The sequence below is a fragment of the Ochotona princeps genome, unplaced genomic scaffold, assembly GCF_030435755.1.
Source record: "Ochotona princeps isolate mOchPri1 unplaced genomic scaffold, mOchPri1.hap1 HAP1_SCAFFOLD_1442, whole genome shotgun sequence".
Taxonomy (NCBI): domain Eukaryota; kingdom Metazoa; phylum Chordata; class Mammalia; order Lagomorpha; family Ochotonidae; genus Ochotona; species Ochotona princeps.
In genome coordinates, this window is record NW_026701114.1 from 1 (window position 1) to 66,528 (window position 66,528).

Below are 66,528 nucleotides of genomic sequence, written 5' to 3' on the forward strand. Positions count from 1 at the left end.
TAATGTCAAAAGTCGGTTCTGTGTCACGGTTGACGAAGTTAGTAGACCTCCGGCGCTCTTAGTTGTTGGATCACTGCATTGCTGCACCGGCACCTGCCACACGGTGAATCACAAGCTCAGTAACTCTCAAATGCTTTTGTATCTTGTACACTAGTCCATCGACGTGGAAAAGGGCTTCTAACATGCCTCTGCGCGTAAGTGACGCGGCAGTGGCTGTGACGAATTGCAGAAAAAAGCCTTCACAGACGGCTGCACACGTGTGCCTCTTGCCTGGTACAAGGTGAGCCGCCCACGAAAAACCCGTCCACCCCCGCTCGTCGGGTGACCCGGCCACGCCAGCGAGCCCGCACTGCTACCGTGGTACGGCGGGTGATGCTTTCCCGGCGCCAAATACATTTTCAAATAGCTGGTTCACACAGCACGCTTCTGCACGTTTGTCTACAGTAATTTTGGTGCGTGGCATATTGGTTGCGCATTCGGAAGCTGTTACATGATTGCTCACTTCAAATGCTGTGAGATGCTGCGGGCATACACAATCCACCTTACGCAAGAGTACACGCAAAACTGTTGTGTTGCCTCCTCGATGACTACTCCCCGCCGGCCAATGCAGCTGCCCACGTGTCTACACCGCTTTTTACGTGTTCAGAGGCCTGAAGAGATGAGTCTATATCAACGCGTGCGAGCGATTCAGTCTATAAGCGCTGCAACTCCGTTGGTTGACACGACTGTTTTCACGACCGGGTGCCGATAAATCTGTATCTGCCTCGGCTTTGGGGGGCATTGTGGAGCTGATGTAGTGCAGTGTCTCCACAGAGCGTGTGTACGCATATAGATTAGGCGAGCGCACAGCGTGGACTCACTCTCTGGGGCTTCACGTATCCTCGTTGGCGTGTTTACAGAGACGGACTACAAGATTTTATGAGATGTCTGTGTGTGCCGTGTACATCGCCTGCGTCTGCTTGCCTGCCGCGAAAATTCTACCTGGTGCTTTTGGTGGTGTGCGTCGTATGCCTAGGGTGCCTCCTGGTGTTGGCCAAACAGTTCCTCAGTGCTTCTAGTAGTGTGCGTGCGGTACTCCACGTGCGGCTATTTGCCTTCGGGCGAATTTGTTGCTTCCGATAGTCACGTGCTAGACTGTGCGCGCACCCAGGCACATCCACACTTATCTCGTAGTGTTGCGTATTGTACACTGCTCGCGTTGGGTAGCCTGGGGCGAGAAATCAGCCCTGTGCAATAATTATTCTAATAGTAGAATCTGCTCTTACGTCTGTCGACTTTTCTGGAAGGATTCGTTTGTGCGCTCTCTTGCCTACGGCTGACAACATCGGTAGTGCCTTCAAACGTAAGGCTACAGGCCATTGGGGGAAGCGTGCCACAGTCTGCATACAAACATTGTGGCTCCACAATAAGGCTCCCTACCTGCACGCATGCGCGCTTCGCGCGTGTTCCCGCCGTTGAGCACACCTCTATGTACGCTTTTGTCCACACTCCCTTGCCAGCCGTGGCCTCCCCTTCCTGCACTGGCGTTCATACACACAACCACCTACGTGCAAAGGCCGGTACTATCCCGATGACCCGCGTATCCCCTCCGGCTACACTCTGTGGCAGTGTGAATAGACGCCTCTGCCGCCCACGGTTGGGAGGCGGGGATGTACGGTGAAAAGCAACGTCCCTCTAAAAACGCCAGATATATTTGTACACATATACGTACACATAGGCGTATATAGCATATACATAAATTGATGTATACGATGGAGCTGTAGAGAGACGTTATGTGTTCACCGTGTAATACGAAAATCAGCCTGTAATAGCGGATGCACGTAACATTCACTGCATCAACCTCACTATTTCTCAGGTTCGCAGCGACATTCCGCGCGGTGACTAGTATGCGTGCTTTACGTGCCATCGTGGGACTTCCCAAAGCAGTTAATCCCTATTAGAATCATCACGGCGGTGTGCCCGAACTGCTGTCTGGATAAATGCGGTAGACAACCTTTCTATCGTTGCGCGGCATAGGGGGTTCTTTGTGAATTCTAGGGTTTCATATTTCAGCTTGAAGTCTGAATAACGTCTGCAGCTGCCCTTACATGTGCTAGCGTGCCTCCCCTTGCAAACGACACAATGCACCACTCGTACTTGTTGCTGCGCCCGATATCGCCGTCTGATTGCGCCTTACGGTTTCATCGACGAACGGCGGCTGTCAAGTGACACTGCTTGAAGAAAAATGACGCTGACTAACGCGTATACCTAATTCCCAAACATGCCCTTTGCAGCTGTAGACGGATGCACTCGCGGGTATTCGACCTGTGGCGTAGCTTTGCTGACAAGTTTTTGCAATTGCTCGCTGCTGCAAGGCACCAAAACAGCTCTCAGCCAGGTATGCGCATCTTGTTGGCTCTCCGTCACCTTGGTATATGTCCATAGCTCCTAGAGTTGTATTGGCGTTCGATGTCCAATTTCTCTGGGCCGCGTCCACATGTGTATCTGCCTTTTTGAGAGAGTGTATGCCGGTAGGTGCTCTTGTAAATACCCTCCTCCTGCATATTAATTGTACTACCGTTCCCTTTTCGTGCCGTCCTTCTGTATAGTAGCATTTACTCTGTGAGGCGTACTTGAGTAATTTCAGTACTTCATTAGAACACCCCTTTTGTTGGATTCCTACACAGTCCGTATACTAGTTTACATTTCTCTGCCCCCAGGACAATGCGTGCCGTGTGGAGTTTTACCGCCATGTCGACTGCCGCTCTTGCTTACATACCCCAGTCGCCGTTTCGCTCGAACTCGCGCACTGCCTTGCACCTATGAATAGTTGTATCTGTATATGTGTGCATTTTCCCTTTATCACTGGGTGAACGCACCCCAACCTCAGCGGAACAACTCGTAAACCTGTGCCTCGCATTTGCAAGACGACGCATACGAGATGAAAAACTTTTTCACGGCATCGCGCAGTTGCTGCTTTCCCATCGCTTCCCTGCAGCACAGGAACCTCATCATTGCGTGTAAGTGGGAGAAGGGCCCTGCGCAGCACTTGCAGCCACGTAGACGTGCGTGCTCCTTCTCGCAAGGAGGTACCCCGCTGCAGCAGGAAGCCACATATAGGATTTCTGAGCATTTGTTGTTGCTGTCCACCGGGCCCACTACATCGGCTAAGGACGTTGTAGCGCCTTGTTAGATGTGTAATAACCCACTCTTCTGACGTTTCTGGTGCTGTAATAGCCTGCAACACAAGCGACATTGTCTGGCAGTGGAACGCTGCATTGGTCAGGGGGTTGCTGTGTGCGTATGCCTATAGGCACTGGATTTGGATTACTTGCTTTAGGCTTTGTAGCAGTGTACAAGTTATCACTAGTAGTGCAGATAATGCACGGTGAAGAAGTGCCACGTCCACAACGTTTTCCCAGCAGGCTACAACGGAGGCTAGTCACCCGAGACACTCGTTTGAACAACAACAGGCACGGTTGTGCGGTAGTGTGCTAATTGGTGTTGATGATGCCTCCAAGCAGGCCCACGCAAAACAACTACCGTTGTATTGTGAGGCTATGATATACTCTAGGTTCGAGAATGTATGTGTCATTGAGAACACCAGGCACACAGGAATACACATATAAATACATATATAGCTGCACACATGTGATGTGGTCCTTCCGGCACATATCCGTGCATACGGAGACGTTCCTTTGCACGCTTTGTATTCGTCACAGAGTGTGATGCGACAAACCTGAGGGAACAACGGTGTGCGTGATGGCGTGGACTATTTCGTGACGCCGAGATTCACAAGTGTACACGCTCAAAATAGAGATCGTGCGCAAATGCCTGCCTCTATATGGTGACAAGGGCAGTGCGTGAAGGGGCAAGGGGAGTGTAGCAGAGCAGTTGTGCCGTCCTCCCCTCTAAACACATTCTGTGCGGGCATGTGGAGGAACGTGCTTGCATGCCGACAAATGCGTGTGCTTGAGTGACTCCGCAGTAATAGAAGTTTATGACCTATTTTCACTTCGTGATCGGGCATTGATACGTAAATACACATGAATTCATATACGCACAGGCATATATATATATATCTGTTTGGTGCATTGTTTATGCACTGTCAATGTACGTGTGCGCATTTCCCTGCAGAGGGCTTGGGGAGTAACTGTAGTTTACCTGAGTGCTGCAAGGGCGTGACCATGACTTCGACGTTGCGTCTTGTGAGGCACTCCAGAACTGCTTGTCTTACGCCTGTAGGGCGTGCGTGCATTTATTCAAAGGAGGAGCTTTGTCAGTTACACGACAGATTTTTCTGTGCGTGTTTTCGCAGAAAGGGAGAGGATAGCGCCTCTCCGTCTTCGCTTGTCGGTCTGCACTGCATGCCCTGTCTGGACCTCGTGAACCTTCTAGCTGCCTTCTCACGTGTCCGCATTGTGGAAGAGAAATTATTTCAGGTACGCCATTCTCCCTCCTCCCCGAGCAGACGTGGTGCACTAGAGTAGCGTCAACGGGTAGTAGTCGACCGTGGGTGCCGGCACGTACGGATACCTCTCGTAAGGCTTCGCAGGCGAGCGGCTACCCACGAAAGCACATGGACACACGGGTATGTAGACGAACCGCAAGCGTCAACCACCATATAAGTCTTTGTATAGATTATTACCGGACAAGATTCTCTACAGGCGTGCTGTAAACGACGTTTGTACCTGTAGTTTCATTACGACCTTATCAGCAACATTCCCTCGAGAGCGTCGTTGTGCCTATGCTATAGAGACGTACTGCGTGTGTAGATGTGGTTGTACAGGCGTGCATAACGGGGGTGAACTCAGCGCATGAGTATCTGTGTAGCTGCGCTTGCTTGCATAGGACACACGCCACTGCAGTGTTGTGTGGGCAATCGATCCTGTCCTGCCTGTTGTGGTGTCTGCACTCGGGCGGGGAATCTGAAAAAACTAACGGACGCAGCATTGTACTGGTGCGCGTTGAAGTACATGACGAAGGCCACCGAGAAATGCCACAGCGCGTGTAGACGTGTCTAGTAGAGGAGAGGGCGCGTCCATGCGATAATGCACCTCCCTGCGGGGCAGATAGCGTCTATCACTTCGTACACGCAGGCGCTGTCTGCATCATGTTCTAGTATGCCTGCGGCGGGAAATCCCTTGACCTCACCAGACAGCGACACGCGTGTCGCAACAAGATGTATCGGGGAAAAGCATCGCTTGCAGGACGCAGGCACACGTGTATGAGCGTGGACGCGGTCCATGTACTTCTACAGTAGTGCGCGTAAAGCTGAAAATAAGCAGGGACACTACAGGCGGACACACATTAGTATCAATAGCGGGCGGTCTCGATATGGACGTGAGCTGCGTATAAGAAAGAAGACGAGAAGCATCCTACTGCGCGTAGAGTGAACAAATCACAGGACTTCGCAATCGCAGTAAGTAGCTTCTCACGTGCACTCTGTAAGAGGGGCACTACTTCAACGCACTCGTCCGCCTCCCCTGCATGTGGACGAGAAAGCTGTGCGCGTGTGTGTCTACCTCCCATGGTCGCACAACCAACGCGTTGCAATAATATCACCAGAGACGAACAGTTGTGCGGGTGCGGTTCAGTACGTCCTACGTTTCGGGTTGTGCAGATACGCTTCTAGATTATCCGCATACCAGGAGCGCTCGTTTGTCTGGACAACAGGCACATGGTGGCCATCGTACTGACATATGATTCTAGTCATCTGTTTCGAGGTGCAGACGTTTCCGACTGTGAAGGACCGCGTACATCGACCGTTATGCCTCTGTGCTTTAGGAAGAATGAATAGATCAACGTACTGCCATTGAATGGTAATTTTGTGGCTTTTTGTGTGTCAGCTGCACTAGATGTCTGTGCCGACATGATTTTTGAAGATTGATTTTCTCGTGCGGCCTGCTGCGGATGATCGTGCAGCGGCGACTACTCGTCTTCACCAGGAAAGCTTCCACAGGTTTACTACAACGCTGCGCACTTCGCTTGAGCGGCCCCTTCCAATCTATTTGATCCCATCATGCACTGTGTGTACACACGTCAGAACACGCACCCTGCAGACTCAAAACTACACCTGCTGGACAGACTGCTTGGTCGTCTACGAAATGTACTGCGCGAGCGCATTGTTCCCTCCTACATAGTATGTGCTCGTGGGTCTCTGTGTATACACGTGGGTAAGGGGGGACACCTAGCCGTGTCTACGTGTCATCCGAGCTTTTCTGCAAATGAATCCGCCTCTCTGCTCGCCGGGATCAGACATCATGCAATCTACCTACATATGAGTTGAGAAGATGTGAATTTTTTGGGGCTTCATAGCTACTCCAGTTTCCTGTAAACACGCCAAACGTCTGATGTTCTACAGGAAATTGACGAGCAACTTATTCTACTTTTGTCGAACGGGCCTGCGATACCCGCAACGCTGATACTCCACGTGTTGATTGCGCATTCGAAGGTACGTCGTTGCATGTTTCCGCGTATCGTTACTAACGTGCTTGGTGTGCTCTGCCGCGCGATCTCTGCAGGAGTAGATGGTGCTGCGTGGATAAACCCGCCAGTCGTGCCTGCTGTCAGGCGCACTGGGTATTCATCACACTCCCATGAGCCGCTGAGGCCACACTTGCGCCCGCTCCGCAGTGCGCTGTAAAGCCCTCGGAAACGTATATTGGAGCAGCCTCACCCGTGCCTTTGCCTAACGGCAGTGTGATACGTTGAATGCAGCTGGGTTTCTGACTCATTGCATGACCGATGCAAACATGTGGTTGCGGAGCTCCTTTGACGCTAGGACGCACTTGCAATTTTCCTTCGTTGTATACTACATTTTCTGACGTGCCTCAACCCACCGATGCTTGACTCTGCCCTCTAATATCGCTATTTCGAACACGCCTACTCGTTCTTAGAGGTTCCATTTCACACGTGGAACTCTATCGACAATAATCTTTCTAAACTTCCGGACACTGCATATCAAGAGCGTGTGTTCGCTGAACGAGAAACTCGTTTCTAGGAAGCTTTTGTCAAATGTTGCCTGCTCACTTCTCGCATTGTTCCACGTCAAGATACTTAGGAGGGTACTAGTGTTCATATCTACGTATCAGAAGCGAGCTTACTGAGAGACAGGATTTACTGCTTGCTTCTTGCCACGCGACTCACCGGACTACCGAGGATTGAGGCACTTAATTTTCCTGCAACATCAGCTGCTCCACTTCGTAGCGTAGGCAGAATATGAACGGAAGGGTGTGCTTTCTGAAAATCTAAGGTATTTTGATTATGTATGAAGTGCTTACAGCCCTAACAAGTCAGGAGGTAAGCAGGCAACGGCTGAGGTGCTCTCAAGTCCAGAGGCGCGTTGTGATACCGATGTGCTGTGGGCTTTGGGACTATCTCTCGCCTATACTCGCACGCGCTACACGTGCACTATCTTGCCCTGCGCTGCACCAGGGGGGTTCGCACACAGCTTAATGGTTATATTGTCAACAGTTGTGTTTCCTCCGGGTGGCACAGGGTCCATACCTACTGTGCAGTGTTGAGGCGAGCATGTGAAATAACTGGTAGTGTTTGTAGCATGAGATGCGGCTGATTCCTCTAACAAGCTTCTGAGAAAGGGCGTGTATGTGGTTCAGTCGATCTGAGAGTACATACAAGCATTTCTGTATGTTGTGCCGTCGGGTGGCGCAGGTGGCGTATCGGGCTCCCCGACTTCATCACTGTCTTCTTCTGGCGCTGGCGAAGTGCACTTGCCGCGGTGCTTCGTTGAACTTTTCGGTACGCGATCGTCTGCGCTTAGTGCAGGCGGTCGATGACCTGGGTTTGCCCCTTCTACCTGTATTGAAGACAAGCATACAAAGCGGCGTGCCCGCAGAGGTAGGGGAGTATATTCAAAGAGACGTTGATGATTATGCATACTCGAGACATGTTGGTCACTCAAACTGGAATGAATATGCATCTGTTTAATTCTGCACGTATCAAAAAATGTGCGTATACCCGAATGCGTACCCGGAATCCCGTGGAGCTGAAGCTTTTCCAGTATCGCCTGCAGTGCGCGTTGTTTAGACTTAGTAATCTGGTCGCCTCCTGCCCGGGTCCTACGGTATGGCTCCTCCCCAGCAGCACATGTAAATCGGCATATACATATATATATGTGTATATAGGTATATACATATATATAACCTCTGTGGACCGTGCTAATCCGCAGTGGCTGTAGATCACAGCTGGAAAACTTCATGATTTCATATATTTTCTTCTTGAACAGGCGCGAGTAGCACCGACGTAGACTGGACCACGCTGGGGACGCGGCTTGGTCGTCGCACCGGTCTAGCAGCGTAAGCACGATCTTACTGGTAGCGGGTCGCTACCAAAACTGTCCAGTATAATTTCTTGTAAGCGGCGCAAAACCTCGGTACAAGGACCTAGGACGGGAGAACAAGAGTTTTTCATTGCATGCGACACAAAGATGCCGCCGTGATAGGGCTTGGGCAAATCATCCGTAAACTGCGTTTAGTATGTGCTTTTGCTCTTCGCACTATGCACACATTTGCGGGCATACAGGCTATCCCGGGTCCGTATACGCCCGTGATGTCAGCGCACGCATGCACGTCTGCTAGTATGTTTGCACAATGAGACAGTTCTTTCAGACTGTTGATGACAACTACAAAATACCGACTTTCGCAGGTGGTATGTGGCCGCCAGAGCCGCGCGTCCCCCTTTGCTGTTTCCAGTATACAGTTGGCCTCTGGACACATGATTTTCAAGTAATTCGCTGACATCCCCTTGCTTGAGCCTTCCGGGAGCGCTTTTGATGCATTTTATATGCGCAGGTCTCGCTGCAGTCATGTCTGGGAGTTTCCAAAGAAACGTCCACGTAGATTTTGCGTACATTGAAATTCTGTTGCCGTGCATCGCGTCCCATCCTGTTACGATATGCTGTTTTCTGTCGTTGTGCACCGTGAGACATGTCTCTATACGTTGGTGGTGAGGTAATTGCACATGTCTCCGTATCGCGATATGTATACCCACCCACTGTATTTCTTTCGTTGCAGCTCCTGCGCGGCACCTGCGCTGAAGACGCGGATGATGAACTTTACGCAGAAGAACATCCTGGCTTGGAAAGGACGGCGGCTTGGCGCCGCGACACAACCGTTTGAAAAGAAAGCGGCAGAAAGCGCGCAAGCGAAAGTGGACGTGGTGAAAGGCGTGCTTCAATAGCACACCGTCCAGTGGTGGGGGAGCCGCGCTGTTTGGCAAGCTGCACAGTCTCCAGTTAGATCAAACAAACCTGCGGAGATTTGCCTGCTGCTGCGACATGGCGCATCCAGGGTCTGTCGTATACACCCTTCATCTATTTGTGATGGCTATGAGTTCGACATTATGTTCATGCTGCGCTCTACCTGAATCTGTAATTCCCGTGTCCATTGTTGTCCGCAACGATGCATATGCAACAACTTGGCGCTTGCATTGATGCCAGTGAGGTGGACGGCCACTTCACCGTATGCGGCGACGGCATCTGCCGTCACAGTATCAGAGAGTGTCAGCGAAAGTTTGCAAAAAGCGCAGCCGTGCGCTGTCACTATCAAGATGAGAGCAACGACCATGCAGTGTCCTAGACTGTGACAGCAAAAACGTTTGAGGCAGCCACTTCGGGAGCCCTCGTTCACAATTCCGCTAAGAGTTCAGCCAGCTGCGTTCAGTATAAAGTAGACACACATATTATGAGATGTCTGTCTCGATCCGTCTTTTCATTCGTGCATGTGAGAACATTTCCCTGAGAAACTTTAGGAACGGCTTGGCAATCAAGTGTTGAAAAGTGCCAGAAGCGAGCGGCCGCCAGGTCTTAGCTGTGGACGGAGACTGCAAGCGAGCCACGCAGGTCGAGCAAAAACGTGGCACCCTACCCTGCAGCGGCACTTGTCCGTTAGTAAAGCTAGCACGGAAATCAGGAATGAGCGTTCCGTATTGCGGTAGCCTCAGAGAAGCTGCCGCGCGCCGTTTGCGTTGCGGTGGCCGCCTGCGCCGACCTACAGTTAGGCAACGGTCGGAAAAGTACGTGCTCAAGTTCAGATTTCACTTACATACAGCAGGAGCTCACCAGGCACTCAAGGGGTCCGACTCGAAATGGTTCTTTGCACTAGAAAGGCTATAGCGATTTCACAGCCCCATTGTTGGGGTACCGCTGCAACTTCCCTTGCAGCTTTCTTGAAGCAAATCTGCCTCCGGCCAAGCCAAATGCTGGAGCAGCAGGGCATTCACAGTACACTGTATTCAAGGTTCTCCTGAAGAAAGAAGTGCAAGTGCCCTACCGCTCCTCTCACTGTGCGCTGAGGGCGTGGAGATTTGTTAAAGATGAAACGCTAGTTTCAATCACTCGGAAGGTTTCGACGTCTATGAGGTGCCCCTTGGCCACGCAAGGCGACTTACCATCGAGAGCGCCGCAACTGCTCGAGCGTCTATTCAAAGACTGTATGGGTTGCAGGACCCCCACCTTCGGAGCACCCCCGCCTTTATTCTGCATGTCCTGTTCTCTTCCCTATCGTACGTATGTGAACCCCGGGAGACCGGCTTTTCTTGCGTGTCGCCTTCGTGTGAGGGCGCGCGTACTGCAGTCTGCTATATGATGAAAGTATACCTGCAGCACAGGGATTTCCCTTCGTGAGGAACAGTCGCCGGTATCATCACACAAAGACACAGGGGGATCTTCGATGCATTAGAAGACATTCCACAAAAAGGGTCAGCCGTTCTCACTGGAAGGCAGGTCGGTGAGGCCCTCCAAACGATAAAACGGTAATGCCGCTGGAATTTTCTATACAAATCCAGCGCAGTATTTACTGTCGCTTGCAGTTCCACAGGCAAGGAACAGTGTATTTCGAGAGTTTTCTCTATATCGAAAGAGTTCACTCTTCAAAACTGTTTCACCTTCACCTCAAACTTCATCCCTGCTTTTCGTAGGCGGTCGACTAGTACAAGGCCGACTCCTGATGCAGGGGTGCAAACGCCACACAAATCGAAGCAGTCATCTACGTGCAAAGCTATGGCTAATCCTGTCTCGACAAGCATTTTCCCAGTCTCTTTGTATCCAGGGTCTCCAGATGCAGACCCCATGGTAACAGTTATAACCGTCTCCCGGTCATGGCAGTGGGGCGGTCCATAATACCGACGCTCACGTGCATTCTCAGCCTCCTCTTCGTCATCTGTAGGTACGCAGCACACGGCCGTCCTGTTCTCATCCGTTGGATACACCCTGCCCACAGTTTTTATTTGAAAGTGTCCTTTGTCAAGAAATTGTCGCGGTGGACCCTCGCCTGCAATAAAAGTGCCGCCCACACACGTGGCAACCAAGCCGGAGATGTCTTCTCAAAAGGGAGTGCGCGCTTGACTCAGGCGGCTTTCTATGCTTGCTGAAGGCGCACCGCTCTCGAGATGGTGGTTGCACCTCTTGAGCAAAATGAAACAATGCCTCAGTACAATGTGCCGATGGAGTTTTCTGAACCTTCTAAATGCGGATAGACAAGAAACTTTCACAAGTAAATCGTAGTGCAGAGGTTGCCCATTTGTCAAGGAGGAGCCGCAAAGCACACGGTCCAAAAGTCTCAAATTCCCCGTGTAGCTTCGGCGGTAAGCTGTCTTGAACCGAGATTATCGCTCCCTTGCTAGTCGTATGAGATGGGCCGGCAAGTAGCTAGTTTGCACGTTCTTAGGCCTGACGCACGGAATCTTAGTTGCGAGAGAGCTGCCGGTTGTCATAAAGGTGGAAATTCTACTTGACTGCCTGCATCAGCTTCATCATCAGAGTGACGCTTCTGGGGGTTGCCGGCTGCAGAGACTGCCACTAGAAAGCGCGCCGCAGGGATTTCCCAGCATTAGAACGTAAAGCCTCTTTCGAGGTTTTCCACGGAGTATAAGCTGGAAACAAACGTGCAGGCAGTGGGAAGGCTCCGCATGTATCGTGTTTTCCGGTGGCAGTTATGCCGAGGCAGCAGATCACAACTGTTTGGAGGTTACGCATGATTATACGCTTGACTGGAAGAACACAAATTACAGCTACCTTGCCTAGGAATGTCTTTCGCAAGCACCGCTGCGAGAGTAACCTGTGTACATCCTGTACGAAATCGATAAGTGGCAGATGTTTTGAGCGGGCTGGACGGTCAGTCTGCACCGAATGTGTAAGCCAGTGTGGAGGCAAGCTCCCGAGTCTTGTTGACATTGCCAAAAGTACCTGGCTGATCTTACTCTATGAACGATCGCTCGACCGTGACACACTCCCGAGCATCTATATCGTAGTCACAGACACGGTCGCTAAGTGGAAGGCACAGTGTGCAAATAAGTAGTTATTCATGAGCTTGTGAGCTAAGACATCGAGTGCCCGCATCGTGTAGGCGCATAAGGGGCACGCGGTGTAGTAGAAAAGAAAGACGTATTTGCACAGTATATGAAGCACCAAGCCTCAGCACCGTCGAGCACCACGCTTCTATTGAAGCCCTTCTCAAATTTGCGGAGGCTATGAGCTAGACCTACGGATATGCCGTAGTATAGTGGTAGTGTCGTGCGCGGCGCGGCACAAAGCCTTGCCTTACCGAGGTTGGCAGATCTAGAAAGTGTTGCGGCGGATGTTCATGTTCTCGTCAGTGTCCTAGCTCTGCGTTTGATGTGCACGCAAGAAACCTTCTCGGATTTGGAGAATCTAGCTGGCTATATATCCTATAGCGGCTGCATCAGTGTGTTACAATAGCACTATGGGTAGAGGTCACATCAATAATCCTGCAGGCTGAGACACGTAGTGAGCGCCCAGTGACAAGCTGTATAGGGCGAAGCACTTGATCACCACACATATGTCAGACGCTATCGCCGGATCTTGCACAATGCCTCTATCTCTACGGCAAGCGTACACGTATATGCAGGCGCCACGCGTTGCCGAGCGTATCTAAGCCATAACTGGGCTGTGTACATTAATCTGGCAAGTTGGGGTGCACTACTGAGGAATTGTTGCGCGTTGGGAGGAGTCCAGGCAGGGAACAGCACTAGGATTCAGATCTAGAATGTCTAAGCAGATCTAGCGCCGCTTCTGAAGTCTGCGCCACCTGTCGTCTCCCCAGACAAACCTGTGAGGTACCATGCGAGCGCGAATGGTGTCCCCACTTTCTCCGTTGTGGCCGCCTTGCACAATGCGGAAAGACGGGGCTGGCGCATGGGCATATGGGGGCACAAGTATGGAGGCACTCCTTACTCTACACATCCTCGTCATCCTGAATCCCTGGTACATCACATACAATTGTGTGCGTCGGCCCCTTGTAGCCACGCCTGCAGGTAACCATTTCAGTGAGTCTTTCGCCAGGCGGCATACATGCAGGAGCCTGCGACTGAATACCTGGTATTCTGTATCTCCTGCACTTTTCTGCCATTGCATATTAGTTCTCCCTCTCTGCAGACGCTGAATATGTGTCTTTACATACGTGGGTGATGCTCGTGATTGGTTTGCAAGCGTCTATATGTGTATGTGTGTTAGTGTGTTTGTCTTTGTGTCATTTGGTTACTTATAATGTGCGCTTTTGCTCAAGATCTTGCTCTACAAGTAATTTACTCCTATCGTGGACATGGGCACGGGTTAAACAGACATTTACCTGGGCGCGGAAAGATGTGCAAGGCTGTAAGTGCTGCGCGGCAGATTGAGGACGTGACGAGGAACATGAGGACAAAAGTGACGAGAGAAACAACCGACGCGGTCAGCATGTCGTATCCAAGCGCTACACACTCGCTGTAGCGAAAGAAAGATGGATTCCGCCACAATGCTGAAGAACTGCCCTTGACCGATGCAGCTCTGCGTCGTGCGCAGGCAGCAGGAGGATCAGGAATAACGTATGGAGGAGGGACAGGCGTGGCGAGAACAGCAGCGTTTCGTGTTGGAGCAGAAGTCGCAGTAGGCCGCTCTTCGGAATGCATAGGCTTGCGGAGAAGAGGAGAGGCATTTGGGTGATCCCACGTAGCAGAGGTCAGAACAAGAGGCGAGAAGTACGCCGACCTCTCAGAGCAAGGGGAAGGTGGAGATCGAGCGAGAGAACGGTGTCTGCGACGGTGACAGAATGTGGAGGAAAGCGAAGGAGAATTCTGAAAAGAGGGCGAGTTGGAAACGGGGGAAACAACGTAAGTCCTAGAAGAACTGCCTTTGGGGGACGAAGAAAAAGCAGCGTTGGAGGATGAGGTATCGTGGGAGAAGAGCGAAGCTGCGGGTGAAACACTAAGAAGAGGTGATGTGCTACGACAAGGTGAAGAATACTCAAAACACGGTGTTTGCCCGCTCTTCCTCCCTCGTTGTACTGCCGCTGCACGCCGAACTCGTCCTTTGTCAGTAGCTCCTGATGCCTTCTGAGCAGGCGATGGGAGGTCTAGCTGGAGACCGGGTTGTTCGTAGAGGCCCAGTAGAACGGATGAGAAGCTACGCAGGCGAGCAAACAAGGGACAGCACCAAACACATGGCGCAGTGTCTGATGCACAACAGTATCTGCAATGACTACGTCTGTGTGAGTTATAAGGCGAAACGGCGCCGCCTACACGTGAGTGTATAACGAGGCGGTAAGGCGCACGTTCTCCTTGCAATCGAACCATCCGAGTGACACTCGACACAATTACGAAGACCAAAAGACGATATCCCATGGGGATCTGCGCTCCTTCTCACGGATGCGCATTCGGCAAGTTCAGCTGCTCCAGCACAACCATCTGAGAAAACATTCACACTTACGGCACCTCTAGGTAAGCACAGCGTGTGCACAGGGATGACTCCGGCGTAAAGATTTCCGTGAACGATGATGCCAATTGTGCTCGCTGGCGCTGCCACCGTCCTTTTTGAGTTAGAGATGTACATGAGCTCCACCATTAGCTAGAGGAAAAAACATTCCAGAAAAGGTACTGACAAGACAGGCACGGTACTGCAGCACTGATCCATTGTTTGCATGTATGTGAATCAGGTACAGCCGTGAGTCTGGGGCAAAGCAGCAGCTCTGACGTAGAGCCTAAGCACCTTCCTGTGCTGTTCGGCCTCGGCGAATCGTGACATTGACGCCCCTCTGCAGCAGCAGGAGGCACGGGGACCTCTTTAGAATGCTCGGAGAAAAACATTACTATCTATGAATGCGCTCAGGTCCACGCCGGTCACTACCACCACTACTTCTGCTATTACTGCGATTACCGCTAGCCCAGAGCCGCTCGAAGTGCAAGTGAAAATGGCCACAAGGCGGTTGTGCTCCTACGTATACTACAGCTACTCTGAAACACTGAGCCTAGCACTCTAATGTTGGCAATTTAGTAGAAGTGCACACTGACTCGTGAGAGGCACAACTTGGACCACAGGGGATGAAAGCCGCAGAGTTGAGCGCACTCTGTGCAAGTCTGCACAGAAGAAGTCCTACGGGGCTTTACAGAAGACAGAAGCAATTCTTGGTCACGATGCGACTGCTGTAATGCAGCGTAGTAACGCCGTCTCCTTCCCTCCTGAAGGCATCTACTAACACACCCCTTCTTAGGTAAATACATACTCACGATTCAGCTACGAAAATGTACTCTGTCTCGCGCTCCACATGTGTACCTGTGCACCGACGCATCTACGTCAGGGGGAACCTGACTCGTGTTAAATATTCACATGTTTAGCCTGTCCATGGAACTTTCGAGAATTGTGGATGCGTGCGAACATACATCTATACAAAAGGCATCGTAGACTCATGCATGCTATTTAGGGACATATACTCACCTGAGAGGCACGTAGTGTCGCTTTAAGGCTCTGCGTATTCAACGTGCGCTGTCCAGCAAAACCGAAGTAGCAGTGAAAGAGGAACGCTTACCGAACAACGTTTTCATTTAGAGGCGCCAAAAAGTTGTAGGCGCAGTAGCCGAAGTCTTCGTCGTGCTTCGCCAGAAATCTACGCGTAAAAGCAAAAACAGGCGTCCTCCACTATTCATACTTGTCACAGTCCGCTATGCATACCTATAACACATGTATCGCATTGCGTACTGAAAGACAAGACAGTGCAGAAATCGTGAAAGTCCTCTAAAACCTATATATACACACAACGTTAGACATCACGAACGCTGCCGATATCTCGAAGTTGCCTACAAACAAATGACGCTGCTATCCAGGTCGCCCGCCAGCTGGACACTGAATCTCCAACCTTTTCTGTATCGTTTCACCAGCCTACATGAAGCATGCGCGTCGATCCGTGACCACTTTGTCCCAGATTGCTGAATCGCTGGCAAGAAGAAGTCGAACAACCGGATGCTGGAATCAGTGAGCGAACATGGCATACATACGTACTTGCGTATGTAATTGAGTGTATAGCGACTACCAGCTTATAGGGCATATTTCTAGGTGTTAGTAGCTGTGAAAACGTCTGGACAGGGACAGGCACACGTCCGCGTTCTGAACATACGCACGCAGTTGGTGGTTTGAAAAACCTTCCTGTAAATCAGTACCCTATGATGTCTGCATGGGCAGCCGAGGAAACGAGAGGCCGGCAACTGGTCGTGCACCGCTACTACCACGTAATGTAAAGTCTTGCGGCCGTGGTGCCCTCAAATTTGCCTCTTGCCCCCTGCGTTTTATTCGTCTCCGCATAGAGACGCGTAGTTACCTCCGCCCAAAGACCGCCACATGAAACGCAGAGACTGGTTATGGGCCACTGCGCCAACATTCAGCACACGTGTTGGATTGTTCGCACGCGGCGCACGTGCGTGGACGCCCTCTTTATACACAAACACGCTTAGACGTCTGTTTCTACCAGGCACGGGAATTTTTAAAAGCCGACTTCGACTGTGCCGATGACCCTGTGCACTCCAGAGCCACTTCTGAAGCTTCTGTTATTTTGCAGGAATTTCTGTCGCGCATCGACGTGTTCCTCAGAGACTGCACGACATCACTTGTTTCAATGCGCAAGTCTACGTAGACCGCTTCTCCACTGTAGTGCTTCAGTGCACATCTCAACTGCAGATTCGCGCAATTATCTTAGCTCGTCACGTCATAGTGCGGAAGGCATGTATGCATGGAAGTTCTTTGCTGTTTTTAAGTGCCTAGTGGGCTTCAACAACCTCTCGTAAAGTGCTCTACAGGTGCATACAGAAGCAAAGCACGCCGTCGCAAGAGCGAGCCACTCTGGACCGCAGACAGATGCATAGCCCAGCGTGAGTCTCCAAGTGAGCTCTAACGCGGTGCGGTTTTGATAGACGTCGAACATCGGAGAAATTCACTCACATGATGAGGAGCCTCACACCGTGCGAAACTTACATCTGCGGCCTGGTGTACGGGAGGAGCTCCTCTTCAGATGGGGGATTAGGGCTGGCGTACTTGACCAGAAAGAACGGGTCAAAGACAGCACCTTCTTCGAATATGCGTCCGAGTCCCATCACGGAGCCGCCTGAAAAGCCCCCAAAGCAGTCCGTCACCGCTGTCCTAATCTGCGTAAAAACAGTAAAAGTAGTCTTATATTGAAAGGTCCCATAAAATCTCGTTGTGACCATCCGCAGTACTAGATTGCACTATGATGCTGGCTCAAGGTGTACACCAAGCATGATTGTCAACTGCGATTCTAGCTATGCAAGCAGTCGCAGAGGTGCGGATTGTCTCATTTCGCCAAGACTGGCCGGTGCAGGATGTCCATTACAGTGCTGCGTACACCTCAGCCGTCCCGCAGAGGTCGGGACGCGCAAGTGTCTACGTGTAAGATGGAAGATTTCTTTTTTGTGCCGGGTCTGCAGTCCTGCACCCCGTTAATGTGCGCCGTTAGGTTTGACATGCGCACACATATACGTGCGTTCTAGCAGGAAAGCGTCTTAATTTGATAACTGTGAACAAGTGCGATCAGTTCAGCACCGCCCCAAGAGCATTCAATCGGAGACAATAAAGTGCGCTTCGCTCAAGGGTCCGCTGGCACGGGCACAAGTGGCTATCAAGAGCAAAATTTCGAGGCGGCGCACACGCGAGCACTGAAAGTGCAGGACTGATGGTGAGGGCAGCATGGCTGTCGAGATCGGTCTATCTCTTTGGGAAGACCCAGTATTGCTGCGCTATGAGTGTAGCGGGTTCACCACTTGTGGCAACGGGGCTCTTTTAAATGGAATTCACGACGTAATACACAGTTAAGTGAGTGCGTAGGAGCAGCAGCAGTATTGTAAGTAGAAGTGACGCGAACGGTTGCAACAGTATCAATACCATCGTAATAGTAGTAGTAGTGGTGAGTTGAGTTCAGTCACGTCTGCTCAGACAACATACCAAAGCAAACACATGTGACGATGATGTAGTGTTCACTGAGGAGGGTCTGCCTCCTGTCCTTTTCTATCTGCTTGTGTACACCTTAATGCACCCTTTATATAGGATTGGGGCTGTCAGAAGGACAGCAAGATGACGATCCCCTTGCAGCACGCCAAACGAAGGTGTACTTAGTGTGTATTGACGGATGTGTCACGCAGTAGTGTTTTTGTGCGGCTTCTAAGGTAATCACGATACGGCCTGATACACGGGGGTGCACACACTGTTAACACCAGCTTCTTCACCTCGAGACGCCCTTTTAGCGCGGCATCTGCGCTAACTTACGCAGGCAATTACAGTGGTGGCGAGCTGTGCTCAAACACCCGGAGGCTACCGTCCGTCATTGCCCCGCATAATGCCAGATGCAGATGGACAGGCGATGATCTCTACTACAGGCAATGAGGACAGCTTTGACGACTCTGCTCGAGAGTGGACTAGCACAATAGGAGCCTGTACTTGCATTTCTGCATCTGTGCAAACACCAGCAAGAACAGGCTTGCTTGTACCGGTTCTTCGGACCTTCACATAAATGGCCGTTATACATACACGTCGGCACAGACTGTTTCAGACATTTCCTCGGATCTATCCTACGGGGCAGCGACGACATTGCAAGTCTACCCTGCCTCTTCCATAGGATGGCATTCCCCTTCTCCTGCATTATCTTCGGTGTTCTGACCTTGTGACAGGGAATCCCCCGCATCCGCAGGGCCTCGCGCTGCGTCATGAGAACTGTCAGGTCACTTGGCAATGAGCCGGCACCGCAGAAAAATATTAATTTCAGCTTCCTCTCCGCGGCTGCCGCGCTGTACTTGGTGGCCATGTCCGCCACGTACGACACCTCTTCAAGCCGTGTAGATGGCGAAGGAAGGAGCAGGGGACACAGCAAAACGGAACAAATACAAGCTAATAGACAGCGTCCCAGGAGGCGCCGGAAGCAGCGAAGAAAGAAACATTCTGTTCCCGTACGTTTTCACGCGATGAACGAAGGCGGACCGTGGAAAAATGCGCAACATCTGGAGTGCACAGAGCCAGAAAATTCGTTTCTGTTCAGCCGATGGAGGACGTCAACGGTACAGGTGTGACGGGAGGAATAAACCCAGCTAAAGAAAAGCACGGCTCTACTGTAATGCAGTTTAGAACAGATAAGAAAGAGCGACTAGCACAGGGGACCTACATCCATGTATACAACATAGAAGTTCACTCGAGGGGCGGCACAGGAAGACCAACCACTCCTTGTAGACTCACTTTCTCAGAGGCTCTGTGTCTATCTGAGGAAACAAGTAGCTGTCATTCGTTGCTGACGCAATCGGAATCACGCTGTTTACACCGAAGAAAAATGTTAATGGAGGTGCAGCTGGCACTACGGTCAGAAGAAACTACACTGTAGGAACGCCTTTCTCTCACTTAAGGATGTCGTGAGTTGTCAGAGGGTCTCCGCTCGTACTAGAATTTCCGCAGGGATACCGATGAGTCGTGCACGCAGCCATTTGAGAAAACACCTGCATACATTGCTGTTTTGCGTCTCAGCGACGTTTGTGGTCTTTCTGCTTTGTATGTCTACACATACATGTTCAACTGTGATGGATGAACACGTCTTCACTGATGCAAATGCACATCGCCCTACACCACACGGCAGTATATATATATATATGTATATATGTAGCTGACAGATGATGTCTACCACAGCCAGTTGCCGTGTCGCGTACGTATAAAAAATATAAATATATCTGTATAGCTGACAGATGATGTCTACCACAGCCAGTTGCCGTGTCGCGTGCGTATAAAAAATATAAATATATCTGTATAGCTGACAGATGATGTCTATCGCAGCCAGTTGCCGTGTCGCGTAGGGAGATGGTCTCGGCGACTTCGGCAACTTTCGTGTGTAGTCTTGACTAATAGTCTGAAAACGCTGCGTGCAGCGGCCCCTGCGAGGCCGCCTGGGCGCCCGCGCAAAAGCTACCTTTGCAGGGGTGAATTCATTGTAATTGTTTGTACGGCGAACGTTTGATACAAATGGGTGTGTACGATTTCCTCTCCGAGCAAAGCTTTTTGTTCATGTATGTTGCCTCATGTGTCTACGTATCACGAGACAGAACGCTCTTCGAGCTTCCTTCCAAGCCTGCATATGATGAAGCACGCCACCAATCAGGCACGTATGCTGTGCATGCGTGTTTTTCTACGGACCGCTGACAGGATGCACACAACAGAACCTGCAGTGTTGGAGCTTGTTGGCGCTCGGAACGGGTCTTTAGGGTCTCTGTAACGTTTTTTTTTTCGCAGATGTTTTCTGATCGACATTGCCGAAAGTACTGCTGTGTTTAGAAGCTGCACTTGTCTTCAAAACAGCTGGCATGTCTGCTCGTGTAAGAAGGCAGAGGTTGTCGCTTCCAGGTGCTCTGATGTGTTTACCTGCAGTGATATCGCAGTAATGAGTGCGTGCGGCTATGCAGGCTTTGACAATGGCTTCGCCGCAGATCCTGTAGGGACCACATGTGCTTAAAACGACTCTGCCTCTACTGCAGAGTCTCTCCAATGCTTCCTGATCAGCCGGATTGACTGCAATCAAGTCGATACGCATGCAGTGTCTTCCCAACCGTTCCGCTAGTTGGTGCCGCAGATGTCGTAGTTTTGCGATCGACCGGCCTGCAAGTGCAAATTTGATTCTTTCTCGCGCCGATGCTGCGTTTAGAGGAACAGCCTCAAGGCAGCTGGCTGACACCGACGATGAGGGCGAACGCCGTGCCCAATCACACGAGAAAAAGCGGCAGGCTTTAGGTCGCTGAAAATAAGATCGCTCGTGTTTCTCCTCCCTTCTTTCTACCGTGTGAGACGCCTGCGCTTGAAAGGCATCCTGGCGAGGTCTCACGGCTTGGCTATCCTTATGTTCGGCGACAGATTTTGCCTTCTTTTGTTCTGCCAACATGCCGTCGCCATTCGCGGCAGCTTTGTCATGTGTGCGTTGGTATGTGGCCGTAAAATGGAAGCTTCCTGAACGAAGGCTTCCGTCATTACTTCCGGCGTACCCTCCTTGCTCTTCGGGCTCTGACGGCGCTCTTCTTTCTTCCGAGCTTTCTGCTTGACTTTGTGGCTCCTCTTCATGCCCACTTGTTTCATACATGCTATCTTCACGTTCGCTTCTCCATTCGTCATCCCCCTCACCGCTGCCGTCTGCAGCTTGCTGTCCTTTCATACTGTTGGCTATGCGCTTCCTATACACTTGTGGAGTGCCACCTCGGTATTCCTTAACTTCAGATTGCTCAGCCATGGTCTCTTCGAGGTCGCCTTTTCCGCTATTTTCGTCACGCCTCTGCTCCTCGTTTCGCTCACTTGCAGTGCGCGTACCCTCCGCAGCGCCCCCTGTGCAAAAGTAATCGGACGGAGCAGCGCGGCCCTCTCTCGCATGTCTAGCGCCTCTAGGGAATGGCCTGACAGTACAGGTTTCCTGAGTCGAAATCTCACCATTTTCATAACCAGCAGTCGGGCTCCCAGAATCGCGTTCGCCTCTCCAGTGCAAGTTACTGCTGGTATACAGAGTCGACGGCATATTTGTCCCATACGCGGGACCGTAGTTTCCTGCTTCTCCAGAATTTGCTCGGCCGACGGCATTCGTCCTCGCAGTCGCCTGAGGTGGCGCACTACCTCCTTGCGCAGAGGTTCGCCCTTTTCCAGGCACAAAAGGGACCGATCTGCAGGTTGTACCTCGTGGTGGTTTGCGCACAGAAGCGACAGATCGAGCTTTCCCCGCTACTACTCGATCAGCGTGAGAGAAAGGCCTGGGACCACCAAGCAGGTTTTCAAACCCAAAATTTTGAGCGCTAGCAGTTGAGGTTCCACGTATGGGAGGCGTGACATCTGGCTCATGTTCACCGGGAGTCAATCCTGAAGGGAGAAACCCCGATGCTGGAGCGGACTTAGCGACGGGTTCGTCAGTGGAGGCTTTATGGATTCCTACTGCCCCCTCAGGTAGCGGGCACGCTGGGGGAAATGCCTCGCTTTTGAACCAATAGTGCGGATGCTCTTCGTGTTCCATATAGTAGTGTGCGAGGTACTCCGCTGCAAACCTGTTTGCAGGAACGGATAGCAGCACGCACAGTCGTACAACGTCGTATTACCATCATGGTTGGCGCTGCCCGGATAGAAGTTGCTTCGCCAGAAAAAGTAGTGGTACAGCAGCAGCTCTCTTCGCGTGCGACTGCACGCGTGTGCGTATGCAGGAAAAGAACTCTACGTGGAAGAGGACAGACCTAGAGGCGTGCGCCTTTTGTGAAGCATACCTATTACGGAGATGAAGAGAAAATCACACGATTCGTTCGCTCGCCACTATCCGTGACGCATACGCAGCATCGGCTCATGTCAAATACTAGGGCCAGTGGCCTGTAGAGTACTTTTCGAATCTTGTCAGTAGTGCGGCCCAGGCACACAGTACCTTTCTGATGTCTACCTGCTTGCTCTAAAGCGTTCGCCCCATTACTTAAAGTACGAACATGAATAGCAAAAGCTGGTGTAACTGCGAATCGCCTCTCAGGCCGCTCACGTCAGTATAAGGGACGATACCTTCAGGTGCACGTTACAGTATCCTTCCTTCTTTTTCCACGTTGGAGGCAGACAAACACCAGTGAGAAAGCACAGTGTCAGCACAAGCTAGAGCGGTGCTCGCCTGTAACTCGCCTAGATATCGGTACTCCACTCCCCGCAATCCACAGCACCGGAAGCAGGTACATGTATGTGACCACACCGCCAAGAAGACACGAGAAAACACGTCAACAAGGGCTGACAGAAGCGTTCACTGGGCAACCACACCGCTGTAGACACCCCATCCTTCCAAAGCAGCACCGCACATGCCACAGACCTCATAAAAACCTCCATGTGAATAGCTACAACTTGCTCGATCTGAGTGATCGGCACCTTCAGTCCGCCGCTGACACGCTCCCCCTCATTTACACAAAATCCCAAAAAACGAGAGCTGAACGAGAGCTGAAAAAAGACTCCGCACGTACAGAGTCTGCAGAATTTCCTGAGTAAACCGCGCGCAACACAGACAAGACCAGACCGTCGCCTCTGTACAGCGAGCAGTGAGGTCTTGTCCTGACTTCGTCTAAAAGGTGATACATGGAGACCGAGGAAGCTTTTTGCCTTTTCGCTGATATTTGGCGTCCAGGACAAGGAGGCTGTCTGCTAAGGCGCATGCTTTGCTGTAAATAAGCAAAGTCAAATCCTGTTGGTTTCCTGGGTGTAAGGGCACGCTTTTACTCGATTTGTGCACGCTCATCTCACCGTCCTGCGAAGCCTGTGGCTCCCCAAAGAATCACGTGATATTCTCGTCCTTCATCAAGAAAATACTTGCCGCGTTCAGCTTCGTTGGAGTCTATCTTTCCTGTGGCGCTGTGTTCATGCGGGCAACGGCCCCCCTGAATAGCGCGTTTCCTCATGCCCCTATGAGATACTCCTTCATCAAGCGGTACCATCCTGGCGTCTGCGAAGCCGGCTCGAGTAAAAAGGGGAGAGACTCAGAAGAGCAGAGTCAGCAACGGAGCAAGTCCTTTGCGGATCCATCAAAAGTTACAAGCTCTCGTGTTAACGCAGTCGCAGATTGCGCCAATCATCGAACATTACCAGGATTGCCTCACTGGCGACTTGCAGAGTTTTCCCACAAAGCCCGTGGGTTCTGTTGGTGAGGCGTGCTACCAAGGCCTGGCGTTTCTTTTTTTTTGTAGTGACGACCCAGTTGCCGTTCATCAATGGAATAGCCTCTTTCGACGAGAGCAGCTGTGTTGTGGCGTTCTCAAGGGGTACCCGCGTGTAGTCACGGCCAAAACATTCTGGAATTAGGTTCACATTTGATGACAGTAGAATTCACAGTACAAGGGGGGACTGATGACATCCGCCGCATCGTCAAAATCCATCATGTTTGCCGTGCCGCACGCTTGATCTGAAGGAGGATCTCGTCATAAAGATACACGTTTATAAGGAAAGAGATGCTAATACCGCAACTTTCAGGCGATGGCGGCTGCCTGTGCGACAATAATGTCCATATTAGAGAAAAGCCACGTGTGTGTTAATCACATGAAGATGCGGCGAGTGGCGAATAACAGAGCTCTGGGCATAGGTGCCTTGTGCCTATGCCGTTTTAGCGCTGTGCTATTGGAGTTTCAGTTTGCACTCGCAAATCAGCAGAAATCTTTGCTAGCATCAGTCGCCAAAATACGCATCTGGCCTCGCCGAAAAGCTCAGAGGTCGTTCGCTGAGTATTTGCTCTTAATCACTTCTCTACTGCATTCTCTAGCATCATTACATACACAACTGATTATATATAAATAGGTAACCAGCTGAAGGGCAGCTAAAGAATGTCAATGCGTTCCATGCGTACACGTCCTGCATGTCGATTGCTTAATAAAAGAGGGCGTGTGCCGCGGAAGGGCGCACTCCTGTTGCTACAGCATGGAGTGGCCAAAAATCGACCGACTACTCACGTACAGCTGAAGAAAACTATACTGCCAGCGTCAGTTACAATTAGGAGAAGGAAGTACTTTGCTGCTCAGGCGCAGTGTATGTGTGTGTGGCTCGAAGCCGCGCGCAGAGGGCTGGAAGTGCAGTACGGGCTGGGCTGAAAATTATTCCTCACCCAGTTTCCCCCCAGTGTCAGTTTCGTGTACATCCGATCCCAAGGACCTGATCCGATGTCTTGGACAAGAGGAAATCAGGGTCAAATCTCGATTCTGCTGAGACCGAGTAGTAAGAGGGAGACCTGTAAGTTCGGAACTATCTTGACGGCAACAGCATACTGGCTGCCGACACTCAGCTGCCACAAGCGGCACTGACGCGACTCCCGATACGACCTGCGAAGTAGAACGCTAATGTTTTCATCTACAGCAGATTCCGCAACGACGTGCTGTTTCTTAGCCCATGTGCAATATACAAATACCTTATGTGTGTATAGGTACATATGAGTACGCGGTCAACAAAACTAGTTGTACCCTTCCCCGAAGTTTAGGTCTTTAGAAAGCCCCTGAACGCCCATGGAAGAAGAATGTGCCTGTCTCTCGGATTTCCGTGCTATCGTTCCGGCTTGCGAGGACATCAAAAACACTACAATGCTGATATGAACACGGAAGGAAAGAGAACGAGTACGCAACATTCGTGACCATATCGGTCAGGTAATAGTCACACCTACTACAAGGTTTTGTATTCGTCCCGAGACTTGAACACGGAGTGCACCAAAGCTGTTTTTCGGCTTTTTCGTTGAGGGCGAGGAACGCTCCACTTACACTCGCTTGTTACATCGGTCAGGACTGATTACCATTCGACACACCGTCTAAATTCGAGGCCTCGCGCAGCTGTGAGTGATACGTTGAAAAGGTATAGTGTAGCGGTAATGCATGACGGAAAGTACAAGGGATCAATTGTGCTTTTTCCATTTCCATGCTTCATCGGCGTGAGATAGTACTTCAGGCCGTTACCCGCACATGGCGCACAGCTGTGTGAAGACCTACATGCTGCTCGGCAAACATTTTTTAGCAGTACAGCGAAATACGCTCAAGCGCGGGCTCTCTTCGCATGCACTTCTCGAGCGCAGCCATGGGGCACGTTTGCATCTCATCCCCAAATGTAAAATAGGAGTCTGAGCAGACTCCGCGCACGAGCACGCTACAGTGGCGTCATTCCAGGTGGCATCAAAGCAGCGTATCAACACCGCGACGTATATCACGCGCATATGCCTTCTTAGGCAACCAGATAAATTTGATTGCGTTGAGACCCTCAACTACCTTCTTTCGGGTGAGCCTCCGGTGCACTAGACAGCTCTGCAGCTCTCCAGCCTGCAGCAGGCCCAACGACTGCGTAGAGCATCAAGGCAGAACTTGTGGGGGGTCTGCCAGTTGGCGGTCATCACAAGCTTCGTTCCAAAGGAAACACTTGCCTGCCACCACGAAATCTCAGATAATCTGGGGCGGGGACAAGCTTCCCTTTCGGTTGCAAAAAGGACAAAAGCGACTCGTACACGAAATCTCAAATGTGTCGCTCCAACAAAATGAGCGACTCTGCTGTGACCAGTGTATGTAGTACTAGTGGTCTCAGGCGTATGTACCTTCGTCAGCTAACCAGAGATCGGATTAGTTTGGCGTCATTCTTCGTTCGATGAAGGCATGAGAAGTAATCCTACACACCTGTTTAGTGGAACCAGTGCGCAGAGGGCGTATCCCTACAGACGTCTGTGGTTGCAAACCTAATACCTACGTTTGACTGCTTATCGATGAAGAACGCGCCAGTTTTCCTCCTTTCGGGGCCGCGGAAACGCAGAGAGGAAGCCTTTCTAATAGTAAGCCTGAGCACTCCGGTGAGGGCTGAGAATGCTACGCATAACCAGGTTCTGCGAAGTGTATGGCGAACAATTTGTTCCGGAAGCCGGGAAGTTAAATAGAAGTTTTAGACAGCACGAACAATCACTAGGGAGGAGAAGACAAATCCTGCTATGGTGCTCTGCGCTGCTGATGGAAGTGAAGGAAAAGCGATGATTAGTAAACTGCGTGTGTGCAACTTTCCGCGCATCTTCCCACGCCTTGTCTGCCGCAAGTGATGATGCCTATACACCCTAGTTGGTGACCTGAGGGCTGTCTCAGACCATCTAGTGACAACCAGGAATGGGGACCACAGGAATGCCAGGTGCTTTGCAAGGCCTAGCGGACGCGCTAGTGAACTGCAGCAACACCGTTCGACGCGCAAGTGTATGTAGCCTATACATGACGTTCGCGCGTATTTATCGTACTAGCTCGTCTCTGCCCGCCCTTTACAGTCCTGTACTACACTCGCTGCCGTAGAAGTCAGAAAAAAGGCGTTATCTGTCGTCTTTGTATGATAGCAAAGAAGCTAGGTTCTTAGGAAGATATCCAGCAAGACATGCTTTTTTGACATTTTACTCCTGTTATTCAACGCACACTGGCATGTCGGAGCTGCGCCGCGCGCCTCATCGCGCGGTACCGCTTCTGAGAAACTCGCATACAACCCTACACCGACACATTTGCACCTAACCATCTCTTGATGAAGCACACCACCAATCTTGCCTCATAGCAACACAGCCATCAGCATGGCCTCGTAGCCAACTTCATCCGGCGCACAATCTATTAGTGTGCGGCCTCAAATATCCTCCCTCTAGTTGCCTAAAACCACTGTTTCCTCGTATGAGAAAACTCCCTGTAACTTCGTCCCCTCCATTTCCTATTTCGCGACCTACGTGTGTGCCCTTTCAGCTCAAGGCACCGCGGCGAATCCGCCCTTCCGACTACGTCTTAACATGCTCGTCTCCCGCCACATGGAAACGGTACCTCTAAAGAATGGTGCTCTTTAGCACATGCGAGAGAAATGCTGATTTCCAGATCTTCGACAAAGTCCTGCGTAGAAGCGTCATCAGGTTGGCAGCAGCGGCCGCCGCCCTGCAGTCACCCACGAGGTATGCGTAAGATTTCGCGTCTAGCTCGCAGTTCATTTGCAACTCACATGCATCTTCGTCCCTGAGTGTGCAGCGACACACCACTAAGTTTCGCGCCTCAATCGATGTAAGCGACACCGCGTATACAGGCTGCCTGCGTATACCTAGGGCTCCCCGTAAGGTATATTTTGGGGGGGGTCCCCGTAAAAGACGAAAAAGGGCCTGCGGCACGGTTGCAGCGGCGTCAAGGAACCGTCACTTAGGGGACCGCAAGTAGCGTGTAACGGTCTACGATTGAGAAGCTCCCGCATCAGCGACAAGCGCACCGGCACTCTCATGTCAGCACCTGATACGCACAGCACCTCTGAAAAGACACGTGAACATGCAATAACGGCATCGAGATACGCACGCTCGGGTGGACACACAAAGCAATCGATTGGAAGGGTAATGCGGTATCCATACAGACGTTTGTGTGGATATGCAAAGCTAAAAACGGAGTTTTTTTGACACAAAAGGCTTCAGTATGAGGAAGAATGGTTGACTGCCTGTGCCCAGTGAAGTAGTGCACTACAGTAACAACCAGCACATGGAAACCTCAGCGCACGGCCGAAAAAAGCTGTGCAGAGGAGGAGAAAGTGGCAGTGATATGTGACCTGACCAGCTCAGAGTGGAGCAGGGACATCCACATTACATTGCTGTTGAAATGTTTCTTACATGTTCGAGACGCTCCGTTACGGTGGGAGCCGCGTCCACCGTATCCAAGCGTACCAGGATGCGTATGTGGGCACAGCGCAAGCCTTTCTACCTTGCGTAAGCTAGCGCATGCTGCCGACGAAGAAACGCAATCGTTAGCGAGCTCTACCATTATACTTCTTCCCCGCGTGAATCAGTCTAGAATCTAAATGCACTCCACGCTTTTGGACAAGCATGGTAGAGCAGACGAACGGCAGTGTTAGACTACAGGTTCATCTGATGCGCTTTTCCCCATTCTGCGCGCCGTGGCGCCGACACACGTACGTCTTTCGGATGCACGCCGCCAGATGGTGATACTAACTTGGTCTAGACTTACAGATCTTCTCTCTCAACCTCTAATATGTCCACGCTTTCCCGGCGTCTTTCTCCCGCGTTCCTTGGTCTTCGACAGGACCACTTTTAATCGGTCCTCCTGCCGATAGGCTGGACTTGACTCGCGCTTTTCTTCCTCAGTAATGCTCAGTTGCTCCACGGCTCCTCCTGCACTAATGCTACTTACTGTAGCAGTCACAGCAACAGCTTCGATGGTGTCAGGGTTCGAAGTACATTCGGTACTGGTAGTAACACAGTGGCCTCCAATTGTAGGGCGGTCGCTTTGGAGATGCACAGTAAGGGCGGTGCATCGCTTTCTGCGAATAAGACAAGCGGGAAACACAGGAAGTACAGGTGTTTACAGAATCGAAGTGAGAACAGTACCACCATTTCTCATATGCAAGACACGGAGTGCTTGAAATGGACACTTAGTTGCATATGTAGGGAGGCCATCAAGGTCGTGCTCTGGAATGCGTCGTAGTGTGCAAAAGCCTCCAGAAAGTCCTTATGTAGGGACAAGTACTCGGAAGCGAGTCGGAAGCAAAAAGATAGTGATTCTCTGAGCGCGTCGCACTGAGGTCTACTCGTGAGGAGAGCGAAGCAATCCAAGAAAACGTCAAGAAGATAGCGCCTTTACAATCAACGGCCAGCGTGTTCTTCAGGGCATTCACGAGGAAGAGTGCCCTCTTGTTTCTTTACAAACAGCTGTTTGTCAAAGCGTGCTAAGAAACACAGAGGATATACAGCATTACTTCTTATGATAGTTGACTTCCGTACTGTCGCGGTCTCATGTTTTGCGAAACGGACGCAAGTCCACCTCGTAGAAAGAGCATCTTCTATCATACGCAGCTCGTCTGACGGGACCACTACCCGGTCAGAAGCTTGCTCGTCGTCTAATGCAAGGGCTTGCCATACCCACTCTCAAATTAGGGGCAACCGAAACCCCTCACACACAAACCTATGGGAGGCCCTAGGCATATTAGGAGATTCCGTATGTGTGCGTCCATACCACGGTGGACTTCTCCCTTCAAACAAACGACAGTATGCAGCATATATATTCGAAACGGCTAGGCTCTATAAGTGACTGAAAACGTCGAACACGGGAAACCGGCATGTAACCGAATGAGAGTTGTGATCTGATCAGACGGTTTTATTACTGCTCCGCAAACAGCAACGCGGCAGTCATCCATGGTTGGCTGCTAGACCTGTAAGAACAACTTTCCAAAAAACCAACAGAGGGGGGCAGGAGTATGCACCATCGCCTTCGCAAGTGATTCGATATGCAAACGTACTTTGACTCCGCAATATCAGCATCAGAGAGCTGTTCTCGTTTTGTGGTCTGCGGCAGCTCTGACAACTCAGTCTCCAGCAGCATATTCTCGTCGTCATCCTTCATTCGTACCGCTGTGCTGCCTTCCTGCTGCCGCTCCATATCAGCAGCCGACAGCACCATTATACCTGCACCATCACTCACCCGAGTACAACAGCAGCGGACAAGCGTTATTTAGCAAGTAGACTCCCGCCAGCCGCATACACCCACCCATGACGTCTGAAGCCAGGAGCATCAAGAGATAGGCGCAGTGTACCAAGCAATACACTGATGCGCACTCATGAATACACTGCACCTGAAAGAGACTCAACAGTCTTGCATACATTTGCTCACGGCCACCCCACTAGTCATAGCCTCGTCGAAGGCTTTGCTTTGCTTTAACTTCTCCGTGGTTCGTAAACTCCACTTCTGACGCGCCCAGAGGATATCCCAGGAAAAGAAACACCATACTCATATATACGTATACATATACGTATAAATACATCTATTTGTACCGTGGCTTGCTACAAGAGGAGCTACGTATAGCCGTGTACTGCTAATAACCCATAGAATTACTGTAAGCGGAATGCCTCGTTGCAGGGAGCCTGCCCATTGAGACGTGAAAGCATCCCAATGCACGGTGTGCTCCGGCACTCACGCGTAAAGAGGAAGTCAGAAAATAAGCGACGAGCACGCTACCGTCCTCCTGCAGCAGTGTTGACCGCTCTCCTCTAATGGGGCGGGAGTGGGGTGAAAAAGTACGAAACCCATACTTTCTTTTAGCTCGCCACACTATGCCGACGCACGCCAAAGGCGTTGTTCGTTGCGATGTAAGCTTTCTATCTTTACTAGAACGGCTTTCGCACGTGTACATGTGGACTACTTAGTGCTGTGTACACACATGCCCGTCTCTGCCCTATGTATCCACGCGACAATACAAAACACATCCGAAAAAGACTCGTAGTCGCGACTTTGAGAATTTACGAGGGCAAACACAGAATCCTCCGCTTCCGCTCTCATAAGAGATGGATTAATGAGAAACACATTGGACCGTGTGTGTTTACCAGTACCTGCACTTCCTCGCCGTAAGACTTACATACATTGATTCATATCAATGTATATGTATGCGTACGTCTCCATTCGTAGACCTACCACTGACGATTGAGAGCGCGCCACCCGCGAATACGAAGAAGTCAGTTTGACTTAGCTCCAGCATATGAACAAATATAGAGACCTCTCCCAAACAGCTGCAGATGATGAGGATGCTCATTGTTGTAGGCACCTGCATCATCAGCACACAAATGCTACACGGTCCTCAGTACATACCTAGGACACTGCGTTTTGTACATCCTTTCGCACCCACATACGAACGTGTGCGCAAGTACGTACATAAAAATGCTGGCCCGCCTCGGCTTGCCTCTACCCGAACAAGCATGCAATACGTCTCCTTTTTGATAATGGCCCCATTCTGAAGCACATGTACACCCCTTTAATAGCCCACGTATGTAGTACTGATGTCTACTGTAGAAAAGTATATGTGGGACTTTGCTAGTGCGAATAATGCGTATGCTGCTATAGGAGACAAGACACCGCCGTGCCTCATGCCCGACTGCTCCACCAACAAACTCTTTCCTCGACCATCAAAGACAAACCGAAGCCTCCACGGTCACCAAGCAAGAGCAGTAATCGCTTGTTGGTACATGCCCTGGGCTCATAGAAGAGGTGTATGTGTGCACGCTCGAAAGATTGTGTGTAGTGTGTGTGTATCAGAGTGGCGAGTGTATGCACATATGCACGAGAATACAATCTGCCTTACATAAACACACACGTGGCAACGGCAGTCACTATGTGGAGAGCATAGGACTAGTTCGTTTTATTGAGGTAATGTGGTTACCCCGGGTTGAGCTGGCGTCGTAGCTCCAAGCAGTGCCTTGTTAACGTGATGTCAGTATGGCACTCACTGTCGCTTCTGCGGGCCTATAACGTGTGCGCATCGGTGTACGGCCTTGCGCAAAAGGCCCTTCACAGAGTTCACATAGACAGCGGCTCGACACGGCAGTACGTAAGTTTGAACTTGAAAAGTATGAGTGAGTGGCTGATTTTAAAGTATCATGGCCGGATATGCCTGCCTCTAGCTAGTCTTTGCGCGCCTACTGGTGTAGGCACATACACGACTCCGCTCACTCATACGGATGACGCGTCGCACATACACATATACACACGCAGATTTTCAGAACAGTGGGTGGTTATTGAGTAGTGTCGCGTGTTCGCATCCATAAACACAAGCAATACAGCTATACGTATACTATTTCAGCTTGACAGGCCATTCACAACGGCCACAGATATAGAGCGTCTCACACACGCGACACTGGTGATACTCTCATAAACTGTTTCTTTCAAGTTATGTCAGCCTCGCCTGATCGCGGACACCCCGTAACGACAGTGGTCTACGCAGCGATGATCGCTGAAACGCACGCGTAGTTACTGCAAATCTAGCAGCACCCTGAGCATCCCTTTGTCGCTACTGTCGCTGAGCGGATTTGCACAGCATATATATAATATGTACTTAATTTCACATGTTTATGTATGCATGACTTTCAAGACAGAAACATCGAAGTGCATCTTTATGTATCTACATACGTGAAAGTAGTAGTAGTAGTCGCAGCTTACGCTCTAGTGCGGAAGTTACGCCAGCGCCACACGCAGTCGCTGGATACTTGAGTCGTGGCAGGAGCAAGAGAAGAGACCTACGGACTGGCGGTGGGGTTTGCCCGGAATCACTAGAATACACTAGAATATGCGAAAAATTGCTAACAGCAGGGGGCTGACCACCACCCTAGTCTCTCTTCAGAACCTAGCAGTAGCAGCAGTAGCAAGAGCTGCGGCACTTCATGCTTACCACGTACAGTGCCTCGTAACGTGAGAGGCCGAGATTGAGAAAAACAAGCTGACCGACAGCCATAAGGCCCAGCAACAGCAGCAAGAGGAGAAACTTTGGGTGAAACAACGCCGCAAACGATTCCGTATGCCACACCTGCGTCCAACAGCACATGAGCAAAACCACTGACAAAGCAGCTGAAGCTACCAGATGTGCTCCTATTCCTATACGACGGTTAAAACGCTGCACTATACGTATACACGAACGTATCCCGCCGGGCGGTTCACATTTGAGGAGGACCTAACTGTAGGTCTGAATGACGGTAGGGCAGTCCACGACAGCCACTGCGGACCCCAGTCCAACATCCCGTAGTCAGCTGATTTAGAGCGTTCAGTTACACTGGAGAGATCCCTCACAGTAGGCCTCCTCGCTCGAAAGCTACCTCAACTCCATTGGCGGGCGGCATCATGTGGTAGGAGCATTCGTCATGAACAATCCACGGGAGGCTGCAGCTATTAACTTGTGCTTTGTCCTCACGGCTTTCGAGACAGTCGCTGGAAGACTGCGAGCAGCAGAGTGTCCACGTATGCTGCACACAACTGAGTCGGTGCCTTGGCTGCAACCGAGACGGATACGTGCCCGAGGAATCACCTTTCCGTCTTTCTCTGTGCGAACGGCTATGTCTAGCTCGATACAAAGATGGGAGCGTTGCTCGCGCATGTCTTGCCCGGAGCACACTCTGCGCAAGCCTCGTTCAACGTGTCACACGCCGGCGGAGGGGCACGTCTTTCCCGTCCTGTTATCACCGCGCCATCCCTACGGTCGAGCAATACTGCAATGTGGAGACCCTCCTGTTCATTAGTTACTGCATAAATTCAAAAAATAAATAGTAGCATGTGTTACATGTATCCGGACTAGAGCCATCAGAGTACGGACTCCTGTGGATACGGGAGCCCCATCAATCCGCACCAATACTATTGCCCGGCCCAGGTTTCTACTTGAGACTGCGGTGTAATGGGCGTAAATTTTTTGCGCCTCTTACACAGAGAAGGCGCCCGTCTATACCTCTCTTTCATACATCTACACTTTATTGTGTACAACTACACGTGCACAATGCGGCTGCTGCTTCTGCTGCTACTGAGATCCAGGCCACATCACTTCTGGTCGACTCACGGGAAATAAAGGCACAGAGCCTTTATAACATCTTGCACATCTTTTTATTTTGAAATGGGGTCAGTCTTCGCATTTCTCACATGCTCGTACACAATGTATACCACACTCCTGCTTGGTTGCATCATTGCGATGTACGTCCGTAAGTAACTAAGTAGAGTTTCACATGCGTATACAACATATCTCACACATATTCATAGACAGAATTACACATACGCAACCTTAATGGAAGTAATCAAACCCACTGCCAGTACATATGTGTATGTACGTATACGCATCAGTAGGTGGTTATGTATGCAGAAATTCATATGCGTCTACATCACATCTCGCAAATATCCATACAGATACTGACATATATACAACCTTTAGAGAAGAGACAATACCAGTTGCAAATACATATGTATATACATACATATATATATGCACCACTAGATAGTTATTTATGTAGTGGAGCACTGCTGCGTGTGAGGCTTACGTCCATAACATGCTCCATCATAATATTGGTGTTACCCCCCGCATGCGCCACTCGCTGCAGCGATGCAGAAGCGACGTAAGGCTCCAGGGACGTGAACTTGTAACGCAGCAGGTAGATACGCTTCCCACGCATCACACACGTGTTTATTATCACTTTGCAGACCATGTGTGTGCTGCTGCTGATGCTGCTGCAGGAGCTGTGGGTCGTACACTTGACGAGCTCGTGAAATGCAACCGCTTGTCACCAGGGCTTGACGCGCAGGGGAAGACTCGCCAGACGCATTTCTTGGCAGCGTCTCCGCTTTCTCTTTTGGCGATGAGACGTCAGAACCTTTAACAGAAGTGCCGCTGGAACAGTGCATACATTGCGGACTCCTACATACAATTGCCGATTGTACTCTCTCCTGCTGCTGCCTGACTACTGCTGACGTAGCTGTTGCAGGAAAAACTTCATACGGCGTGTTACGGACAAGTGGTTTCGTACTTTCTTCAGACTCTTTTACGTTTACTGAAGATGTCTTGAACAACACTACAGCTGCAGGCTTTGCACGAGGCTTCTTGCCTCTGTTGTAAACGCCTCTGCAACTGGCACTTCGCGGTGCTGCTACTGCTGCTGCCGCTCCTAAGTCGTCATTGTTTGATAGCGGTCCCCCCCTCTTCTCTTGATGACCAATGACTGTCTGAGTGACCGCCTGCTACTGCTACTACCGATCCTGCAGCTACAGAATTGACTGCGGAGTGGGTCGTTGCAGCAGCAGCAGCCATGTCTCCCGGCGTGTCAGCGACAGCTACAGCGCCGTCATCAGCCAATCGAAAGGCTACGCCGCCTTCCACGTGTCTACGCGCCTCAGCATTTGCAGTAGCTCTACCACTAGAGGCATAGACACCTTGCAATGACCTGGGGCTGCACAGCCCATCGCCTTCACTTGCAGTGTACGCACTTTTGTCATCATCGCAATCAAAAGAAAAAAATGACCGTCTTCCCTCCGGGAACGCTTCGCACAATTTGCCTGACAAGTTTTTCAGCTCTTCGCCTCTACTATTGTCCTCTTCTTTTGAACGAAACGTGCTCCTTAGCGCTTCCCTGCTATAAGTGAGACTACTGCTTTCGTCCCTGCGATGGTCGTAGCCATGAACATGATCCTTTCCTTCTTCTGTTACTGTGACTGCTGAACTGTTGCTCTCACATACTCTGTTTCTGCTGCTCCTGCCACTCGCCACCTTCACCAACTCCTCGTCCTCCTCCGCTTCCACGTGGCCAAAAGCCCCCTCGTCATCACCAACAACCTGGTACACGAATAGTCTTCTGCGTTTAGGAGAGTATGTGTGTCGCTGCCACTGTTGAGTTTCACAGAATTGTTCTGTAGGCAGCGTGGGCCGCAGCTGCTGCTCCTCCTCGTCCTGCCTTCGCTGCTGCGGCAACGCGTCCTTGCCAAATACTCCAATGTATGCGCAAGGAAACAACACGAGCGCCCGAAAAGCAAAAGTATATGCGACACGAATTCTGCGAATACAATCGCAGCAGCTGCTCTAGTGACAGCGTAGGCGGCGTATGTACACCGTAGCAAAGCACAAAACACAACCCAAACAAGACCATCGCACTCCCAACGTAGTGCTGTGTTAGCACTCGCTCCTGCAAACAACAATCATGCAGCATCCACACACACACACATACACAGACACAAAAGGCAGGTACTCACATCCACTGGGAAACACAACCGCTTCCATCAGAGCGCTGGCACCATCTTGCCACATCCATACTCCACATATGCGCACAAATCTGACTACATAGACGAAGGTGCGTACACAAAGGCCCAGGGGTGCGCACGAGACCCACTTTTACAGCACACAATCGTCTTACTGTGCAGCTAGACACTTCAACCTTGTCCCAAACGACTTTCTTTCTCTGTGGGAAAATGTGTTCTGTGTCAGACTGCATCTGTTGGTATGACGCCAGCCGCCCTCCGTCGACAGATAGTTTCTACGGTCCTTTGCGTCCCCATCGACACGCCCAGTCAGTCGCCCCGGAGTGTAGTCGCAAGGGTGTCTGTGCGTGTACTGCAACGCATGAAAGGAGAAGGGTGCCTACATCACGGAATAACATAGCACAGCGGGCGCGTACTTCTTGTGTATGATGTAACTATGCTACAGCAACACCTGTAGCGTCCGCCCACACGCTCATATACCGAATAATCCACAGATGTGCTGACCTACCATATTAACAGGCCCTGTTCCAGCTCAGTGGTCTCTCTGGATGCACTTTTCGTGACAAGCTCGTATTGTGTCAACTTTTCTACTCTGGTTCGTATTCATTCCATCAAAGTGAAAGTGTGCCTCTGTTTCTACCCCTCTTCTGGCTCACAAAAAGTCTACTATCTGTTTTCCCTTCCGGCCAACCACTAGAGGCGTGCACCCAATATTCTGCACAACAGGAAGAGAACGCAGTTTTCTGTCTATTTCAGTCAGCGTCCGAGACGCCTACAAGCAACGCACATGCACTCATCGCGCACTTGTATCCCTCCCACCCTCATTGCACGCGCAAGGGATATCTTCCATGTGATGTGCTGCAAATCCCGTGGGTTTGCGGACCCCCCCATTTGGTTACGCACGCAACACATTTACTCCCATTATTCTATGGAGAGGTCACGAGCTGCCGAGGCACCCCTCATCTACACGCATGGTACTCTTGTTGTACATTTCACAGCGTTACGAAGGCACAAGCGCCACCGACCCTCCTCCACCTCCTCCGCCTTCGCTTCCTTCTGCTCATCGCAGACACGTGAGGCTTTCCCTAGTACCAGTGCCTGTGTCGACTCCGAAGACATATATATATGTATAGGTGCGTGTGTGTTACTGGCGGCAGTGAACGGAAACAGGTCGACCCTAGCAGAAAAAAAGAATTTCACGTCTCCTCTATCATATTGGCACAGATATAGCTGTACAGCAACAGAAGCCCCACTGTTGCCTGCGGTATCACGGACCGAGCACCTATGCACAACGACTACTGTTGAGGGGTTTTCAATCGGCTTCTTTGTCGCTGAAACATGACTTTCTGTCCCCTTACCCCGCCCCTTCCCCCTTCGTATACGACGAGCTGTGGGCACCATTAAGGCAGTCGTGAAAAGCCAAATAGGGCGTACCTGCAGTACGTATCGAGAGAAGATAACATTCCAGAAGATGTGAAGGCCTGCGAAGGGGGTGACGACCGCAGCAGAGGCGAAGTCTAGACTTATGATAGACAATAATGTGTTAATGACAGTACCCAAACATATCCCTAGTAACCACAAGGGACGTAAGTAGAAAGGTCTCGCTGGAACATATATACGGGCCTCCTGTGAAGGCTGATGAGTCTCCACCTCTCTTGGAGCTCTCACCCGTCGAGCTCCTTGTCGGTCTCCTCCTCCCTCTCCTTCAAATAGTCGAACCCCCCCCACTTGTGCTTCTTCCCCATCTTCCTTTTTATCGTCTAACTGTCTTTCGTTCGGCTCTACCGTCCTACCGACTTGTACTGTCCATGTTTCGTTTGACTCTTTCCCCCCCCGACATCCCTTTCTCTCCTCTTCAGATACAGGACCCAACGGCGTCTTTCCTCTCTCCTCTGTAATCGGTTGACTCCCACATATGGCACTGGTCCCGCGCTCACTATCTCTGCTACCCTCAGTACCACATCTGTCAGCTCCAGTCACCGTAAAACTTGTACTCAGTCGAGTGTCGTGGTGATGAGAGTGAAAACTAGTGCTTCTGCAAAGAGATGATACCACCCTGCATGCATGAGTAGACCCTGAACTTTGCAAGTGTTGACGAAGCAGCAGCACCTGCAGTTGTTTCCGCCTACGTTTGGCTTCTAGTACAAATGATAGACGCACGAGGGCATCACCTGCCGCTCCACAAAACGAAGCCAAAGCAGCAAAGACGACTCCTACCTGCCACATGGTGCGCACAACATGCTGCTGCCGGCAAGGGGGCAGAAGCTTCTGCCTACACTATGGTCTCAGCATCTCCTCTCAGTGAAGTATCTGAGCGGTGGCAACGCAAGGGCAAGGAGCTAGAGACGAAATGAAGGAAAAGGATCTAATAAGGTTGTACAAGTAGAGGGAGGTGCGCAGGGTAACTGTGATTGTTTTCCTGCTATTGCTGGTGCCTGAGACGCAACACACACACAAACACATTCCGCCCAGCTACATAGTCACAAAGAGCAGCAGCAGGGACAGCACTATTCTTTTCGACTACTTTCCAAGCATAGAAACTTCTGGCGAGCAATAAGGATAGAACACCTTTCACTAAACATACAATCAATCTTAGAAGCCACATTCAGAAGAAGCGTGAGGACGTCCCTATCCACACATATACACCCTTACATTAAATCTCCGACGCATGTATTTTTCATGAAGAGGTAAAGAACGGTAAGGGTACGATAGAGGCACATATACAAACGAATTCATAGTCGCCGTCGTGAGCAGCTCTGTATACAATGAACTGAATATCTGGCTACATGGAAGGGTCATGCTTCTCGACATGGTTGCACTTCTATAGATTTAGTAGACGAAGAATATTTCGAATAGGAAACCACTACCTACCGTACTTCAGTAAAAGAAGCAGCACTGTACTCAATTATAGCGTCCTCGTCAAAAAAATGTTTCACTTATATGGAAAGTAAAAGAAAGGGGTTTTTCTTGGAGGTACAGCACTAGTGAGGAGGAAAACGTCTCACGTGCGCCTACACGGAAAAATACTTGCCGCTCTCACCCCCTCTCTTTCTAAGTGAGGGCTTGGCACAGGACGTGGGCCCGCTGCCCGTCTTGGCGAGTGAAACAGAAGCGCGCAAGTACCATTCAAATTGCATTCTGCACCAGAATTGTAGGCTGGCGCGTCTACAGATACACACATGCTCTCAATGTACATACTTGTGCAGGGTGCAGGCGCCTCGTACCATGAGCAAACACGTGTTATACTCCACATATGCGCACATACGCAGATACTGTCTGTGACCACGCGCTTCCTCCTGAACGTAGCATTCCTGTAGCACACGAGTTTCTGTCAACATGATCATGACTCGCATGCGTATTGCAGGGTTGTTGATCAAAAAGTATGATTTCTAGGCGGGCCAACACAAGTGGTGCAAGTGCTCTACCTTCTCCCTTCTTGTTCTTCACGGTTGACAACGCCAGCAGGCGACACAATTCCCAGGCACCACAGGGGAACAAGTCACCCGTTTCTAACCACAGCCACACCTCGAAGCCCAATAAGAGAATGTATGTGGCATTCATTTTTTGTGAAGTCGTCCCATGAGGGGCGTGAAAAGCAACAGATCTCGCTACTGTTCCAGTTTGTAGAGAGGGTTCACACTCCTATGAGCAGGCAGAAAAGGCCACACGAGCGAGGGCCTAACAATAGAGCCTACAAGTAATGCACGGGGTGGAACTCGCCGTCCAATACAAACATACGCACCAATCCCCCTGGGCATCAGAGGTTATCCGGATACACATGTGTGACCCTCTGATCACGTCCGCTCCTTAGTATGCCTGTTGCTTTCAGGATAGCTCGTGATTCGCGATACCTCCCGGCAACATCTGTCCCTCTGTCGTAAGCACACCGGGGAAGATTGCTTCCCCCGACGTAGTTTAGCCTTAAGTTCCATGTGAGCTGGGGTAGAAGACATTATTCAACACGGGCACGCAAACACACGTAGAACTTACGCTTCGCAACTTAAGGGCTCTCGATCAGAAGCGTGAACAGCGGAAACAGCCTTTCTCGCATAGTCGCACAGCAGGCTTGACGGAGCCCGGGGGTATACGATTCTACACACGATATGGCACCTGTATGCACCCCTAGGGAATTGCTCAACGTGTCTGTTTCGTAGCAAGACTCTTGAAAAATATGCCACTATGTACCAGAAAAAGAACGTGCATTTCTGCGGATGTTAGGGGTTGAGCGCGCGGAACGCTGGCATCCCGCACCGCGTTGCTGGGAGAAAAGGGGAATTATGGAATGTGCCAGAAATATCTTTGCTTACAAGGGCCACAGTCTTTCTAGAGGATTGACGTTGAAGTGCGCTCCCTGGTAGAGCGCGCTCAACTGGACAGAAGCCGCGACGAGGTGGTAGCCCGTCCAGGGACGAGAAGAAAAGCGGTCTCCCGTGTCCCTGTGTCATGGGAGAATGCCACAAGGCGTGACGCTGAAATCATGCCAGCCGTAGGTAGCTTAGGAGCGTGCGTTTCAACGATTCAAGCAAGGAGAAGCTATGGTATATAGTTTATACACTAATTGGCCATCCAGTAGAGACGACTAAATGACACGACACCAGTTTCGTATTCCCAAGGACCGCTCTTGCATGTCCTCTGCACGCTACGCGCTTTTCTGCTTAGTGTGGCATACAATGGATTGGGTAAGTCGCCTTCAGTACTCTTTCACCCACCACGTGGTCGGGAAAGTTTCACCGTTGATACGTCCTCGCCATTTCCTGTGTAGAAGCTGCCAACAAACGGCAGCTTCCACGTGCAGTTTCGGTCACGCGTGGCATTTGATGGAGCGGGGACGGCACATGCGACAACGCAAGCGTGAGGGACCGAGCATCTCCAGCCGGATGGGGCTGACATCTTTTTGTCCCACATAGTGAGGCGGCGTATGAGAAACAAAATGTATACGATACTAGTGCGTCATATGACACTGGCAATGAGTTCTCGGCAAAGCAGATAAAGGTATAAACTCAACGCTTCACAATGAAAACGGAACGCACCGATGGCGGTCGCTCATGCGCTCGTGGATCGGCGTCATCGCTCATGCACCCTGCACACGTGAAATGCAGAGATACGCTGTATGATAGTAGCGCGCTCGTTTGCAGTGGTGGTAGACAGAGCAACAATGCAGCGAATCGGGTGTGTGTTAACGTTTCTGTCTCCTGGGAATCGTCTTCCGATGCTGGCAGCCGTCCAGTACAAGTGCGACAGTGTTGGGTTCCTGTTCAACTCACTCCAGTGTTATAGTGCTCACTCTTCAACCTTCGTAGAGCGTTGCGTGCTTGTCACCGACTGTGTAGTTTTGGTCTCAGAAACCCCCGCCAAGGCCACCACCTACTTTGGAAAGGCCATCAAGGCCACTTTGCCTTTTAAGAGTGGTTCAAGGGATGCTCACAGTTGCTGCATAAACAGTTCCGTGTGCTCTAGCGCTGAAGGGCAGGCCCGTGCCGTGAACTCAATAAATTTTGTTTCGTAGCAAATGCAGTTACTACCAGCATACTTCTACTCCATGCAAGGTTCAGCAGTTGGCGTCGCCCTTGTGATCGGTAGCACCCCGGCTCTCCGTATCAGTGCGTATACACGAATTCAACACTTGCATCCAACCGACCAACAAACACGCAGGTATGATAAACAACCCTCTACGCGCTTCAGGACGAGGATGGCATGGTGTGATGCAACAAGGCAGTGCCCCTACCTGTCTTCACTTCTCACCTTCCCACTGGGCAAGACGACTGGACGCAGAAACATCGACTATAACGTTGTGGGGGCACACCGCAATGGAGTGAAGCCGCTCTGTAGCGTGCGCTTCTTGTGATACGCACGTTAAGGGCACCACTCGTAGGGGGTATTGATGTTTCCCCCATCACGTCTTACGCGTAGTAGACAGTGGGCAGATGCTGCGCCTTCCTATCCATGTCCAAATTGCGTCGCAAAGTTGGTCTCTGCCCCGAGTGAGCTCGCATTAAACGTATCGTCTGATGACCTGAACACGAACATTGTTTCTATTCATGCGGATAAGAGTTAAGGGGCACCTAGTGGCAGCGTCTACCGTGGCGCCGATGCTGTAGCTATACGCAGGGCTGTGTCTTCAAAATTATTATGATACAGCAAGCATATCAATGCAATAAAGAGACGTGAGCGGGCATGTCTACAAGCGCGACACGTCGATGCGCCGTCACAGTATATCCCGTATCTCCCAGGTAGGTCATCTCTGCCAAAGTTGTAGGCTAGCAAAGCCGCGTGTGAGTGCGTCCCCTACAAGTACCGCCTGGGTAACACGACAGTTGCACCACGTCTACCCTCCCCCATAGTCATAGTATGTGGTTGTGTATTAGCTTCGTGGTGCTTCGCTCTGTCCTCCGCTGTCGCGCACATATTTTAAAAGACCTTACTGCGGTGATTCCCGCCCAGCTGAGGCGAAGCCATCGTTGGCTGAGTAGGCTGTCGCCGCCCGCACGTGGTCCGCTTGTTTCGCCAGTGCACTTCTCAAAATCGCGTCTCTACATTGACGCAGGAAACTGGAGAGTTACGTATAATATTGGGCGCCAGTGAAGTGGTACCTGAAGGAGCACACCCCAGCCTCCATGGCCATGAGTCCCTTTGTTTCCTGGCTTGTAGCGCGATTTCGCGCAAGCCCCTAGCAGGAGAAGGCGTGTTCGGCCTCGCTGATGCACTGTGTCCAACGTACTCGCCTTGGGTCACTACCAGCGGCAAACAGTGTACAATATCCACACAGCTTCCACCTACGAAGGTGCACGCCCTTTAAAACAGTAGTAGCCATAGTGACACTGACCCGTACGCTTCCCCACTCTCCCTAGTCCTTACCAATACTCATAAAAACGTTGTGCAGGGAGTCGTGCTGGGCAGTACCTTCACACGAACGCTATAAGATTGAAATCACGGCGTGCGAAGTGAAGAGGTTGACAGGCGACATCCTTGCTGCAGCCCGGCATTTCGTGAACACGTGCGACCAACCAGCAAGACTCTTTTGTTGAGTTGGAGATCAGGCCCCCTTCTTCAGCGTGACAAGAGTGCGCAAGTTCTGTTTCGCACTGCCCCGCAGCTGTATAGCTAGAGCATCTGTGGCGGCTTTCGTTTGCGCAGGCTAGCACCAGTACTGGCAACTCTGAAAAGGCAAACCTCTGCGAGCTGAGCAATCAACTTTTTGTTGGACAGCCCGACGTCGTCGTCTCTCCTCACGTGTGTCCCGTGCTGACCAGTCACCTATACTGGCGATGCCCGTAACGCGTACTGGTTTTCAAGCTGTTTTGTGGTAGAATACATGGGGACCTGTTCATATGGGTCAGCTTAGCAACTATACGCTGAGTCAAACTTTTTATACACATGTATCATCAATGCAAACCATTCACAGTGGTGCGCCGGCACGTAGTCACGTAAGTAGCCACGACCTATGGAGATTAAAGGCCAGTTGCGCTCTCTCTATGCCCTTTCGATCCTCCGCCGGCCGCCTCCGCACGCGCGGAACATTGCACAACAAAGCAGCGAGCGCCCTTTCCCTGAACAGACCCTTTATGAATAGCTGTGTGCTCGGTGGGCTTGTGACCGTTTCCACTGAACTGGCTCAGTCTCGTCGCCCCCTTCCATGTGTGTGAAGGTCCACATACAGACAGAATTACAGTCAGAGATCATGTGTGGAGCACAGATACATCTGCGTAGGGGCGCCGTCAACGTCATCTGATGTGTGTGTCTGGTAGACAGGGGCTGCGGGAAATCTGAGCATAGCGAGGAAATGCGTATGCTGTGGTGATTGCAGTTGTGCATCATCTGTAAAACCGCCATGCGGTATGAGTTTACCAGAAGAAAGTGGTTAGCAAGGTCTTCGTCGTCCGTGGGCATTTGGGACGTTGACGCTGGCAACATGATAAAAAGACTGCTTTCTGAATGTACGGTATTGGTAATTCTTTACTCTCGATTACTACTCAGGTCTGAGTGCTTGTACCTGTCAATTGAGACGGGTCAAACTGAAACTGCTCAAGACAGTTCTATAAAACTGTCCGTTGTTGCCTCCTCGTACACTACTGGCACGACGACCAAAGGATGTCCTGCTGTGCTGCGCACCGAGGCACGGCAACGATTCAAAAAGCGCCAAATGGAAAGAGAAACGCAGATAGTGTTTGACGAGCTTCGATCGTGTGTAGCTGGGTTACCGCAGAACATGAAAAAAGCGCCTTCAGCTACACAACCTAACGAGGTAACACAGGAAGACGCTCTAGCAGTTCAGCGAACACTACATCGTTTCCCGCACTCAGGCATGATAGTCTTTGACAAGCCCTCGTTCTCGTGTTGCTGGGTTACCGCAGAACATGAAAAAAGCGCCTTCAACTACACAACCTAACGAGATAACACAGGAAGACGCTCTAGCTGTTCAGCGAACACTACATCGTTTCACGTATGGAGGCATCGTGGACAGAAGACAGACGTGTGAATGCTCCCTATGGCGACATAATAACTGTTTGTACTCCCACAGAGAAGTATGCCAAATTTCGCAAACAATTGTAAGTTTACACTGAGAATAAGCGAGTTACCACGGTTGGTTCCATGGAAGGTGATGGACGCGCTAAAGAACGATAACGTTAGTCTCAAAGGGTAGGGGACACCACCGGGTACAATCAAACTGGAGACTGCCTCAGCAGCTTCGGCTGAAAATCAACTCATTACATTGGTATGTGGAGCAGAGCTGGTGTGTACGTTCATAGAAAGTGCAGTAAGGCACCTTCATCGCGCAAGACCGACGACGAGAGGGGAACATGCTTCGCGTGACTAGCCGCTTTATGCGCTTTGCATGCGGGTCATGTAGCCGAAGGCAAGTTGAATCGCCGTAAGCACATGACTCGTTATTCTTCGTCTGTGTAGCGTGTCGATTCGTCGTTCTCTTGTTTCAAAACGGTGCGAAATTGTACACCCTCGATTGTTCTTTCTTCTCGTCGCCTCACTCCCAAGCTCCTGATACTATTTGGGGTCCTCGCAAAGCAGCGTCCGTGCTCGTGGCTCCGATGTAGCTACTGCACAACCTTGTGCGACTGCGTCGGCTTTGACAAGAGGGCATAAAGCCCAGTTTCTCCAGTCAAATACGTTCGTGGTGGCTATACCTAGTCGATAGCAACATGTCGCGTGCCGTATATGCGAAGCTGTGGGCCAGCACATGCTCAATTTACCCAGCGCAGGGCATTATGCCTGGTTTCAAATATGGGTAAGCTCACACACATTAGACTGTCTCTCCGGTGGAGGCAGTCCGTGGGATTCCATCCAGGCGTATCTCGCCGGGATAGGGTCACGAAATGGCTCTTTCTTCGTAGTAAGGAGAGACAGCTGTCTGCGTACGTGTATTTTACCCAAGTACTCCTTCCAAATAGATACAAGAAAACGGTGCCTTACAATCTGATCCTAGGATTTTCTGGCCGATATGGCGTAGACACTTTTTCGAAGCTGTCGAATCTGCGGTGTGCCGGATCGTTGAACTCAGTCGAAACTATGACTTCCACGAAGAAGACTCCGAGAGCCGTTTAGGCGACTATGCACGAAACTTCCGCAGCTAGAGTGATAACATTTTGAAGCTCTGCTTTTGCGACTTTGTAGTCATGTATAGACGTGTGTATACAGGTGAGTGCGCGTGTTTGATTCAACTGATGATGTTTTTGTCTGCGTGACTCCTAGACGGCGCACGATCACTTATCCACCGTTGCGCATCAAGGGTACGTCAAGGCAAATAGCAATGAGCGCTGATTAGGAGAGTCAGCGGCTTTTTCTATTCACGGGAAAGATTGCTACAGCCCGTCGCCTCCACAGCAGCGGCAGAACATTAACTTGAGTGTCTGAACTTGCGTTTCTCTGCCGTATGGACCCCACCGCTAGACGATATATTGGCCCTTCACACTCACTTGTATAATCAGGAGATACGGCTGAAGGTGTCTGTTCATTGCTGCCAAAGGAAATCCTTCATGGGGAAGAGCACAGCGATACTAACATGCCGTGGCATCCTCAGGCTTATACTGCCACCGTTCTTCTCACCCTTCACTTGTACAGTCGAAGTGTACGGCTGATTGTCTTTGATGGTGACCATTGAAAAGGACGTTTGTTATAACACTGTAGCTTCTAGCATGCCCTAGCATGCTGAAGCTGTCACACGGACCTTGTTTCTCACCCTTGGCTTTGGGTCCGATATCTCGCCTCCGAGACAGCTACCCTCTACCTCGCAGACGACGTACCGGAGGAACCTAGCCCTCAATGCATAGATATAAACATTCTTAATGGAGAACAACGTATTGTATTTGCGTCGGTATGATCTGAATGTAGGAATATACATACATGTATGTATGCATTCGAAGATCCAAAGTATCAGCATTTCTGTGTACCGCTGTCTGTGTGCGCCTCTTTTTGTAAAAAGCATGTACTCATTTGTTCTGAGCCGCAGCGTTGTCTACGTTACACGCACTCATTTGTTTTGTCTAGTAGCGTTGTCTACGTTACATTTACAGTGAAGGTGGTGCGCCATCTTTGCATATGCTCCTCTGTCACATGGGAACGCGGTTCTGATGAGGCCGAACACCACTCAAAACGAAGCTCACCATAAACAACCCCTCACGTACTTAAGGGGGACGTGAAAGCGCATAGTAGTCCATGGGCCTCTTCTGCGTGAAGACCGCCCCAGTTTTCGGTTGGGGAAAGGTATTGCTTTCTCAAAATAAGCGTCAGTGCGAGACGGGCTCTACGTGTATCGGCCTGCTGTGTTGCGTGGTCTCATTGCACTTCCGTGTTCCCACACGGAAATTTGTATACTCATGCCAACGATGGTGCACAGTGGCCCTTGGTGTTGTGGATATGGTGATACTACTATTGCCAACGCTACTGTTAAGGCTGTGCGAAAGCTATTGGTGATGCAAGAGGTACTGCTTGCTACCTGAAGAGGTCTTAAAGGCGTTTGTCCGAAGGGGGCGTGTCCTGTGATTCAGTTGATGCTTCTTCCCCCCCTTCCTCTCTCTCTCTCATGGCCTTTGGAGGTGGCATGCGCTGACCGAGAACGCTTTCACTCGCTTGCTGTGGTTTACAAGAGCGAAGGCGTTACCTTCCTATTCACACTCGCTTACATATAGGCTTAGTATGTACATACACGTATATATCTCCATATGTTTATGCTAAGATATATTTAGGTAGTTGACAATAGTACAGATTTGAACGTGGGTACGCTAACGCTGAACACACACGAAGCGTTCTCTGTTTTTGTATAACCTTATGAAGGCTATGGAGAAACGAAGCAGCACGCGGGACTTCCATATACATATATAGATATCAAAACTCGTTCGGGAGCAGTGATCTTCATCGTTACATGTGCGGAATTATCCCTACAGTGGCAACAACCTGCTATCACTTATAGCTACTAGGCATCTTTCACACGATTGTGTAGATATATGTAGGCACGTTTCTCGGACATAAGGCTCATTGTAGGCGCTACAACTCTCTGCGGAGCAACGTATGCACGAAGGGGAAAAGAATACAAGCGTGCACATATTTTCATGAGAGTATCACAAATTTAGGATCATCCTGATTTTAAAGAAAGATGCACGGAAAACTTCTACTGCGTCCTCTTGTTCTACTTGAGTTTTTTGCTGGCCCCCCTGTGCATACTCTTCAGTGGCTTCTCTGTTTTATTGCCGTCAGCGGGGGCGGTGCGCAGAATGGACGTGCACGAGATCTTCGAAGGGGGTGGGCACTGCTAGGTGCTGCTGGGAGCTTCATGACATCCGCGCTGAAATCCGTATGTATTTATATAAACACATATACATATATGAAGATATGCGTAAGTATATATATATACATATATACATGTATGTGTATGTATCTTCCTCCTGAATGTATGTGTAAGAGGGAGTTGCGTGCAGAGAAGCTCGCTTACTGTGGTTTATGTGTGGGTATGCATTTTACCGTTGAGTAATGTAAACCCTAGAGAAGAATTCCAAGTGGGTTACGGCCGTTATTAACTAGGTGCTGGCTTTTGTTTCCATCATTTTTAGGTCTCGTGTGCTACCATGGTCAGTACCGTGGGGCATCTTCGCTATGTGGATGGTCTTTCCTGCACTACCGGTGGAGTACAAGAAATCCCTTACAGCAGGCATCTGGAAGGTGCCCGACTACGGCACTCACGGACCTGACTTCGAAGAGAAGAAGGCTTCTAAAGGGGCGGAGTCGTGAAGAATGACTGCGTTCGTTTGGTCTGCAATATTACGCACGACTATCTCTTCTCTATTGCAGACACACACACGTGCATGCAGGATTGCCCAGAGTGTAGGTGCAGGGGCGACTGAATCTATAAATGATAACGCATGAGTGCGTCTGCTACAGAAACACATCTGACACCTGATTTTCATCTTTTCCACTCTTCTTCGCCGCCTTCAAAGCTGGGAGGCAAGTTGCTGGCGTGAGTGGTACCCTATAAAACAGGACACAAGTGTACGCGTATAAATGCAATAGTGCGTAAGCACACATGCTTGGAAAACAGGGTGGTCTATATGTAATATCTTATTTGCGTCTTTTCAGATTCTTGGGCACCCCCCGTTTCTCGGTGTGCGTTATACACAGCTGATCGCGTCGGATTTGCTCTGACTCTCCGCGCAGTCATCCTCTCTGCGTACACGAGGGGGGACACGACACAGAAGGCATGCATTACAGCAGTAGAGCTGCTTGGGACTTCGTTGTAGGATATTTCATGGAGGTCGCGTAGCATTTGCATACGTTTACATGTCTGCTGCATAGGTGACGGCACTGATGAGCGCCGAACAATGGGAAAAAGACACTCTTGCTAACGGTGGATTTCCTTCCTAAGTAAAAAGCAAGTGAAAAACCAACGAACGCTGAAACAAGCGTGAACGCATACGCGCGGTTTCAAGGCCGTGAATGTTGAAACATCTTGGCTGTGCACACGTGAACATGCCGAGGTCGAGTTTCTGAGTGGGTTATACGTTTTGAGGAGAGCAGAAACATGCGCGTAGTCTTTCCGAGACGTATGCAGATGAACCCAAACGTCTATCTCTGGAGCCTTGTAGAGCGGTATGCTCAGCTGTAGAAAAAGAATGGCCTTCCCAGTTGCACTGGTGCCACGCGTACGTGCACGTCTGGATAATCCTCCGCCACTCAACAATTGTTTCTGGGCGCAGCAAGATGGTGTATTCATTTTCGTGTGTAGGAGTTGCACAGGAGTTGCCACGTACCTGCATGTAAAGGCAGTGGTTCCGGATGTGTGAACAAAAGGCGTATGGTGCGAAATAACGAGTGCCGAAAGCCAGCGAATCTTAATTTCTGCACCTGAATGCTTCCCGGGTCACTGATTTATTTGCACGTGAGGGGTTCCTTTGTCGGGCTGTATACGCTGCAACCTTTTTTAGCGGCGAGCGTGCCAGCAAGCACCTAACGGCAGTGAGAAAAGCTGAGAAAGGACCCGACTATGCCATTTGCAGAGACGCTAGCACTCGGACTGCTGAATGTAAACTGGCGTTCCACGTGAGTGCATGAGTTATTTAGGGATCCATCCTTCACCGGCACAACCCCTCCGTGCAGACCTACATTCATGAGAACCAGACCTGTCATTTGCTTGTCAGCTACTTCTCCTGCACACGCACGCACAGATAGACTACGCGTGCAAAGGGGTTTCCGTAGATATCTCTCTTACGTATAGAAGTTTTCTTGAATTGAAATGCTGCGCTGCTGCTGAATTGCGCACGCAGCTCTATGTGTACCTAGCGCGTCTGCGGGAAGCGGCACGGATGCGGCTCTCCTAGAAGCCATACCTGTGGGAGGCTTGGCAGAAGTATACGGGAACGCAGCTCTAATAACTGTGCGATCTCCCGGAGAGTTCTTCCCCCTTCACAGAGTCTGCGCTCTTCCAAGCGGACATTTTGAGGCCGGTGGTGAGAACGGTGCTTTCTCGTTGCTGCCACCGGGCGTATCTTCCAGCGCACGCTCTGCAAAAGGCGATTCAATCGGCAACGCAGCGTTTCCGCGCGCACTGAGGCATGGAATACAAGCATTCGCTTCCTGACTACCAGCTTCCACGTGACTGTACAATGTTCCCTGGAGACGTGTTCAGCTGCGGCACATGCACACAGCTGATGAGTGGTGTATTAAGAACGCTGTGTGAAAAAGAAGTTTTGATAGGTGTACGCGTAGTCGTGACATGCACTGGAGTACGTGTTCTCACAAGTGCGCATATCCTAATTTGCTTAGCAGCATACGCTTTCTGATGGGCTGATCTCCTGGTTGTGGCTTTTCAGCCACGCAGCAAACGCTGCCAACCACGTTGCAAGTAATTTCCCTTCCCAGCTGCGATCATGTGGAATGTTCGTGCTCATCGTTGAGGACACTGGTCTCAAATAAAGAATACGTTAATGTGTAAGTATAGGCTTGCCAACCCGGCATTCCCTCTCCAGAACGCAGCACAAAGAGCTTACAGTGCAAGAATGACTCACGTGTGCGTGATGCTGCCTCCGCCTGCGGCGCGTCTGTAGGTTTGAGAGCGGAACGAGACCTGCTGCTGATGCTAAGGAGAAAAAAGCGCCACTCCCTCCAGGACTAAGATTTTTCAGTTCCTCTCTGTTATAAGTAGGAGCGGGAGCGCCAAACAGTCGTACACAGTCTCCACACTTCTTTCCGCAGTCGCAGAGTTGTCAATGCAACTCGCTGCGTACACATATCGCTGCGTGCAAGTCTAGAATTGGCTTGACGGTCGTTAGCGTGAGTGGTTATCAAGGCACAGAGCACATCTGGTACGTGAGAACCAGAGGCCGTGGCATTGATTGGATTGAGGGTGTACGGCCATATACTGGGCGTGCAGGTAAGGGATCAAGTTGTAAGCAGGTGTAGCTTTTGCACACCTCTACACAGATGTAGGCAGAAATTGAGGGGGTGTCTATACCGATGCCTGCGGGTCTTTTACTCGTGTGACGGCCCTCTCAGCCACATCACACGCTGGTGAGCTGGGCAGTATGACCGTTCACATGATCATCGAGCCTTCTCATAGGGGAAAGGCTCGCTGCGTAGACATATGCAGCACCATTCGCACAAGAAAGGTGTACGCGCTAGACACGTTTACGAGCGACCATCCATATGTATCGCACAGGGAATCAAAGAAAGAGCGCTTTTCTGTGTTTTTCTGCGCGCACCAGCTCTCTTACAATCCGAAGTGCACAAGCAGGGCTGAGAGAATTTGGCTCTGGCTCTGTTGAAAGCTGCACAAATCCTGTTCCCGATGACGTTTCGCAGAAGCGTCGCACTGTCTGCACATGAATTTCCACGCGCGGACACAGTTTAGTACGTACAGTTAGACTAAGGATATGTTTAGACGCGATCTCGATGTTTTCCGCCTTGTCTGAGCAGTGTTTACACACAACTCGGACAGTATGGGCCTCCATACGCACTCTTGGAACGTGTGTTCCTGCCTTGGTAGGTCTCAGTCTGATTGACTGAATCAGTAGCACACACCGTACATGTATGGGTACTGCACATATACTTAGAAGCATAGCTCTACGAACTTCATACGAGCACGTCTGAAGGCGCACACTATTATGCGCGTTCAACACGATAGACCGTCCGACGTGTACACGGCCGGCCCCGAAACAAACACGCAAAACCTACAGACAGTCTCCTATGTAAGCCGTTGCTGTACCTTGCGTGCTGCTTCTTCCAAGAATAAAACGCTACCGCTGCTTCAGTTTGTCTGCGACGACCGCTGCCAGCGACATTCGGGCTGGTGCTTCTTAGCTGTGGGCATTTCGATTCCAAAAGCAGTCCCTGACCACACCTACCGTCAGCGTAGCACACATGGATACTACTGGTACTCCTGACTAAGCGGCATGACTGACTTTGTATTTGCATTGCAGCTGCACTTCAAATTATCTGTGAGGGTATCAAGCGGCTGCCGACTGACACTGTACACAGCAAAGAGGTACACCCCCAGCAGCAACACGTGGTGATGTCCTTGTAGCGGCGGCCCTTGAGATGGTGCGAAGTGTGTGTGTACGTAATGATGTGCTTGCGCCGTGTTGTCAGAGAACGCCCGCCAGTGGATGCTTCCAACTATAGGAGACACCGCCGTGTCAGGCACCTCTTGTGGCCTTTATTTGTCCCCGTCGCCCCTTCCATCCGCCGGCACTCCCTCTCACTTGCCTTTACAGCGGCAGCATAAGCCTTGCAACAGCAACAAGGTAGTAGTTGCACCCGCCACTAGTGTGAGTGGGCCGTGGTTGCGGCTGAGGTGCTGCTGTTCTTCACCCGCTGCTGGTGCAGCTGCATCTGCTTCAGCAGTTACTGCTGTTCTTGCTACGAGTTTCAATCGCAAACCTGATCAGCATTACAAGGAAGAGGAGAGCACATGTATTTTTTAAGTAGAGGGCACACAATTGCTGCAACGTCTTCTATAGTGCGTCGTATTTGCACGTACATTCTCTCCTACACGGGGGGCTCATTAGAGAGGTCACGGCTCTGACGGGCATCGAGCAGGCCGACGCGCGTTCTGTTCTTATGTATTTTTGTCTAATGTTCAAGGAACATTATCATGAAGTCAGTTTGCATTTTCAGTGGATGTTGTGCCACCAGTTTTCCAGTTCCAGTTCCGAAGACAATGCTTATTGTTGCACACCAGAGTCAACCCCCCCTGAATACGCTGTGCTGGTGATCTCACCCACCAGAGGGTAACGAGATACAACCAGTCCTGGCAAGGAGACCGATGAAGGATCGAATCAGAGAGCATTTTTCCAGCAGCATGAACCACAGATGTAGCAAGGAAAGGAATTCGGTTTTTCAGCTGCGTGCACCTGGTGGCATAAAAACTGTGCAAACGTAGGAGGTCGGTACTTGCAGGAGGCTAGGCTAACCGTAGGTGACCAGAGAGAGAGGAGAGTGTCGAGCGCGCGAAGACCAATCGGCAGCGGGTGTCTCTACCTCTGCCACTCAGACCGAAGAAACCCTTTGGTTTAACACACACGAGCATTCAAAAGAAAGCCTCGAAGTAGAGTTGCAGACACATATTAGGTGGACGAAACACCCGTAGCCGCGCAAACCGCCTTGGCGTGTCTGATTTTTCGTTCTTAACTGGACTCAACCGACAGAAACGTCGCACAAGAACGTGACTTTGTCGCCCAGGAGGTAGCCGAACTAATTAAAAGAGAGCACACAAGCCACAGAACAGCTGATATTCGGGCAAAACTCTTGTCCCGCCCTGATTTTCTACAGGCTCCGCACGGAGGGGTGACCCTGCTGCCTTGGAGCAGAACTCCAGTCACTTCTCCACGTACTTTAAAGAGACCTTAAATGTTCATACTAGATGAATATAGGTGCTTATTACACGTATATACTGGGTAGCAAGCTATACTCACCAACAATTCGCTGCTTCAACAGATCAGCTGCTCTGGCTGTGCTCCGCAGAGTAAGGTGCCTCTTGAATTCGCCACGAGCAGCGAGCTCTATTGCTTTTCAGTCACTTCATTAACCACAGAAAAATTGTCTGTTTTTCAATCGAAAAGCTGGCTGGCCTCGTTTCTTCTCTGAGACTGCTTGCTGTACCTTGCCACTGCACCGCCGACAACCCACCCGAAGTAACCACGTGCAACGCGTGAAAGAAGCAGTCTGTTTGAAGTCCCATCCTCATATCCCTGCAAACGGTCTAGCGTCAGAGAGAGCCCCTCAACAGTTGCAAATATTGTAAGTGTCATGGAAGTTGCGAACTAAAGCTCCGCAAGGGATAGCAACCCCGCTCAAGATACATACACACACACATACACACAGACACACAGGGGGCACAAATACCTGGACGCTCACAAACACGCGACTCCATGGAAATAGCCGAACGCATGTAGCACACAGGTGCACAACCGTCCCGTCCCGATGCTTTTCTGCTGCAGCTCACGTCATACCCTCACCAGATAACGATTTCTCTACGGAAGTTACAGGTTCATGCACATCGTCGCCGTGCTTGCAGGTGTGTATATGACTCATAGAGGGCATCGGTAAGATACATATTTATATTTATGTACAAATGTACATGCGAACATTTCCATCCGTTTGTACATACCTACAGGAGCCTCTGTATCTACGTACGTACAGGTGCCTATACGTACAGGTACCCGTGATTGTGAACACACATACGTACCTGGGCTCCCTACGTGTATATATGTGCCCAGGCACATATATATATATATATAAATAAATATTCGTATATATATACATTGTAAATGCAGGGTGTATTACGTTCGCACGGGTCAGTGTTCGCTTAGCGTGTGATACATAGTTAACACGCATGCTTCGAGGGTGGCAGGAGGGTGTGTCTGAGACATGCAGGCACATGCTGTATAATTCCACACGATCTACATGGAAAATGATAGGAAAACGAGGTAGAGGAGAATATGTGGATATATATCCCCGTACACTCTCCTCCAGATAGGGGGAAAGCGATAGTGTTTCGAAGGCCATTGCGTATTTACATGATCTCAGACTCCACAGGTATACCCACATGAACTGGTGCCGCAGGCTCAGTACTACCTCCTACTCAGATGTATCTGCATGCGAATATTTATGTAAGTGGAGCCAGACATGCATATACAAGTAGATGTGTATACATTTCCACATGGTGATACACCCGCATGTATGTATGTTACCAATGTTGTACGTCTGTGAATATGTGTGCTAATGCTAAGGATATATATACATATATGTTTGCATATCTGTATATTGTTCTCTGTACACTACCCCTCCACAGTGTGTATACGAGAAAAATATAGTATTGCACAGCTCCTTTGTGCAATATTCCACACAATATATGTACGATATCTGTATGTATTTGCATCACTTCCTGCTCATACATCTATATATCGTATATGAGAGGTGTATATTTGCACAGCTACATTATATAATGCGTAGACGGTAAACATATGGCATATATATATATATATTTAAATACGTATATATATACATAGATGCTCAACATATTTGTGCATATCTGTAGAGTGTGTACAATATCTGTATATGTTTGCAGAGCTCCTCTGTACATATTTCTACGCCACTGCAGTATACGATGTATATGTGTGTACAATTGCATATCTCCTCTTTTTGTGGTCAGTGCAGATGAGAGATTGTAGGCAATTGCCTGAGTGCAGATATCATTTGGATTTCTTTTATGAGGTGGTGTAGTGGTTTTCGTTCCACGGTCAGAACAAGAAAGAAGCCCAGATGAGGCAGTACTCCATTGAGCCCAGCCATGGGGCCTTGCGTGTATATGTACAACTGCCTCTGCTGCTGGTGCTGCCGGTGGTGATGGTGATGGTGGTGGTGGTGGTCGTCTTGGTGGCTGTAGAATTCTGAACGCTCTTTTTCTCTCTCTCTGTCTTATTCGATTGTGCTCTGGTGAAAGTTGTTTCAAGATGGCAGCGGAGTCGGCAGCAGGAACAGCAACAGCAGCGAAAGGAGAGCAGCAACAGGTGCTACATCCGACTGTAGGGGGCAGCACCGGAGAATGCGATGACCCGCCAGCTCTCGCGCAGTTTCGTAGAGAAGCAGGAGAAGCTTCTACTGTGATTATGCTTGAGGGAAACCGACAGCTTCAGTGCACGGTGCGCTCGTTACCCACCGGAAAAGATCATAGTGACAACAAAAGTGGAGGAGAAGAAGCAGAGGATGAGGAGGACGAGGAGGATGCTTCTAGCACTACTACTACTACCACTACTACCACAGTGACGACAGCAGCAACTACTGCACCGGAGACGATCGCTAGTGTTCCTGGTATTGAAGTCCTTTTCGTCTTCGACAAGCGGTCTTCGGCTCGCGGGAAAGGCGAGAAACTTTTCATGCACTGGTAATACCCTTGCTTTCTCTAGAAAGATTGTTTTTAATACTTCTCTCACACTTCCTGCACAAGTAGCTGTAGCACCATGTTCTTGAGGAGAGCACTCGACTGATGCTGCTCTCGCGCGATGGCCTGTCGTCACTGTTTTCATGGCTAGCGTTAAGAAAATGGTGCGCATATTTCTATACAGGGGATCGTCGCGGACGGTTATTTTTCCAAGTAGATGTAAGCAGCGGTCTCTAGGTTCTCACACGACTCATGCAATGCTGTTGATATTTTATTGTTTACAAAAACAAAGGTCTCTTGTATCTGTCATGTGGCCATCGCTGCTAGTGCTTCTGCTACTGCTGGTTGGCTACTGCGGCTGCTGCTCGTTTCTGTATGCGGCTGCTTCTGCTGTTCGTGAGCTGCTCTACTAGATGTACTGCTCCGTCAAGGGGGTGTTCTTTCACTCCTGTTGCTTCGCTCTCCTCTTGTATGCTGCTTTTTCGAGAAGCTGCTGCTGTCGCCATCTTTGCTGCTCTGGCTGGACTGCAAATGCTCTAATAGTACTGTCCTCCAGCTCTCAGCAAACAACCTTTGCGTGCTACTAATGATGCTCTGCTGCTGCTGGTGTGCTGCTATCGCTCCTCTGCCGTTGCTGCTGCTTTTGTTGCGCTGCTGCTGTGCTGCTGTGCTGCTCTGCTGCTGTTTTGCTGGTGGCGCTGGTACTCTGCTGGTGGTGGTATTGCTGCTGCTGCTGCTGCTGAGGTTCTGCTTCTAGTGTTGCTGCTGCTGTTGTTACTCTTGCTGCTTCCGCTCTGTTCTCGGTGCTGCTCTCGTAGTGCTGATAGATATGTGCACCTCAGCCGCTTCGTGCATTTGCAATTACTGCTGGAACTACTACTTCTGTCGCAACTACTGCTAATGCAACTACTGCTGTTGGTATTGCTGTCGTGACTGCTTTGGGTATTGTCGGTGCTAAAGCTGCTGCTATTGCTGTCGCTACTGCTTTTGCTACTACTGTTAGTGCTACCAGTGCTGCTGCTGGTACCACTGCTGGCGCTACAACTGCCGGCGGTACTAATACTGGTGCAACTATTGCATGGCGTACTACTTCGTGTGCTACTACCACCACTACTACTGGTGCGACTGTGAAAGCTACTGCTGCTGGTACTAGTGGCAATGTTCCTGCTGTTGCTACTACTGCTGTAGCTACTAATGCTCTTGCTATTACTGCCATTTTCAACAACTGCTATTGCTACTCTTGCTGTTGCGACTACTGTCGGCGCTCTTATTGCACTTATGACTATTGTTGGTGGCAGCAGCTACTGCTGGTGGTGGTAGTACTGCTGATGGTAATACAGCTGATAGTTTCCCCTGTTTTCTCACTACATGTTTCGTCAGTACTGCGGTGTGCAGTGTGTATATATTTCTTTGTGCTGCCAAAGCTACTGCACAGTACAGTCACATGGTAAGGGCGTATTAGAATATACGTCTCGTCGATGCTTGTGCCATAGCTGATGCGCCAGGGCTTGCAGTCTACAAGTCATTGTGACATTGCTACTGTGACAGCTGCTATGACTAAGTCTGTTTCTCGTACACTAAAATACAGACTCTGTATATGTATTAATATACTAAGACTACCTTCTGCTCATTACAGTAGTACTATTGTTACTACTGTTGTTCTGCGGCTTATACATGGTAATGCTATAATTTTCTCCAGTGTGCTGCCGCTCATATATACGATATTGTGCTATTGCTACAACTAGTGGTATACCACGTCTATTGTAGCTCTCGTCAGACGCGTCATATATTGTTGTCGAGACTGTCGCTGTTGTCAAACGCGTGCTGTTGCTGCTGCAGCCGCTGTCGTCAGCTACTACGCAGTAGTGTCAGTGTTCCTACGGTTGTTTACTATATCTGCTCCTTCTTATTGCTGCTGCTGCTCTTGCTTCTGTTAACTACCTGTCATTTTTATTGCTTCTACTGTTGTTCACTATGTCGTCTTCTACGTCTTTTTCTTATTGCTGCTGCTGCTGCTGCTTTTGACTACGTGTCATTTGTAATGCTCCTACTGTTTTCTTAAAAACTACAGCCTCTGTTAACTACGCTTCATTTGTATTGCTCCTAATGTTGTCCGCTATGTCTCCTTCCTCTCCTTATTGCTGCTGTAGTAAGCTTCCTCTCAGTGCTCCTAATATTGTCAGGCACCTGTTGATGCTGCTGTGTGTGAACGGTTGGTGCTTGTGTGGTGTTCTGTGTGTTATTATCAATACTGCTGATCGTGTCGGTGGTGCTGTTGTTGCTGTGAACTGTGTGTTGTGTAAATACTACTACTGCTGTGTTGGTGGTGCTGATGCTGCCTGTGAACTGTGTGTTAGTGGTATTGCTGCTAGTATTGTTGTTAAGCACGCGTTGTTGGGTATTGCTGCTAGTATTGTTGTTAAGCACGCGTTGTTGCTGCAGCTTCTTTTCTTGTAAAACTGCGTCTTATTAGCATCGCTGCTACTGTTGTTAACTACGTGTTTTTGTTGCTGTTTTCCCTGCTGTCCTTGTTGTTATTGTCTAACGGCGATTCTTTAGAGGATTTGTTATTGTTACTACTGCTTTCACTACGTGGTATTAGCGCTACTGCTGTAGCGTGCCGTTGCCGTTGCTTGCTGCTGCTATTATGTGTTATTCTTGTTATTGTTGGCAGCTATTATTACTTGCTGTTGTAGTTGTTGTTGCAGTTCTTAGTATGTGTTATTGTCATCGGTGCAGCAATCATGATGAGTTGGGTGTTGCTGCTGCTACTGCTGCCTGTTACATGGTGTAATCGTTGCTGTTGCTGTTACATAATGTAGCTGTTATTACTGTTGCTATTACTGTTACACGTTGGTGGTGTTGCTGCTTGCTACTAACTACTGCCTATTACATTCTCTGATTGTTGCAACTGCTATTACGTGTTATTGGTGCGATTGCAATTACCTGCTGTTGTAGTAGTTGCTGCTGTTTGCAATTAGGTGTTGCTGTAGTTGCTGCTATTGCAGCTCTACATGTTGTTGCTGCTCTTGTTTTGTAACCGTCATTGCTTGGTTGCTGCTGTTGCAGTTATACTACTGCAGCTATTACTACGTCTCACTGGTGCAGCTACTGCTGCTGGTGTTGGAGTAACATCAACAGTAGTACTAGTTATAATGGTAGAGGAAGCTACAGTGGTAGAAGAAGCTGCGCATATCGTATTGGGGCCTCTCGTTAATATATATATATTATATATATCATGGTGGTGGTGCTGCTACTGTGGCTGTTGGTGTTGTGTGCAGGGGGATGGGGAGTCGTCCTGATGTGTGGGAAGCGTTTCCTGAAAATTTTGCGGAGGAATTTTTCTCCTTCTCCTCTCCAACAAGTTTCAAGAGCAGCAACGCAGCGGAAACAGAGTTTCAGTCGCCGTCTTCACAGCCTCCACCCGTTGTTCGCTTTGGCGTTTCGCGCTCCGCACATCCCAGCGTTTCTCTCGTTTCTCTTCTTCTCAACAAATGATGATGCACCAAACGAAGGGGCTCTTGTGGATACGCACGACAGCAGCCCCGAGGGCAACGTCACTATCGGTCTCCATCAATTATTGCAACAGACCCCTGCAACAACGCTGCTTCTTGCAGCAAGTGATGCATGCAAGAAAACAAGCTGCTGCTTCTCTCCCTATCTCTCCAGCTCAGGAAAAAAAGCAGGCCGAGGATATTAGCAGCGAACACCAACCACCGTCACTGCCACCCCTCCTCACTCCCGAAACTTGCGTGTAATAATAATAATAATAATAATTGGCATCTTCTGTACTTCTGTTCGAGAGACCCCTACAGCTCCCATATACACACATATACGTATACATACATGTATACAAATAATACAAATAGACTGCGTCTCTTCTATCTCTGCCTTTACTGGTTCAGTCCCAAGGAGACCCTTCTAACGCGCCTGTCTATCCATATACATATATCTGTCATATCTTATATACATATCCATCTGTATACATATATATATATATATATGTATACGTTTATATAGGTATATGCATATATTATGATAGCACATATATGTATATACACGTATACGTATGACACCATATATATAATATACACACTAAAGCTGTCATCACTTGTAATGTGAAAGAAAATGTTTGAGCGCCGCTATATATATATATATATATATTCATGCACTCATAACAGTATATATAGACGTCTCTTCTGTCTCTGTCTTCACTTGTCAAGTCAGAGGAAAATCTTACAGCTCTCATACAGATATACGTAGGCTGATGATTACAATAGATATATATGTCAATACATACATACATACATACATAAGCGTAGAAACACCTTACAGCGGCCACATATAACTTTGTATATATGCATATATTTTTAATAACGAGAATAAACGTCTTTTCTATCTTCGTGTCTACTAGTCAAGAGAAAACCCCCTACAGCGCTCATATATATATATATATATAGTAGAGACACTTATACAATAATAATATATGTATATAGTAGAGACACTTATACATATAATATATGTATGCATGTATACACACATACGCCATTTCAATCATCAGAAGCTAAGAGGAAAAAAACCAGACAGGGGCCCATGTACATATATATATATAGATATATAGATATATAGATGTATTCCTGATACCATATAAATGTATCTGTACGTAAAATGTGTTTATTGTCACTAGTGAAGAGACAGAAAACCTTACAGTATCCATCTATGTGTGTGTACATATAAACTGTGGTAGTAGAGATATATCATATCTACGTCTATCATTACTAGTAAAGTGGAAGAAAGCTTTAGAGCAGCCATGTATATATATATATTACATACGTATATATATATATATATATTTGTGATAACAGTAATGGACTGCCTCTTTTTGCATGAACGGCCCACTCGCACGCATATATATATATATACATATATCTATATATATATATATGTATGTAGATACGTATGTATATATATTTTATGTAGATACGTATGTATATATATTTATGTAGATACGTATGTATATATTTGTATGTATGTATATATATATATATGTAGATACGTATGTATATATATGTATGTAGATACGTATGTATATATACATATATGTAGATACGTATGTATATTATATGTATGTAGATACGTATGTATATATATGTATGTAGATACGTATATATAATATATACGTATATGGATACATGTGTATATATATGTATATATATATCTATATATATATGTATGTAGATACGTATGTATGTATGTATATATATGTATATATTACGGTGCCCGACGGACTGGTGGATATATTCAGCACGCACAAGAGTCTCGGAGATGCTGAACTCTATGTTAAAGAGGAAAGCTGTCATATACAAATTCTGGTGTGAATATGCTTCACGAGCGAGGTAGCTGAAGGTGAGGTAGAAGCCTAGCTTGTTGTAATGATGTGTTTCGTTGATTGTTTTGCTGGAAACAGCGTTAGAACTTGTACTGGATATAGTAGCTTGTGTGTATTGCTAAAGGGTTATCAACCATAGAGACTACTGTACGTAAGACGTAGGAAGACGCTAATAGAATAGTACAGCTTACTCTTCTTGACGTTGGGAGAGAAAGAGAGAAAGTCTGTTCCTTAGTTTTGAGCGTTTCTTGTTTGGACACTTAGACAGCAGTGGCAGGGAGACGTTTTTCCAGATGTACGTTGAATGTGTTGCTGCACAGCTAATTTTCAGGTCGATGACTTGTGTGTCTTCATGGGGTTCGAGTGCTGCAGAGAGACACAGGGAGAGAGAGCAGTGCTGGGTTGCTGCTACTGTTACTGCTGCTGCCAGAGAGACACAGAGAAAGATTTGCTGCTGCTACTGCTGTTAAGAAGGAAAGGGGAGAACAGTGCTGCTCTCACTGCTGCTGCTGAGAGAGAAAGATAGCGAGACCGGTGTCGTTGCTTGTGCGCGGAAGGAGAGAGAGAGAGAGCAGTGCTGGTGTTGCTGCTGCTGCGAGAGAGAGAGAGAGGAAGAGCAACGTGGTCGCTCCTGCTGTCGCTGCTGCAGATAGAGAGAACGGTGTTGCTGCTGCTTCTGCTGCGAGACAGAGAAAGAGCAGTGTTGATGCTCCTGTTGCTACTACTGCTACTGCTGCGAGAGAGAGCACTATTGGTGTTCCTACTGCTACTATAACTGACAGTAATACTCCTCTACCTGCTCACAAATAGTGCTGTTGGGTGATGTTATTACTACTATAATTCTTACCACTACTATCACTACACAGAACTCTGTGGAGCTCTTTCTCTGTTTTTTTCGTCTGCTGTTGTTACTCTTGTGCTTGTATTGGTGAGCTACAGCAACTGCTAGCGTTGCTACTGCTGCAACTCATGCTGCTTCTACAGCTACTACCACTACTGCTGCTGTTGTCAATTGCTTTTAGTATTTTAAGAGCGTCGTCCAGCTAGCTCTACTGATACTATTGCTACTGTTAGTACTTTTCACATGACTACTACTAGTACTAGTACTATCTAAATCACCAACTACTAGTCATATCAATCAAAATTTCAATCAGTCGGGGCGCCTTTATTTCTCAAGCTTTCGTGTAGGTCACTATTCTTCACTTTTCACGTTGCGTCTCTAGTAACTAGCTATTAGGAGTGATATTAGTTGCAGTTACAGTAGTATAGGAACGCAGTTTCTTCTCTGCATCCTTTCACGTCCTCAGTACGTAACAAAGCAGTGCTGTCTTTTTTTTTCTCAGGCATTGGTCTATACCAGTTGGAGACTTACGCATGCAGGTAATGGCGTTCACGTATGTAGACGCAGTAGCAGCTGCTGTGGAAATATATACGGACTTCTCTGCAGCCATAACGTTGTATTGGGGAGAGAGTGAAGGACCGAGCGATGCATGGGTCCAACCGGAGGCTGAAGCTGTTCTGGGTCAACCGGGTGCTGCTTCTGTTGACGAGGGCGCAGCAGCTGCTCTTGGAGCTCTCGAGGACTCGACAGCGCTTGCAGATGAGGCGGTGGAGAGAGATTTACCGGAGAGCTCGACAGCAACAGAAAGTACGGGAAAAGCAGGAGACGAGAGCACTGCGGCTGCAGCCACTGACCGGAAGAGAAGGTGGAGAAGAGAACTTTTGCAGCTGCAACGCATGACTCGACAGTTTGGGGGCTTCGTCTCCTATATGCAACCAGGAGGGAAAGCATGTTTCACGCAATTCGAGGTAAGAACAAGTTCACTATATAGTACACCCTTGCGCCTACGGGAAAGAAGACGGCGGGCAGTGAAGCGCGGTGAAGATGGCGAGGAAAGAGAGAAGACGAGGGAAATGGGGCACCATTACTCACCGTAACGTACAAATCATTATCATTACAGCGCCCATCACACACAATATGTCTACACATCAATATCATTACAGCGCCCATCACACACAATATGTCTACACATCGATATCATTACAGCGCCCATCACACACAATATGTCTACACATCAATATCATTAGAGTGCTGATCTTGCAATATATACCCAATAATATCATTAGAGCCTCAAATGGCACCACAAGTTATTACTTAACACACACGTAGATGTACAGTAGTGTGGAGAGGGGGCGGGACACTATCACTTACTGAATGTACACATCATTATTATTAGAACGCTGATTAACACACAATATACATATACATGTTATTTTTATTTGAGGGCTACTAATAGCACTACTTGTACTACGTAGCTGTGTAATTACGGTGGTTACAGAATATATACGTGTCAGTATCATGAGACCGCTGGATGCACACGTACGTATACTTTAGGAGGTCCTGGGGTCACGGGTAGGGGTGGAGGGGGGACAATTATGTACAATTTGTGCATGCAGTATACACTATATTAGAGGCGCTATATACAACACAAACATAGGGCAAGAGAAGGAGGAGACTACCATTCACAGGTCATGTACATATATGCAACATATCACCGTTAGAGCGCTACTACACAGTCTATACAGGTAACTCTCGTTGAAACAACTTGATACACATATGCATGCGCTTCCATCTCTCTCTCTCTATATATGAATATATATATATAGATAGATAGGATAGATACAGAGAACTTCTTGAATACATTATTGTAAGATCTAGTACATACATTTTAGCTATGGAGAAATGTGATTTCATATAGAAGCATCACTAAGTGTGACTCGTAATCTTGTCATTACACATACACATTCGTATACATGTATGTGGAGATAGAGGTGCATAAGAGCTAAGGACCTTATTTGAGCGAGTATGTTTCTTTAAACAAGTGACAGTAGATATGTATATATACCCAAAATATATACCACTCAGGTAAGTCTCTCTCTCTCTCTCTATATATATATATGTATATATATATATGCGTATGTATATAAAGAAATGTGTTGAAGCGAATAAACTGAGCTAGTGTAAATAATGTAGCTACAAAGGAGTGGGTCATATATACCATCACTACCGCAGTATAGACATGCATGCGATACGTACTAGGATATATATGTATGTTTCCTATGTATATATACATAGAAAAGTGCATCACACGTAGATAATATGAGGTAGGATACAGAGTATATAGCTACAAAGGAGTGTTATGTTCTGGAGGGGGGGCATATCTACACATACATACATGCATGCATACATATTTACATGCATACATACGTGCATACTTGCATACATGTTTGCATACATACACACAGACATACATACACATACACACTTACATACATACTTACATCAGATATCACTATCAGTTTTACTGCTACAACCGTTACTACTACTACTACTAATACTACTACTGCTACTACAACTGCTAACACTACTGCTACTACTACTACTACTATTGCTAGTAGTAGTAGTAGTAGTGGTTCACTACTCCCCTACCGCCACTACAGATACCACCACTACTACTATCAGTACTACCACGATATCACTATCAGTACCACTAGTACAGCAAATACTACTCTTACTACTACTACTACTAATATTACTACTACTACTACTAATATTACTACTACTACTACTACTAATATTACTACTACTACTAATATTACTACTACTACTACTAATATTACTACTCTTACTACTCTTCCTACTCTTGCTACTACTACTATTACTACTCTTACTACTATTACTACTACTAGTAGTACTACTGTCACTACTACTACTACTATTACAACAACAACAACAACAACTACTACTACTACTATAGCTACTCCTACTACTACTAGAAGTTGCTAACATTTCTGCTGCTGCGGCAGCTACAGCCACAACTACTACTACAACCGTATGAACACTACACTACTACAACAGCAACAACAACTACTGCTATAACAGTTAGTAGACCAGCTGTACTACACCCACGCAACGACTCTGAAGGCACATCCGCTCTTACAGCACTGTCTTCGTGGGGCAGTTCTGCTGCTGCTGCAGCATGAGCAGAGGTGCAGCAACTACTCGTGAGATACGTCATCTATTGCAGCAATCTCTTCGTGGGGGAGCACTGCTGCTGCTGCAGCATCTGCTGGTACGCTGCGGAGCGGCTACTCCTCTGACACAGCTCTCCGTGCAGCACCTGTTGCTGTTGTGTTAGGGCGTATGTGCAGCCACAGGGGCTCTAAACAGCGTCTGACTAATACTTCGTCTCTTCGTTCATCACACAAGTTGCTGCAGTATCTCTGACATTTACTGCTGATGCTCATGCAAGTGCGTCTCCGGTGTTGCCACTAGTAGTACCATGGCTTTCCTTTTACTCCTGCTTCATCTAAAGCATGCTTCGCCTCTTTTTTTCTCTTCTTCCTCTTTTTCTTTGAATACTACTACTACTGGGACCATACTAACTCAAAATTCTCTTACCAATTCTCTCTTCTTAGTGAGCATCCCTCTCATTTTTCACGAGTAGACTGTGCTGCTACTTCTTCAGTGTCAGTCAACCTCACACGTAGACAAAGAAACCTGTTGCTACCACTTGTACTACTGCTACTTGCTACTGCTGCTCCTCTTCATTTGTGTCTCAGTGCTGCTGAGGGGCACTAACTGCTAAAACTCGCTAAGGGTGCTCAGCTGCATGCTGCAGCTGCTGCGAGTGCTGTAGCTGCTGCTGCGAGTGGTGCTGCTGCTGCGAGTGGTGCTGCTGCTGCGAGTGCTGTAGCTGCTGCTGCGAGTGCTGTAGCTGCTGCTGCGAAGGTTGCTTCTGCTGCTGCCGCTACGGGAGCGGCGTTGTTGCTACAACTACTGGTATTAATATCACTGCTGTGCTGACTGTGTGTCTATAGCCGTTGCTCTTGTTATACTGCTGATGCGAGTATTTTTGTATTTTTATCGGTTTGGTAATTGCTGCTGCAGGCGTTTCCACATGCGTTGCTGCTGCTATCA

At 49.2% G+C, this 66,528-nt stretch overlaps 1 protein-coding gene across 1 annotated transcript; it reads right to left on the bottom strand.

Annotated features, from left to right (window-relative positions):
- Positions 1 to 10,869: 10,869 nt before the first annotated feature.
- LOC131479416 (uncharacterized) lies at positions 10,870 to 30,195 on the bottom strand. The gene is made up of 11 exons (XM_058659926.1): positions 30,035 to 30,195; positions 28,930 to 29,059; positions 22,348 to 22,480; positions 21,814 to 21,942; positions 21,416 to 21,613; positions 18,930 to 19,093; positions 17,234 to 17,403; positions 15,798 to 15,875; positions 14,294 to 14,398; positions 13,587 to 13,783; positions 10,870 to 11,270 (listed from the first exon to the last, which is right to left on the bottom strand). The coding sequence occupies exons 1-11, from the start codon at positions 30,193 to 30,195 to the stop codon at positions 10,870 to 10,872; spliced, it is 1,866 nt and encodes a 621-aa protein (XP_058515909.1).
- Between the last annotated feature and the right edge of the window lie 36,333 nt (positions 30,196 to 66,528).

Bases quoted from the DNA above. Each gene is read 5' to 3' on its own strand.
- LOC131479416 (XM_058659926.1), bottom strand. From the start codon at position 30,195: ATGGTGCTGTCGGCTGCTGATATGGAGCGGCAGCAGGAAGGCAGCACA. The intron at 21,943-22,347 runs GTGCGTGCTGCT...TACAACCTGCAG, and splicing joins TAATACGACGTTGTACGACT to ATCGGTCCCTTTTGTGCCTG. The intron at 15,876-17,233 runs GTAAGTTTCGCA...TTTTACGCGTAG, and splicing joins CCGTACACCAGGCCGCAGAT to ATTTCTGGCGAAGCACGACG.